The following is a 72089-nucleotide window of genomic DNA, read 5'->3' on the forward strand; positions in this document are numbered from 1 at the left end:
GTGATTATATAAATACCACTGAGACACTGACACAGAGACACTACTGTGATTATATAAATACCACTGAGGCACTGACACAGAAACACTACTGTTATTATATAAATACCACTGTGGCACTGACACAGAGACACTACTGTGATTATATAAATACCACTGAGGCACTGACACAGAGACACTACTGTGATTATATAAATACCACTGAGGCACTGACACAGAGACACTACTGTGATTATATAAATACCACTGAGGCACTGACAATGATAAACTACTGTGATTATATAAATACCACTGAGGCACTGACACTACTGTGATTATATAAATACCACTGAGGCACTGACAAAGATACACTACTGTGATTATATAAATACCACTGAGACACTGACACAGAGACACTACTGTGATTATATAAATACCACTGAGGCACTGACACAGAAACACTACTGTTATTATATAAATACCACTGAGGCACTGACAAAGATACAATACTGTGATTAAATAAATACCACTGTGGCACTGACACAGATACACTACTGTGATTATATAAATACCACTGAGGCACTGACACAGACACACTACTGTGATTATATAAATACCACTGAGGCACTGACACAGAGACACTACTGTGATTATATAAATACCACTGAGGCACTGACAATGATACACTACTGTGATTATATAAATACCACTGAGGTACTGATACTACTGTGACTATATAAATACCACTGAGGCACTGACACTAATGTGATTATATAAATACCACTGTGGCACTGACACATAGACACTACTGTAATTAAATAAATACCACTGTGGCACTGACAAAGAGACACTACTGTAATTATATAAATACCACTGAGGCAGTGACAAAGATACACTACTGTGATTATATAAATACCACTGAGGCACTGACACTACTGTGATTATATAAATACCACTGAGGCACTGACACAGAGACACTACTGTAATTATATAAATACCACTGAGGCACTGACACAGAGACACTACTGTAATTATATAAATTCCACTGAGGCACTGACATAGATACACTACTGTGATTACATAAATACCACTGAGGCACTGACAAAGATACACTACTGTGATTAAATAAATACTACTGTGGCACTGACAGAGAGACACTACTGTGTTTATATAAATACCACTGAGGCACTGACACAGAGACATTACTGTGATTATATAAATACCACTGAGGCACTGACATGTAGACACTACTGTGATTATATAAATACCACTGAGGCACTGACAATGATACACTACTGTGATTATATAAATACCACTGAGGCACTGACACTACTGTGATTATATAAATACCACTGAGGCACTGACACTACTGTGATTATATAAATACCACTGAGGCACTGACACGGAGACACTACTGTAATTATATAAATACCACTGAGGCACTGACACAGAGACACTACTGTAATTATATAAATACCACTGAGGCACTGACAAAGATACATTACTGTGATTATATAAATACCACTGAGGCACAGAGACACTACTGTAATTATATAAATACCACTGAGGCACTGACACAGAGACACTACTGTAATTATATAAATACCACTGAGGCACTGACACAGAGACACTACTGTAATTATATAAATACCACTGAGGCACTGACACAGAAACACTACTGTTAGAATATAAATACCACTGAGGCACTGACAAAGATACAATACTGTGATTAAATAAATACCACTGTGGCACTGACACAGAGACACTACTGTGATTATATAAATATCACTGAGGCACTGACACAGAGACACTACTGTGATTAAATAATTACCACTGATGCACTGACACAGAGACACTACTGTGATTATATAAATACCACTGAGACACTGACAATGATAGACTACTGTGATTATATAAATACAAATTAAGCACTGACACAGAGACACTACTGTGATTATATAAATACCACTGAGGCACTGACAAAGATACACTACTGTGATTATATAAATACCACTGAGGCACTGACACTACTGTGATAATATAAATACCACTGAGGCACTGACAGTACTGTGATTATATAAATACCACCGAGGCACTAACAAAGATACACTAAAGTGATTATATAAATACCACTGAGGCACTGACACTACTGTGATTATATAAATACCACTGAGGCACTGACACTACTGTGATTATATAAATACCACTGAGGCACTGACAAAGATACACTACTGTGATTATATAAATACCACTGAGACACTGACACAGAGACACTACTGTGATTATATAAATACCACTGAGGCACTGACACAGAAACACTACTGTTATTATATAAATACCACTGAGGCACTGACAAAGATACAATACTGTGATTAAATAAATACCACTGTGGCACTGACACAGAGACACTACTGTGATTATATAAATACCACTGAGGCACTGACACAGAGACACTACTGTGATTATATAAATACCACTGAGGCACTGACACAGAGACACTACTGTGATTATATAAATACCACTGAGGCACTGACAATGATACACTACTTTGATTATATAAATACCACTGAGGCACTGATACTACTGTGACTATATAAATACCACTGAGGCACTGACACTAATGTGATTATATAAATACCACTGAGGCACTGACACAGAGACACTACTGTGATTATATAAATACCACTGAGGCACAGAGACACTACTGTAATTATATAAATACCACTGAGGCACTGACACAGAGACACTACTGTGATTATATAAATACCAATGAGGCACTGATACAGAAACACTACTGTGATTATATAAATACCACTGAGGCACTGACACAGAGACACTACTGTGATTATATAAATACCACTGAGGCACTGACACAGAGACACTACTGTGATTATATAAATACCAATGAGGCACTGATACAGAAACACTACTGTGATTATATAAATACCACTGAGGCACTGACAAAGATACACTACTGTGATTATATAAATACCACTGAGGCACTGACAATACTGTGATTATATAAATACCACTGAGGCACTGACACTACTGTGATTATATAAATACCACTGAGGCACTGACACAGAGACACTACTGTAATTATATAAATACCACTGAGGCACTGACACAGAGACACTACTGTAATTATATAAATACCACTGAGGCACTGACAAAGATACACTACTGTGATTATATAAATACCACTGAGACACTGACACAGAGACACTAATTGATTATATAAAGACCACTGAGGCACTGACACAGAAACACTACTGTTATTATATAAATACCACTGAGGCACTGACAAAGATACAATACTGTGATTATATAAATACCACTGAGGCACTGACACAGAGACACTACTGTGATTAAATAATTACCATTGAGGCACTGACACAGAGACACTACTGTGATTATATAAATACCACTGAGGCACTGACAATGATACACTACTGTGATTATATAAATAACACTGAGGCACTGACACTACTGTGATTATATTAAATACCACTGAGGCACTGACACAGAGACACTACTGTAATTATATAAATACCACTGAGGCACAGACACAGAGACACTACTGTAATTATATAAATGCCACTGAGGCACTGACATAGATACACTACTGTGATTATATAAATACCACTGAGGCACTGACCCAGAGACACTACTGTAATTATATAAATACCACTGAGGCAATGACACAGATACAACACTGTGATTATATAAATACAACTGAGGCATTGACACAGAGACACTACTGTGATTATATAAATACCACTGAGGCACTGACACAGAGACACTACCGTAATTATATAAATACCACTGAGGCACTGACACGTAGACACTACTGTAATTATATAAATACCACTGAGACACTGACACAGAGACACTACTTTAATAATATAAATACCACTGAGGCACTGACAAAGATACACTACTGTGATTATATAAATACCACTGAGGCACTGACAAAGATAAACTACTGTGATTATATAAATACCACTGAGGCACTGACACAGAGACACTACTGTGATTATATAAATACCACTGAGGCACTGACACAGAGACACTACCGTAATTATATAAATACCACTGAGGCACTGACATGTAGACACTACTGTGATTATATAAATACCACTGAGGCACTGACAATGATACACTACTGTGATTATATAAATACCACTGAGGCACTGACACTACTGTGATTATATAAATACCACTGAGACACTGACACGGAGACACTACTGTGATTATATAAATACCACTGAGGCACTGACACAGAGATACTACTGTAATTATATAAATACCACTGAGGCACTGACAAAGATACATTACTGTGATTATATAAATACCACTGAGGCACAGAGACACTACTGTAATTATATAAATACCACTGAGGCACTGACACAGAGACACTACTGTAATTATATAAATACCACTGAGGCACTGACACAGAGACACTACTGTAATTATATAAATACCACTGAGGCACTGACACAGAGACACTACTGTAATTATATAAATACCACTGAGGAACTGACACAGAAACACTACTGTTAGAATATAAATACCACTGAGGCACTGACAAAGATACAATACTGTGATTAAATAAATACCACTGTGGCACTGACACAGAGACACTACTGTGATTATATAAATACCACTGAGGCACTGACACAGAGACACTACTGTGATTAAATAATTACCACTGATGCACTGACACAGAGACACTACTGTGATTATATAAATACCACTGAGACACTGACAATGATAGACTACTGTGATTATATAAATACCAATTAAGCACTGACACAGAGACACTACTGTGATTATATAAATACCACTGAGGCACTGACAAGGATACACTACTGTGATTATATAAATACCACTGAGGCACTGACACTACTGTGATAATATAAATACCACTGAGGCACTGACAGTACTGTGATTATATAAATACCACTGAGGCACTGACACAGAGACACTACTGTAATTATATAAATACCACTGAGGCACTGACACAGAGACACTACTGTAATTATATAAATACCACTGAGGCACTGACAAAGATACACTACTGTGATTATATAAATACCACTGAGACACTGACACAGAGACACTACTGTGATTATATAAATACCACTGAGGCACTGACACAGATACACTACTGTAATTATAAAAATACCACTGAGGCACTGACAAAGATACACTACTGTGATTATATAAATACCACTGAGGCACTGACACAGAAACACTACTGTTATTATATAAATACCACTGAGGCACTGACAAAGATACACTACTGTGATTAAATAAATACCACTGTGGCACTGACACAGAGACACTACTGTGATTATATAAATACCACTTAGGCACTGACACAGAGACACTACTGTGATTATATAAATACCACTGAGGCACTGACACAGAAACACTACTGTGATTATATAAATACCACTGAGGCACTGACACTACTGTGATTATATAAATACCACTGAGGCACTGACACTACTGTGATTATATAAATACCACTGAGGCACTGACACTACTGTGATTATATAAATACCACTGAGGCACTGACACAGAGACACTAATGTAATTATATAAATACCACTGAGGCACTGACACAGAGACACTACTGTAATTATATAAATTCCACTGAGGCACTGACATAGATACACTACTGTGATTACATAAATACCACTGAGGCACTGACACAGAGACACTACTGTGATTATATAAATACCACTGAGGCACTGATACAGAAACAATGCTGTTATTATATAAATACCACTGAGGCACTGACAAAGATACACTACTGTGATTAAATAAATACTACTGTGGCACTGACAGAGAGACACTACTGTGTTTATATAAATACCACTGAGGCACTGACACAGAGACATTACTGTGATTATATAAATACCACTGAGGCACTGACACAGAGACACTACTGTGATTATATAAATACCACTGAGGCACTAACAAAGATACACTACTGTGATTATATAAATACCACTGAGGCACTGACACTACTGTGATTATATAAATACCACTGAGGCACTGACAAAGATACACTACTGTGATTATATAAATACCACTGAGACACTGACACAGATACACAACTGTGATTATATAAATACCACTGAGGCACTGACACAGAAACACTACTGTTATTATATAAATACCACTGAGGCACTGACAAAGATACAATACTGTGATTAAATAAATACCACTGTGGCACTGACACAGAGACACTACTGTGATTATATAAATACCACTGAGGCACTGACACAGAGACACTACTGTGATTATATAAATACCACTGAGGCACTGACACAGAGACACTACTGTGATTATATAAATACCACTGAGGCTCTGACAATGATACACTACTTTGATTATATAAATACCACTGAGGCACTGATACTACTGTGACTATATAAATACCACTGAGGCACTGACACTAATGTGATTATATAAATACCACTGAGGCACTGACACAGAGACACTACTGTAATTAAATAAATACCACTGTGGCACTGTCAAAGAGACACTACTGTAATTATATAAATACCACTGAGGCACTGACAAAGATACACTACTGTGATTATATAAATACCACTGAGACACTGACACAGAGACACTACTGTGATTATATAAATACCACTGAGGCACTGACACAGAAACACTACTGTTATTATATAAATACCACTGAGGCACTGACACAGAAACACTACTGTTATTATATAAATACCACTGAGGCACTGACAAAGATACAATACTGTGATTAAATAAATACCACTGTGGCACTGACACAGAGACACTACTGTGATTATATAAATACCACTGAGGCACTGACACAGAGACACTACTGTGATTATATAAATACCACTGAGGCACTGACACAGAGACACTACTGTGATTATATAAATACCACTGAGGCACTGACAATGATACACTACTGTGATTATATAAATACCACTGAGGCACTGACACTACTGTGATTATATAAATACCACTGAGGCACTGACAAAGATACACTACTGTGATTATATAAATACCACTGAGACACTGACACAGAGACACTACTGTGATTATATAAATACCACTGAGGCACTGACACAGAAACACTACTGTTATTATATAAATACCACTGAGGCACTGACAAAGATACAATACTGTGATTAAATAAATACCACTGTGGCACTGACACAGAGACACTACTGTGATTATATAAATACCACTGAGGCACTGACACAGACACACTACTGTGATTATATAAATACCACTGAGGCACTGACACAGAGACACTACTGTGATTATATAAATACCACTGAGGCACTGACAATGATACACTACTGTGATTATATAAATACCACTGAGGCACTGATACTACTGTGACTATATAAATACCACTGAGGCACTGACACTAATGTGATTATATAAATACCACTGTGGCACTGACACATAGACACTACTGTAATTAAATAAATACCACTGTGGCACTGACAAAGAGACACTACTGTAATTATATAAATACCACTGAGGCACTGACAAAGTTACACTACTGTGATTATATAAATACCACTGAGGCACTGACACTACTGTGATTATATAAATACCACTGAGGCACTGACACAGAGACACTACTGTAATTATATAAATACCACTGAGGCACTGACACAGAGACACTACTGTAATTATATAAATTCCACTGAGGCACTGACATAGATACACTACTGTGATTACATAAATACCACTGAGGCACTGACAAAGATACACTACTGTGATTAAATAAATACTACTGTGGCACTGACAGAGAGACACTACTGTGTTTATATAAATACCACTGAGGCACTGACACAGAGACATTACTGTGATTATATAAATACCACTGAGGCACTGACATGTAGACACTACTGTGATTATATAAATACCACTGAGGCACTGACAATGATACACTACTGTGATTATATAAATACCACTGAGGCACTGACACTACTGTGATTATATAAATACCACTGAGGCACTGACACTACTGTGATTATATAAATACCACTGAGGCACTGACACGGAGACACTACTGTAATTATATAAATACCACTGAGGCACTGACACAGAGACACTACTGTAATTATATAAATACCACTGAGGCACTGACAAAGATACATTACTGTGATTATATAAATACCACTGAGGCACAGAGACACTACTGTAATTATATAAATACCACTGAGGCACTGACACAGAGACACTACTGTAATTATATAAATACCACTGAGGCACTGACACAGAGACACTACTGTAATTATATAAATACCACTGAGGCACTGACACAGAAACACTACTGTTAGAATATAAATACCACTGAGGCACTGACAAAGATACAATACTGTGATTAAATAAATACCACTGTGGCACTGACACAGAGACACTACTGTGATTATATAAATATCACTGAGGCACTGACACAGAGACACTACTGTGATTAAATAATTACCACTGATGCACTGACACAGAGACACTTCTGTGATTATATAAATACCACTGAGACACTGACAATGATAGACTACTGTGATTATATAAATATCAATTAAGCACTGACACAGAGACACTACTGTGATTATATAAATACCACTGAGGCACTGACAAAGATACACTACTGTGATTATATAAATACCACTGAGGCACTGACACTACTGTGATAATATAAATACCACTGAGGCACTGACAGTACTGTGATTATATAAATACCACCGAGGCACTAACAAAGATACACTAAAGTGATTATATAAATACCACTGAGGCACTGACACTACTGTGATTATATAAATACCACTGAGGCACTGACACTACTGTGATTATATAAATACCACTGAGGCACTGACAAAGATACACTACTGTGATTATATAAATACCACTGAGACACTGACACAGAGACACTACTGTGATTATATAAATACCACTGAGGCACTGACACAGAAACACTACTGTTATTATATAAATACCACTGAGGCACTGACAAAGATACAATACTGTGATTAAATAAATACCACTGTGGCACTGACACAGAGACACTACTGTGATTATATAAATACCACTGAGGCACTGACACAGAGACACTACTGTGATTATATAAATACCACTGAGGCACTGACACAGAGACACTACTGTGATTATATAAATACCACTGAGGCACTGACAATGATACACTACTTTGATTATATAAATACCACTGAGGCACTGATACTACTGTGACTATATAAATACCACTGAGGCACTGACACTAATGTGATTATATAAATACCACTGAGGCACTGACACAGAGACACTACTGTGATTATATAAATACCACTGAGGCACAGAGACACTACTGTAATTATATAAATACCACTGAGGCACTGACACAGAGACACTACTGTGATTATATAAATACCAATGAGGCACTGATACAGAAACACTACTGTGATTATATAAATACCACTGAGGCACTGACACAGAGACACTACTGTGATTATATAAATACCACTGAGGCACTGACACAGAGACACTACTGTGATTATATAAATACCAATGAGGCACTGATACAGAAACACTACTGTGATTATATAAATACCACTGAGGCACTGACAAAGATACACTACTGTGATTATATAAATACCACTGAGGCACTGACAATACTGTGATTATATAAATACCACTGAGGCACTGACACTACTGTGATTATATAAATACCACTGAGGCACTGACACAGAGACACTACTGTAATTATATAAATACCACTGAGGCACTGACACAGAGACACTACTGTAATTATATAAATACCACTGAGGCACTGACAAAGATACACTACTGTGATTATATAAATACCACTGAGACACTGACACAGAGACACTACTTTGATTATATAAATACCACTGAGGCACTGACACAGAAACACTACTGTTATTATATAAATACCACTGAGGCACAGACAAAGATACAATACTGTGATTAAATAAATACCACTGTGGCACTAACACAGAGACACTACTGTGATTATATAAATACCACTGAGGCACTGACACAGAGACACTACTGTGATTAAATAATTACCATTGAGGCACTGACACAGAGACACTACTGTGATTATATAAATACCACTGAGGCACTGACAATGATACACTACTGTGATTATATAAATAACACTGAGTCACTGACACTACTGTGATTATATTAAATACCACTGAGGCACTGACACAGAGACACTACTGTAATTATATAAATACCACTGAGGCACAGACACAGAGACACTACTGTAATTATATAAATGCCACTGAGGCACTGACATAGATACACTACTGTGATTATATAAATACCACTGAGGCACTGACCCAGAGACACTACTGTAATTATATAAATACCACTGAGGCAATGACACAGATACACTACTGTGATTATATAAATACAACTGAGGCATTGACACAGAGACACTACTGTGATTATATAAATACCACTGAGGCACTGACACAGAGACACTACCGTAATTATATAAATACCACTGAGGCACTGACACGTAGACACTACTGTAATTATATAAATACCACTGAGACACTGACACAGAGACACTACTTTAATAATATAAATACCACTGAGGCACTGACAAAGATACACTACTGTGATTATATAAATACCACTGAGGCACTGACAAAGATAAACTACTGTGATTATATAAATACCACTGAGGCACTGACACAGAGACACTACTGTGATTATATAAATACCACTGAGGCACTGACACAGAGACACTACCGTAATTATATAAATACCACTGAGGCACTGACATGTAGACACTACTGTGATTATATAAATACAACTGAGGCACTGACAATGATACACTACTGTGATTATATAAATACCACTGAGGCACTGACACTACTGTGATTATATAAATACCACTGAGGCACTGACACTACTGTGATTATATAAATACCACTGAGACACTGACACGGAGACACTACTGTAATTATATAAATACCACTGAGGCACTGACACAGAGACACTACTGTAATTATATAAATACCACTGAGGCACTGACAAAGATACATTACTGTGATTATATAAATACCACTGAGGCACAGAGACACTACTGTAATTATATAAATACCACTGAGGCACTGACACAGAGACACTACTGTAATTATATAAATACCACTGAGGCACTGACACAGAGACACTACTGTAATTATATAAATACCACTGAGGAACTGACACAGAAACACTACTGTTAGAATATAAATACCACTGAGGCACTGACAAAGATACAATACTGTGATTAAATAAATACCACTGTGGCACTGACACAGAGACACTACTGTGATTATATAAATACCACTGAGGCACTGACACAGAGACACTACTGTGATTAAATAATTACCACTGATGCACTGACACAGAGACACTACTGTGATTATATAAATACCACTGAGACACTGACAATGATAGACTACTGTGATTATATAAATACCAATTAAGCACTGACACAGAGACACTACTGTGATTATATAAATACCACTGAGGCACTGACAAGGATACACTACTGTGATTATATAAATACCACTGAGGCACTGACACTACTGTTATAATATAAATACCACTGAGGCACTGACAGTACTGTGATTATATAAATACCACTGAGGCACTGACACAGAGACACTACTGTAATTATATAAATACCACTGAGGCACTGACACAGAGACACTACTGTAATTATATAAATACCACTGAGGCACTGACAAAGATACACTACTGTGATTATATAAATACCACTGAGACACTGACACAGAGACACTACTGTGATTATATAAATACCACTGAGGCACTGACACAGAGACACTACTGTAATTATAAAAATACCACTGAGGCACTGACAAAGATACACTACTGTGATTATATAAATACCACTGAGGCACTGACACAGAAACACTACTGTTATTATATAAATACCACTGAGGCACTGACAAAGATACACTACTGTGATTAAATAAATACCACTGTGGCACTGACACAGAGACACTACTGTGATTATATAAATACCACTGAGGCACTGACACAGAGACACTACTGTGATTATATAAATACCACTTAGGCACTGACACAGAAACACTACTGTGATTATATAAATACCACTGAGGCACTGACACTACTGTGATTATATAAATACCACTGAGGCACTGACACTACTGTGATTATATAAATACCACTGAGGCACTGACACTACTGTGATTATATAAATACCACTGAGGCACTGACACAGAGACACTAATGTAATTATATAAATACCACTGAGGCACTGACACAGAGACACTACTGTAATTATATAAATTCCACTGAGGCACTGACATAGATACACTACTGTGATTACATAAATACCACTGAGGCACTGACACAGAGACACTACTGTGATTATATAAATACCACTGAGGCACTGATACAGAAACAATACTGTTATTATATAAATACCACTGAGGCACTGACAAAGATACACTACTGTGATTAAATAAATACTACTGTGGCACTGACAGAGAGACACTACTGTGTTTATATAAATACCACTGATGCACTGACACAGAGACATTACTGTGATTATATAAATACCACTGAGGCACTGACACAGAGACACTACTGTGATTATATAAATACCACTGAGGCACTAACAAAGATACACTACTGTGATTATATAAATACCACTGAGGCACTGACACTACTGTGATTATATAAATACCACTGAGGCACTGACACTACTGTGATTATATAAATACCACTGAGGCACTGACAAAGATACACTACTGTGATTATATAAATACCACTGAGACACTGACACAGAGACACAACTGTGATTATATAAATACCACTGAGGCACTGACACTACTGTGATTATATAAATACCACTGAGGCACTGACACGGAGACACTACTGTAATTATATAAATACCACTGAGGCACTGACACAGAGACACTACTGTAATTATATAAATACCACTGAGGCACTGACAAAGATACATTACTGTGATTATATAAATACCACTGAGGCACAGAGACACTACTGTAATTATATAAATACCACTGAGGCACTGACACAGAGACACTACTGTAATTATATAAATACCACTGAGGCACTGACACAGAGACACTACTGTAATTATATAAATACCACTGAGGAACTGACACAGAAACACTACTGTTAGAATATAAATACCACTGAGGCACTGACAAAGATACAATACTGTGATTAAATAAATACCACTGTGGCACTGACACAGAGACACTACTGTGATTATATAAATACCACTGAGGCACTGACACAGAGACACTACTGTGATTAAATAATTACCACTGATGCACTGACACAGAGACACTACTGTGATTATATAAATACCACTGAGACACTGACAATGATAGACTACTGTGATTATATAAATACCAATTAAGCACTGACACAGAGACACTACTGTGATTATATAAATACCACTGAGGCACTGACAAGGATACACTACTGTGATTATATAAATACCACTGAGGCACTGACACTACTGTGATAATATAAATACCACTGAGGCACTGACAGTACTGTGATTATATAAATACCACTGAGGCACTGACACAGAGACACTACTGTAATTATATAAATACCACTGAGGCACTGACACAGAGACACTACTGTAATTATATAAATACCACTGAGGCACTGACACAGAAACACTACTGTTAGAATATAAATACCACTGAGGCACTGACAAAGATACAATACTGTGATTAAATAAATACCACTGTGGCACTGACACAGAGACACTACTGTGATTATATAAATACCACTGAGGCACTGACACTACTGTGATTATATAAATACCACTGAGGCACTGACACGGAGACACTACTGTAATTATATAAATACCACTGAGGTACTGACACAGAGACACTACTGTAATTATATAAATTCCACTGAGGCACTGACATAGATACACTACTGTGATTACATAAATACCACTGAGGCACTGACAAAGATACACTACTGTGATTAAATAAATACTACTGTGGCACTGACAGAGAGACACTACTGTGTTTATATAAATACCACTGAGGCACTGACACAGAGACATTACTGTGATTATATAAATACCACTGAGGCACTGACATGTAGACACTACTGTGATTATATAAATACCACTGAGGCACTGACAATGATACACTACTGTGATTATATAAATACCACTGAGGCACTGACACTACTGTGATTATATAAATACCACTGAGGCACTGACACTACTGTGATTATATAAATACCACTGAGGCACTGACACGGAGACACTACTGTAATTATATAAATACCACTGAGGCACTGACACAGAGACACTACTGTAATTATATAAATACCACTGAGGCACTGACAAAGATACATTACTGTGATTATATAAATACCACTGAGGCACAGAGACACTACTGTAATTATATAAATACCACTGAGGCACTGACACAGAGACACTACTGTAATTATATAAATACCACTGAGGCACTGACACAGAGACACTACTGTAATTATATAAAAACCACTGAGGAACTGACACAGAAACACTACTGTTAGAATATAAATACCACTGAGGCACTGACAAAGATACAATACTGTGATTAAATAAATACCACTGTGGCACTGACACAGAGACACTACTGTGATTATATAAATATCACTGAGGCACTGACACAGAGACACTACTGTGATTAAATAATTACCACTGATGCACTGACACAGAGACACTACTGTGATTATATAAATACCACTGAGACACTGACAATGATAGACTACTGTGATTATATAAATACCAATTAAGCACTGACACAGAGACACTACTGTGATTATATAAATACCACTGAGGCACTGACACTACTGTGATAATATAAATACCACTGAGGCACTGACAGTACTGTGATTATATAAATACCACCGAGGCACTAACAAAGATACACTACTGTGATTATATAAATACCACTGAGGCACTGACACTACTGTGATAATATAAATACCACTGAGGCACTGACAGTACTGTGATTATATAAATACCACCGAGGCACTAACAAAGATACACTACTGTGATTATATAAATACCACTGAGGCACTGACACTACTGTGATTATATAAATACCACTGAGGCACTGACACTACTGTGATTATATAAATACCACTGAGGCACTGACAAAGATACACTACTGTGATTATATAAATACCACTGAGACACTGACACAGAGACACTACTGTGATTATATAAATACCACTGAGGCACTGACAAAGATACAATACTGTGATTAAATAAATACCACTGTGGCACTGACACAGAGACACTACTGTGATTATATAAATACCACTGAGGCACTGACACAGAGACACTACTGTGATTATATAAATACCACTGAGGCACTGACACAGAGACACTACTGTGATTATATAAATACCACTGAGGCACTGACAATGATACACTACTTTGATTATATAAATACCACTGAGGCACTGATACTACTGTGACTATATAAATACCACTGAGGCACTGACACTAATGTGATTATATAAATACCACTGAGGCACTGACACAGAGACACTACTGTAATTAAATAAATACCACTGAGGCACTGACAATGATACATTACTGTGATTATATAAATACCACTGAGGCACAGAGACACTACTGTAATTATATAAATACCACTGAGGCACTGACACAGAGACACTACTGTGATTATATAAATACCAATGAGGCACTGATACAGAAACACTACTGTGATTATATAAATACCACTAAGGCACTGACACAGAGACACTACTGTGATTATATAAATACCACTGAGGCACTGACACAGAGACACTACTGTGATTATATAAATACCACTGAGGCACTAACAAAGATACACTACTGTGATTATATAAATACCACTGAGGCACTGACACTACTGTGATTATATAAATACCACTGAGGCACTGACACTACTGTGATTATATAAATACCACTGAGGCACTGACAAAGATACACTACTGTGATTATATAAATACCACTGAGACACTGACACAGAGACACAACTGTGATTATATAAATACCACTGAGGCACTGACACTACTGTGATTATATAAATACCACTGAGGCACTGACACGGAGACACTACTGTAATTATATAAATACCACTGAGGCACTGACACAGAGACACTACTGTAATTATATAAATACCACTGAGGCACTGACAAAGATACATTACTGTGATTATATAAATACCACTGAGGCACAGAGACACTACTGTAATTATATAAATACCACTGAGGCACTGACACAGAGACACTACTGTAATTATATAAATACCACTGAGGCACTGACACAGAGACACTACTGTAATTATATAAATACCACTGAGGAACTGACACAGAAACACTACTGTTAGAATATAAATACCACTGAGGCACTGACAAAGATACAATACTGTGATTAAATAAATACCACTGTGGCACTGACACAGAGACACTACTGTGATTATATAAATACCACTGAGGCACTGACACAGAGACACTACTGTGATTAAATAATTACCACTGATGCACTGACACAGAGACACTACTGTGATTATATAAATACCACTGAGACACTGACAATGATAGACTACTGTGATTATATAAATACCAATTAAGCACTGACACAGAGACACTACTGTGATTATATAAATACCACTGAGGCACTGACAAGGATACACTACTGTGATTATATAAATACCACTGAGGCACTGACACTACTGTGATAATATAAATACCACTGAGGTACTGACAGTACTGTGATTATATAAATACCACTGAGGCACTGACACAGAGACACTACTGTAATTATATAAATACCACTGAGGCACTGACACAGAGACACTACTGTAATTATATAAATACCACTGAGGCACTGACAAAGATACACTACTGTGATTATATAAATACCACTGAGACACTGACACAGAGACACTACTGTGATTATATAAATACCACTGAGGCACTGACACAGAGACACTACTGTAATTATATAAATTCCACTGAGGCACTGACAAAGATACACTACTGTGATTACATAAATACCACTGAGGCACTGACAAAGATACACTACTGTGATTAAATAAATACTACTGTGGCACTGACAGAGAGACACTACTGTGTTTATATAAATACCACTGAGGCACTGACACAGAGACATTACTGTGATTATATAAATACCACTGAGGCACTGACATGTAGACACTACTGTGATTATATAAATACCACTGAGGCACTGACAATGATACACTACTGTGATTATATAAATACCACTGAGGCACTGACACTACTGTGATTATATAAATACCACTGAGGCACTGACACTACTGTGATTATATAAATACCACTGAGGCACTGACACGGAGACACTACTGTAATTATATAAATACCACTGAGGCACTGACACAGAGACACTACTGTAATTATATAAATACCACTGAGGCACTGACAAAGATACATTACTGTGATTATATAAATACCACTGAGGCACAGAGACACTACTGTAATTATATAAATACCACTGAGGCACTGACACAGAGACACTACTGTAATTATATAAATACCACTGAGGCACTGACACAGAGACACTACTGTAATTATATAAATACCACTGAGGCACTGACACAGAAACACTACTGTTAGAATATAAATACCACTGAGGCACTGACAAAGATACAATACTGTGATTAAATAAATACCACTGTGGCACTGACACAGAGACACTACTGTGATTATATAAATATCACTGAGGCACTGACACAGAGACACTACTGTGATTAAATAATTACCACTGATGCACTGACACAGAGACACTTCTGTGATTATATAAATACCACTGAGACACTGACAATGATAGACTACTGTGATTATATAAATATCAATTAAGCACTGACACAGAGACACTACTGTGATTATATAAATACCACTGAGGCACTGACAAAGATACACTACTGTGATTATATAAATACCACTGAGGCACTGACACTACTGTGATAATATAAATACCACTGAGGCACTGACAGTACTGTGATTATATAAATACCACCGAGGCACTAACAAAGATACACTAAAGTGATTATATAAATACCACTGAGGCACTGACACTACTGTGATTATATAAATACCACTGAGGCACTGACACTACTGTGATTATATAAATACCACTGAGGCACTGACAAAGATACACTACTGTGATTATATAAATACCACTGAGACACTGACACAGAGACACTACTGTGATTATATAAATACCACTGAGGCACTGACACAGAAACACTACTGTTATTATATAAATACCACTGAGGCACTGACAAAGATACAATACTGTGATTAAATAAATACCACTGTGGCACTGACACAGAGACACTACTGTGATTATATAAATACCACTGAGGCACTGACACAGAGACACTACTGTGATTAAATAATTACCACTGATGCACTGACACAGAGACACTACTGTGATTATATAAATACCACTGAGACACTGACAATGATAGACTACTGTGATTATATAAATACCAATTAAGCACTGACACAGAGACACTACTGTGATTATATAAATACCACTGAGGCACTGACAAGGATACACTACTGTGATTATATAAATACCACTGAGGCACTGACACTACTGTGATAATATAAATACCACTGAGGCACTGACAGTACTGTGATTATATAAATACCACTGAGGCACTGACACAGAGACACTACTGTAATTATATAAATACCACTGAGGCACTGACACAGAGACACTACTGTAATTATATAAATACCACTGAGGCACTGACAAAGATACACTACTGTGATTATATAAATACCACTGAGACACTGACACAGAGACACTACTGTGATTATATAAATACCACTGAGGCACTGACACAGAGACACTACTGTAATTATAAAAATACCACTGAGGCACTGACAAAGATACACTACTGTGATTATATAAATACCACTGAGGCACTGACACAGAAACACTACTGTTATTATATAAATACCACTGAGGCACTGACAAAGATACACTACTGTGATTAAATAAATACCACTGTGGCACTGACACAGAGACACTACTGTGATTATATAAATACCACTTAGGCACTGACACAGAGACACTACTGTGATTATATAAATACCACTGAGGCACTGACACAGAAACACTACTGTGATTATATAAATACCACTGAGGCACTGACACTACTGTGATTATATAAATACCACTGAGGCACTGACACTACTGTGATTATATAAATACCACTGAGGCACTGACACTACTGTGATTATATAAATACCACTGAGGCACTGACACAGAGACACTAATGTAATTATATAAATACCACTGAGGCACTGACACAGAGACACTACTGTAATTATATAAATTCCACTGAGGCACTGACATAGATACACTACTGTGATTACATAAATACCACTGAGGCACTGACACAGAGACACTACTGTGATTATATAAATACCACTGAGGCACTGATACAGAAACAATACTGTTATTATATAAATACCACTGAGGCACTGACAAAGATACACTACTGTGATTAAATAAATACTACTGTGGCACTGACAGAGAGACACTACTGTGTTTATATAAATACCACTGAGGCACTGACACAGAGACATTACTGTGATTATATAAATACCACTGAGGCACTGACACAGAGACACTACTGTGATTATATAAATACCACTGAGGCACTAACAAAGATACACTACTGTGATTATATAAATACCACTGAGGCACTGACACTACTGTGATTATATAAATACCACTGAGGCACTGACACTACTGTGATTATATAAATACCACTGAGGCACTGACAAAGATACACTACTGTGATTATATAAATACCACTGAGACACTGACACAGAGACACAACTGTGATTATATAAATACCACTGAGGCACTGACACAGAAACACTACTGTTATTATATAAATACCACTGAGGCACTGACAAAGATACAATACTGTGATTAAATAAATACCACTGTGGCACTGACACAGAGACACTACTGTGATTATATAAATACCACTGAGGCACTGACACAGAGACACTACTGTGATTATATAAATACCACTGAGGCACTGACACAGAGACACTACTGTGATTATATAAATACCACTGAGGCTCTGACAATGATACACTACTTTGATTATATAAATACCACTGAGGCACTGATACTACTGTGACTATATAAATACCACTGAGGCACTGACACTAATGTGATTATATAAATACCACTGAGGCACTGACACAGAGACACTACTGTAATTAAATAAATACCACTGTGGCACTGTCAAAGAGACACTACTGTAATTATATAAATACCACTGAGGCACTGACAAAGATACACTACTGTGATTATATAAAAACCACTGAGACACTGACACAGAGACACTACTGTGATTATATAAATACCACTGAGGCACTGACACAGAAACACTACTGTTATTATATAAATACCACTGAGGCACTGACACAGAGACACTACTGTAATTATATAAATACCACTGAGGCACTGACAAAGATACATTACTGTGATTATATAAATACCACTGAGGCACAGAGACACTACTGTAATTATATAAATACCACTGAGGCACTGACACAGAGACACTACTGTAATTATATAAATACCACTGAGGCACTGACACAGAGACACTACTGTAATTATATAAATACCACTGAGGAACTGACACAGAAACACTACTGTTAGAATATAAATACCACTGAGGCACTGACAAAGATACAATACTGTGATTAAATAAATACCACTGTGGCACTGACACAGAGACACTACTGTGATTATATAAATACCACTGAGGCACTGACACAGAGACACTACTGTGATTAAATAATTACCACTGATGCACTGACACAGAGACACTACTGTGATTATATAAATACCACTGAGACACTGACAATGATAGACTACTGTGATTATATAAATACCAATTAAGCACTGACACAGAGACACTACTGTGATTATATAAATACCACTGAGGCACTGACAAGGATACACTACTGTGATTATATAAATACCACTGAGGCACTGACACTACTGTGATAATATAAATACCACTGAGGCACTGACAGTACTGTGATTATATAAATACCACTGAGGCACTGACACAGAGACACTACTGTAATTATATAAATACCACTGAGGCACTGACACAGAGACACTACTGTAATTATATAAATACCACTGAGGCACTGACAAAGATACACTACTGTGATTATATAAATACCACTGAGACACTGACACAGAGACACTACTGTGATTATATAAATACCACTGAGGCACTGACACAGAGACACTACTGTAATTATAAAAATACCACTGAGGCACTGACAAAGATACACTACTGTGATTATATAAATACCACTGAGGCACTGACACAGAAACACTACTGTTATTATATAAATACCACTGAGGCACTGACAAAGATACACTACTGTGATTAAATAAATACCACTGTGGCACTGACACAGAGACACTACTGTGATTATATAAATACCACTGAGGCACTGACACAGAGACACTACTGTGATTATATAAATACCACTGAGGCACTGACACAGAAACACTACTGTGATTATATAAATACCACTGAGGCACTGACACTACTGTGATTATATAAATACCACTGAGGCACTGACACTACTGTGATTATATAAATACCACTGAGGCACTGACACTACTGTGATTATATAAATACCACTGAGGCACTGACACAGAGACACTAATGTAATTATATAAATACCACTGAGGCACTGACACAGAGACACTACTGTAATTATATAAATTCCACTGAGGCACTGACATAGATACACTACTGTGATTACATAAATACCACTGAGGCACTGACACAGAGACACTACTGTGATTATATAAATACCACTGAGGCACTGACACTACTGTGAATATATAAATACCACTGAGGCACTGACATGGAGACACTACTGTAATTATATAAATACCACTGAGGCACTGACACAGAGACACTACTGTAATTATATAAATACCACTGAGGCACTGACAAAGATACATTACTGTGATTATATAAATACCACTGAGGCACAGAGACACTACTGTAATTATATAAATACCACTGAGGCACTGACACAGAGACACTACTGTAATTATATAAATACCACTGAGGCACTGACACAGAGACACTACTGTAATTATATAAATACCACTGAGGAACTGACACAGAAACACTACTGTTAGAATATAAATACCACTGAGGCACTGACAAAGATACAATACTGTGATTAAATAAATACCACTGTGGCACTGACACAGAGACACTACTGTGATTATATAAATACCACTGAGGCACTGACACTACTGTGATTATATAAATACCACTGAGGCACTGACACTACTGTGATTATATAAATACCACTGAGGCACTGACACAGAGACACTAATGTAATTATATAAATACCACTGAGGCACTGACACAGAGACACTACTGTGATTACATAAATACCACTGAGGCACTGACACAGAGACACTACTGTGATTATATAAATACCACTGAGGCACTGATACAGAAACAATACTGTTATTATATAAATACCACTGAGGCACTGACAAAGATACACTACTGTGATTAAATAAATACTACTGTGGCACTGACAGAGAGACACTACTGTGTTTATATAAATACCACTGAGGCACTGACACAGAGACATTACTGTGATTATATAAATACCACTGAGGCACTGACACAGAGACACTACTGTGATTATATAAATACCACTGAGGCACTAACAAAGATACACTACTGTGATTATATAAATACCACTGAGGCACTGACACTACTGTGATTATATAAATACCACTGAGGCACTGACACTACTGTGATTATATAAATACCACTGAGGCACTGACAAAGATACACTACTGTGATTATATAAATACCACTGAGACACTGACACAGAGACACAACTGTGATTATATAAATACCACTGAGGCACTGACACAGAAACACTACTGTTATTATATAAATACCACTGAGGCACTGACAAAGATACAATACTGTGATTAAATAAATACCACTGTGGCACTGACACAGAGACACTACTGTGATTATATAAATACCACTGAGGCACTGACACAGAGACACTACTGTGATTATATAAATACCACTGAGGCACTGACACAGAGACACTACTGTGATTATATAAATACCACTGAGGCTCTGACAATGATACACTACTTTGATTATATAAATATCACTGAGGCACTGATACTACTGTGACTATATAAATACCACTGAGGCACTGACACTAATGTGATTATATAAATACCACTGAGGCACTGACACAGAGACACTACTGTAATTAAATAAATACCACTGTGGCACTGTCAAAGAGACACTACTGTAATTATATAAATACCACTGAGGCACTGACAAAGATACACTACTGTGATTATATAAATACCACTGAGACACTGACACAGAGACACTACTGTGATTATATAAATACCACTGAGGCACTGACACAGAAACACTACTGTTATTATATAAATACCACTGAGGCACTGACACAGAAACACTACTGTTATTATATAAATACCACTGAGGCACTGACAAAGATACAATACTGTGATTAAATAAATACCACTGTGGCACTGACACAGAGACACTACTGTGATTATATAAATACCACTGAGGCACTGACACAGAGACACTACTGTGATTATATAAATACCACTGAGGCACTGACACAGAGACACTACTGTGATTATATAAATACCACTGAGGCACTGACAATGATAAACTACTGTGATTATATAAATACCACTGAGGCACTGACACTACTGTGATTATATAAATACCACTGAGGCACTGACAAAGATACACTACTGTGATTATATAAATACCACTGAGACACTGACACAGAGACACTACTGTGATTATATAAATACCACTGAGGCACTGACACAGAAACACTACTGTTATTATATAAATACCACTGAGGCACTGACAAAGATACAATACTGTGATTAAATAAATACCACTGTGGCACTGACACAGAGACACTACTGTGATTATATAAATACCACTGAGGCACTGACACAGACACACTACTGTGATTATATAAATACCACTGAGGCACTGACACAGAGACACTACTGTGATTATATAAATACCACTGAGGCACTGACAATGATACACTACTGTGATTATATAAATACCACTGAGGTACTGATACTACTGTGACTATATAAATACCACTGAGGCACTGACACTAATGTGATTATATAAATACCACTGTGGCACTGACACATAGACACTACTGTAATTAAATAAATACCACTGTGGCACTGACAAAGAGACACTACTGTAATTATATAAATACCACTGAGGCACTGACAAAGATACACTACTGTGATTATATAAATACCACTGAGGCACTGACACTACTGTGATTATATAAATACCACTGAGGCACTGACACAGAGACACTACTGTAATTATATAAATACCACTGAGGCACTGACACAGAGACACTACTGTAATTATATAAATTCCACTGAGGCACTGACATAGATACACTACTGTGATTACATAAATACCACTGAGGCACTGACAAAGATACACTACTGTGATTAAATAAATACTACTGTGGCACTGACAGAGAGACACTACTGTGTTTATATAAATACCACTGAGGCACTGACACAGAGACATTACTGTGATTATATAAATACCACTGAGGCACTGACATGTAGACACTACTGTGATTATATAAATACCACTGAGGCACTGACAATGATACACTACTGTGATTATATAAATACCACTGAGGCACTGACACTACTGTGATTATATAAATACCACTGAGGCACTGACACTACTGTGATTATATAAATACCACTGAGGCACTGACACGGAGACACTACTGTAATTATATAAATACCACTGAGGCACTGACACAGAGACACTACTGTAATTATATAAATACCACTGAGGCACTGACAAAGATACATTACTGTGATTATATAAATACCACTGAGGCACAGAGACACTACTGTAATTATATAAATACCACTGAGGCACTGACACAGAGACACTACTGTAATTATATAAATACCACTGAGGCACTGACACAGAGACACTACTGTAATTATATAAATACCACTGAGGCACTGACACAGAAACACTACTGTTAGAATATAAATACCACTGAGGCACTGACAAAGATACAATACTGTGATTAAATAAATACCACTGTGGCACTGACACAGAGACACTACTGTGATTATATAAATATCACTGAGGCACTGACACAGAGACACTACTGTGATTAAATAATTACCACTGATGCACTGACACAGAGACACTACTGTGATTATATAAATACCACTGAGACACTGACAATGATAGACTACTGTGATTATATAAATACAAATTAAGCACTGACACAGAGACACTACTGTGATTATATAAATACCACTGAGGCACTGACAAAGATACACTACTGTGATTATATAAATACCACTGAGGCACTGACACTACTGTGATAATATAAATACCACTGAGGCACTGACAGTACTGTGATTATATAAATACCACCGAGGCACTAACAAAGATACACTAAAGTGATTATATAAATACCACTGAGGCACTGACACTACTGTGATTATATAAATACCACTGAGGCACTGACACTACTGTGATTATATAAATACCACTGAGGCACTGACAAAGATACACTACTGTGATTATATAAATACCACTGAGACACTGACACAGAGACACTACTGTGATTATATAAATACCACTGAGGCACTGACACAGAAACACTACTGTTATTATATAAATACCACTGAGGCACTGACAAAGATACAATACTGTGATTAAATAAATACCACTGTGGCACTGACACAGAGACACTACTGTGATTATATAAATACCACTGAGGCACTGACACAGAGACACTACTGTGATTATATAAATACCACTGAGGCACTGACACAGAGACACTACTGTGATTATATAAATACCACTGAGGCACTGACAATGATACACTACTTTGATTATATAAATACCACTGAGGCACTGATACTACTGTGACTATATAAATACCACTGAGGCACTGACACTAATGTGATTATATAAATACCACTGAGGCACTGACACAGAGACACTACTGTGATTATATAAATACCACTGAGGCACAGAGACACTACTGTAATTATATAAATACCACTGAGGCACTGACACAGAGACACTACTGTGATTATATAAATACCAATGAGGCACTGATACAGAAACACTACTGTGATTATATAAATACCACTGAGGCACTGACACAGAGACACTACTGTGATTATATAAATACCACTGAGGCACTGACACAGAGACACTACTGTGATTATATAAATACCAATGAGGCACTGATACAGAAACACTACTGTGATTATATAAATACCACTGAGGCACTGACAAAGATACACTACTGTGATTATATAAATACCACTGAGGCACTGACAATACTGTGATTATATAAATACCACTGAGGCACTGACACTACTGTGATTATATAAATACCATTGAGGCACTGACACAGAGACACTACTGTGATTATATAAATACCACTGAGGCACTGACAATGATACACTACTGTGATTATATAAATAACACTGAGGCACTGACACTACTGTGATTATATTAAATACCACTGAGGCACTGACACAGAGACACTACTGTAATTATATAAATACCACTGAGGCACAGACACAGAGACACTACTGTAATTATATAAATGCCACTGAGGCACTGACATAGATACACTACTGTGATTATATAAATACCACTGAGGCACTGACCCAGAGACACTACTGTAATTATATAAATACCACTGAGGCAATGACACAGATACAACACTGTGATTATATAAATACAACTGAGGCATTGACACAGAGACACTACTGTGATTATATAAATACCACTGAGGCACTGACACAGAGACACTACCGTAATTATATAAATACCACTGAGGCACTGACACGTAGACACTACTGTAATTATATAAATACCACTGAGACACTGACACAGAGACACTACTTTAATAATATAAATACCACTGAGGCACTGACAAAGATACACTACTGTGATTATATAAATACCACTGAGGCACTGACAAAGATAAACTACTGTGATTATATAAATACCACTGAGGCACTGACACAGAGACACTACTGTGATTATATAAATACCACTGAGGCACTGACACAGAGACACTACCGTAATTATATAAATACCACTGAGGCACTGACATGTAGACACTACTGTGATTATATAAATACCACTGAGGCACTGACAATGATACACTACTGTGATTATATAAATACCACTGAGGCACTGACACTACTGTGATTATATAAATACCACTGAGACACTGACACGGAGACACTACTGTGATTATATAAATACCACTGAGGCACTGACACAGAGATACTACTGTAATTATATAAATACCACTGAGGCACTGACAAAGATACATTACTGTGATTATATAAATACCACTGAGGCACAGAGACACTACTGTAATTATATAAATACCACTGAGGCACTGACACAGAGACACTACTGTAATTATATAAATACCACTGAGGCACTGACACAGAGACACTACTGTAATTATATAAATACCACTGAGGAACTGACACAGAAACACTACTGTTAGAATATAAATACCACTGAGGCACTGACAAAGATACAATACTGTGATTAAATAAATACCACTGTGGCACTGACACAGAGACACTACTGTGATTATATAAATACCACTGAGGCACTGACACAGAGACACTACTGTGATTAAATAATTACCACTGATGCACTGACACAGAGACACTACTGTGATTATATAAATACCACTGAGACACTGACAATGATAGACTACTGTGATTATATAAATACCAATTAAGCACTGACACAGAGACACTACTGTGATTATATAAATACCACTGAGGCACTGACAAGGATACACTACTGTGATTATATAAATACCACTGAGGCACTGACACTACTGTGATAATATAAATACCACTGAGGCACTGACAGTACTGTGATTATATAAATACCACTGAGGCACTGACACAGAGACACTACTGTAATTATATAAATACCACTGAGGCACTGACACAGAGACACTACTGTAATTATATAAATACCACTGAGGCACTGACAAAGATACACTACTGTGATTATATAAATACCACTGAGACACTGACACAGAGACACTACTGTGATTATATAAATACCACTGAGGCACTGACACAGATACACTACTGTAATTATAAAAATACCACTGAGGCACTGACAAAGATACACTACTGTGATTATATAAATACCACTGAGGCACTGACACAGAAACACTACTGTTATTATATAAATACCACTGAGGCACTGACAAAGATACACTACTGTGATTAAATAAATACCACTGTGGCACTGACACAGAGACACTACTGTGATTATATAAATACCACTTAGGCACTGACACAGAGACACTACTGTGATTATATAAATACCACTGAGGCACTGACACAGAAACACTACTGTGATTATATAAATACCACTGAGGCACTGACACTACTGTGATTATATAAATACCACTGAGGCACTGACACTACTGTGATTATATAAATACCACTGAGGCACTGACACTACTGTGATTATATAAATACCACTGAGGCACTGACACAGAGACACTAATGTAATTATATAAATACCACTGAGGCACTGACACAGAGACACTACTGTAATTATATAAATTCCACTGAGGCACTGACATAGATACACTACTGTGATTACATAAATACCACTGAGGCACTGACACAGAGACACTACTGTGATTATATAAATACCACTGAGGCACTGATACAGAAACAATACTGTTATTATATAAATACCACTGAGGCACTGACAAAGATACACTACTGTGATTAAATAAATACTACTGTGGCACTGACAGAGAGACACTACTGTGTTTATATAAATACCACTGAGGCACTGACACAGAGACATTACTGTGATTATATAAATACCACTGAGGCACTGACACAGAGACACTACTGTGATTATATAAATACCACTGAGGCACTAACAAAGATACACTACTGTGATTATATAAATACCACTGAGGCACTGACACTACTGTGATTATATAAATACCACTGAGGCACTGACACTACTGTGATTATATAAATACCACTGAGGCACTGACAAAGATACACTACTGTGATTATATAAATACCACTGAGACACTGACACAGAGACACAACTGTGATTATATAAATACCACTGAGGCACTGACACTACTGTGATTATATAAATACCACTGAGGCACTGACACGGAGACACTACTGTAATTATATAAATACCACTGAGGCACTGACACAGAGACACTACTGTAATTATATAAATACCACTGAGGCACTGACAAAGATACATTACTGTGATTATATAAATACCACTGAGGCACAGAGACACTACTGTAATTATATAAATACCACTGAGGCACTGACACAGAGACACTACTGTAATTATATAAATACCACTGAGGCACTGACACAGAGACACTACTGTAATTATATAAATACCACTGAGGAACTGACACAGAAACACTACTGTTAGAATATAAATACCACTGAGGCACTGACAAAGATACAATACTGTGATTAAATAAATACCACTGTGGCACTGACACAGAGACACTACTGTGATTATATAAATACCACTGAGGCACTGACACAGAGACACTACTGTGATTAAATAATTACCACTGATGCACTGACACAGAGACACTACTGTGATTATATAAATACCACTGAGACACTGACAATGATAGACTACTGTGATTATATAAATACCAATTAAGCACTGACACAGAGACACTACTGTGATTATATAAATACCACTGAGGCACTGACAAGGATACACTACTGTGATTATATAAATACCACTGAGGCACTGACACTACTGTGATAATATAAATACCACTGAGGCACTGACAGTACTGTGATTATATAAATACCACTGAGGCACTGACACAGAGACACTACTGTAATTATATAAATACCACTGAGGCACTGACACAGAGACACTACTGTAATTATATAAATACCACTGAGGCACTGACACAGAAACACTACTGTTAGAATATAAATACCACTGAGGCACTGACAAAGATACAATACTGTGATTAAATAAATACCACTGTGGCACTGACACAGAGACACTACTGTGATTATATAAATACCACTGAGGCACTGACACTACTGTGATTATATAAATACCACTGAGGCACTGACACGGAGACACTACTGTAATTATATAAATACCACTGAGGCACTGACACAGAGACACTACTGTAATTATATAAATTCCACTGAGGCACTGACATAGATACACTACTGTGATTACATAAATACCACTGAGGCACTGACAAAGATACACTACTGTGATTAAATAAATACTACTGTGGCACTGACAGAGAGACACTACTGTGTTTATATAAATACCACTGAGGCACTGACACAGAGACATTACTGTGATTATATAAATACCACTGAGGCACTGACATGTAGACACTACTGTGATTATATAAATACCACTGAGGCACTGACAATGATACACTACTGTGATTATATAAATACCACTGAGGCACTGACACTACTGTGATTATATAAATACCACTGAGGCACTGACACTACTGTGATTATATAAATACCACTGAGGCACTGACACGGAGACACTACTGTAATTATATAAATACCACTGAGGCACTGACACAGAGACACTACTGTAATTATATAAATACCACTGAGGCACTGACAAAGATACATTACTGTGATTATATAAATACCACTGAGGCACAGAGACACTACTGTAATTATATAAATACCACTGAGGCACTGACACAGAGACACTACTGTAATTATATAAATACCACTGAGGCACTGACACAGAGACACTACTGTAATTATATAAAAACCACTGAGGAACTGACACAGAAACACTACTGTTAGAATATAAATACCACTGAGGCACTGACAAAGATACAAAACTGTGATTAAATAAATACCACTGTGGCACTGACACAGAGACACTACTGTGATTATATAAATATCACTGAGGCACTGACACAGAGACACTACTGTGATTAAATAATTACCACTGATGCACTGACACAGAGACACTACTGTGATTATATAAATACCACTGAGACACTGACAATGATAGACTACTGTGATTATATAAATACCAATTAAGCACTGACACAGAGACACTACTGTGATTATATAAATACCACTGAGGCACTGACACTACTGTGATAATATAAATACCACTGAGGCACTGACAGTACTGTGATTATATAAATACCACCGAGGCACTAACAAAGATACACTACTGTGATTATATAAATACCACTGAGGCACTGACACTACTGTGATAATATAAATACCACTGAGGCACTGACAGTACTGTGATTATATAAATACCACCGAGGCACTAACAAAGATACACTACTGTGATTATATAAATACCACTGAGGCACTGACACTACTGTGATTATATAAATACCACTGAGGCACTGACACTACTGTGATTATATAAATACCACTGAGGCACTGACAAAGATACACTACTGTGATTATATAAATACCACTGAGACACTGACACAGAGACACTACTGTGATTATATAAATACCACTGAGGCACTGACAAAGATACAATACTGTGATTAAATAAATACCACTGTGGCACTGACACAGAGACACTACTGTGATTATATAAATACCACTGAGGCACTGACACAGAGACACTACTGTGATTATATAAATACCACTGAGGCACTGACACAGAGACACTACTGTGATTATATAAATACCACTGAGGCACTGACAATGATACACTACTTTGATTATATAAATACCACTGAGGCACTGATACTACTGTGACTATATAAATACCACTGAGGCACTGACACTAATGTGATTATATAAATACCACTGAGGCACTGACACAGAGACACTACTGTAATTAAATAAATACCACTGAGGCACTGACAATGATACATTACTGTGATTATATAAATACCACTGAGGCACAGAGACACTACTGTAATTATATAAATACCACTGAGGCACTGACACAGAGACACTACTGTGATTATATAAATACCACTGAGGCACTGACACAGAGACACTACTGTGATTATATAAATACCACTGAGGCACTAACAAAGATACACTACTGTGATTATATAAATACCACTGAGGCACTGACACTACTGTGATTATATAAATACCACTGAGGCACTGACACTACTGTGATTATATAAATACCACTGAGGCACTGACAAAGATACACTACTGTGATTATATAAATACCACTGAGACACTGACACAGAGACACAACTGTGATTATATAAATACCACTGAGGCACTGACACTACTGTGATTATATAAATACCACTGAGGCACTGACACGGAGACACTACTGTAATTATATAAATACCACTGAGGCACTGACACAGAGACACTACTGTAATTATATAAATACCACTGAGGCACTGACAAAGATACATTACTGTGATTATATAAATACCACTGAGGCACAGAGACACTACTGTAATTATATAAATACCACTGAGGCACTGACACAGAGACACTACTGTAATTATATAAATACCACTGAGGCACTGACACAGAGACACTACTGTAATTATATAAATACCACTGAGGAACTGACACAGAAACACTACTGTTAGAATATAAATACCACTGAGGCACTGACAAAGATACAATACTGTGATTAAATAAATACCACTGTGGCACTGACACAGAGACACTACTGTGATTATATAAATACCACTGAGGCACTGACACAGAGACACTACTGTGATTAAATAATTACCACTGATGCACTGACACAGAGACACTACTGTGATTATATAAATACCACTGAGACACTGACAATGATAGACTACTGTGATTATATAAATACCAATTAAGCACTGACACAGAGATACTACTGTGATTATATAAATACCACTGAGGCACTGACAAGGATACACTACTGTGATTATATAAATACCACTGAGGCACTGACACTACTGTGATAATATAAATACCACTGAGGCACTGACAGTACTGTGATTATATAAATACCACTGAGGCACTGACACAGAGACACTACTGTAATTATATAAATACCACTGAGGCACTGACACAGAGACACTACTGTAATTATATAAATACCACTGAGGCACTGACACAGAAACACTACTGTTAGAATATAAATACCACTGAGGCACTGACAAAGATACAATACTGTGATTAAATAAATACCACTGTGGCACTGACACAGAGACACTACTGTGATTATATAAATACCACTGAGGCACTGACACTACTGTGATTATATAAATACCACTGAGGCACTGACACAGATACACTACTGTAATTATATAAATACCACTGAGGCACTGACACAGAGACACTACTGTAATTATATAAATTCCACTGAGGCACTGACATAGATACACTACTGTGATTACATAAATACCACTGAGGCACTGACAAAGATACACTACTGTGATTAAATAAATACTACTGTGGCACTGACAGAGAGACACTACTGTGTTTATATAAATACCACTGAGGCACTGACACAGAGACATTACTGTGATTATATAAATACCACTGAGGCACTGACATGTAGACACTACTGTGATTATATAAATACCACTGAGGCACTGACAATGATACACTACTGTGATTATATAAATACCACTGAGGCACTGACACTACTGTGATTATATAAATACCACTGAGGCACTGACACTACTGTGATTATATAAATACCACTGAGGCACTGACACAGAGACACTACTGTAATTATATAAATACCACTGAGGCACTGACACAGAGACACTACTGTAATTATATAAATACCACTGAGGCACTGACAAAGATACATTACTGTGATTATATAAATACCACTGAGGCACAGAGACACTACTGTAATTATATAAATACCACTGAGGCACTGACACAGAGACACTACTGTAATTATATAAATACCACTGAGGCACTGACACAGAGACACTACTGTAATTATATAAAAACCACTGAGGAACTGACACAGAAACACTACTGTTAGAATATAAATACCACTGAGGCACTGACAAAGATACAATACTGTGATTAAATAAATACCACTGTGGCACTGACACAGAGACACTACTGTGATTATATAAATATCACTGAGGCACTGACACAGAGACACTACTGTGATTAAATAATTACCACTGATGCACTGACACAGAGACACTACTGTGATTATATAAATACCACTGAGACACTGACAATGATAGACTACTGTGATTATATAAATACCAATTAAGCACTGACACAGAGACACTACTGTGATTATATAAATACCACTGAGGCACTGACAAAGATACACTACTGTGATTATATAAATACCACTGAGGCACTGACACTACTGTGATAATATAAATACCACTGAGGCACTGACAGTACTGTGATTATATAAATACCACCGAGGCACTAACAAAGATACACTACTGTGATTATATAAATACCACTGAGGCACTGACACTACTGTGATTATATAAATACCACTGAGGCACTGACACTACTGTGATTATATAAATACCACTGAGGCACTGACAAAGATACACTACTGTGATTATATAAATACCACTGAGACACTGACACAGAGACACTACTGTGATTATATAAATACCACTGAGGCACTGACACAGAAACACTACTGTTATTATATAAATACCACTGAGGCACTGACAAAGATACAATACTGTGATTAAATAAATACCACTGTGGCACTGACACAGAGACACTACTGTGATTATATAAATACCACTGAGGCACTGACACAGAGACACTACTGTGATTATATAAATACCACTGAGGCACTGACACAGAGACACTACTGTGATTATATAAATACCACTGAGGCACTGACAATGATACACTACTTTGATTATATAAATACCACTGAGGCACTGACACTACTGTGACTATATAAATACCACTGAGGCACTGACACTAATGTGATTATATAAATACCACTGAGGCACTGACACAGAGACACTACTGTAATTAAATAAATACCACTGAGGCACTGACAATGATACATTACTGTGATTATATAAATACCACTGAGGCACAGAGACACTACTGTAATTATATAAATACCACTGAGGCACTGACACAGAGAAACTACTGTGATTATATAAATACCAATGAGGCACTGATACAGAAACACTACTGTGATTATATAAATACCAATGAGGCACTGACACAGAGACACTACTGTGATTATATAAATACCACTGAGGCACTGACACAGAGACACTACTGTGATTATATAAATACCAATGAGGCACTGATACAGAAACACTACTGTGATTATATAAATACCACTGAGGCACTGACAAAGATACACTACTGTGATTATATAAATACCACTGAGGCACTGACAATACTGTGATTATATAAATACCACTGAGGCACTGACACTACTGTGATTATATAAATACCACTGAGGCACTGACACAGAGACACTACTGTAATTATATAAATACCACTGAGGCACTGACACAGAGACACTACTGTAATTATATAAATACCACTGAGGCACTGACAAAGATACACTACTGTGATTATATAAATACCACTGAGACACTGACACAGAGACACTACTTTGATTATATAAATACCACTGAGGCACTGACACAGAAACACTACTGTTATTATATAAATACCACTGAGGCACTGACAAAGATACAATACTGTGATTAAATAAATACCACTGTGGCACTAACACAGAGACACTACTGTGATTATATAAATACCACTGAGGCAATGACACAGAGACACTACTGTGATTAAATAATTACCATTGAGGCACTGACACAGAGACACTACTGTGATTATATAAATACCACTGAGGCACTGACAATGATACACTACTGTGATTATATAAATAACACTGAGGCACTGACACTACTGTGATTATATTAAATACCACTGAGGCACTGACACAGAGACACTACTGTAATTATATAAATACCACTGAGGCACAGACACAGAGACACTACTGTAATTATATAAATGCCACTGAGGCACTGACATAGATACACTACTGTGATTATATAAATACCACTGAGGCACTGACCCAGAGACACTACTGTAATTATATAAATACCACTGAGGCAATGACACAGATACACTACTGTGATTATATAAATACAACTGAGGCATTGACACAGAGACACTACTGTGATTATATAAATACCACTGAGGCACTGACACAGAGACACTACCGTAATTATATAAATACCACTGAGGCACTGACACGTAGACACTACTGTAATTATATAAATACCACTGAGACACTGACACAGAGACACTACTTTAATAATATAAATACCACTGAGGCACTGACAAAGATACACTACTGTGATTATATAAATACCACTGAGGCACTGACAAAGATAAACTACTGTGATTATATAAATACCACTGAGGCACTGACACAGAGACACTACTGTGATTATATAAATACCACTGAGGCACTGACACAGAGACACTACCGTAATTATATAAATACCACTGAGGCACTGACATGTAGACACTACTGTGATTATATAAATACCACTGAGGCACTGACAATGATACACTACTGTGATTATATAAATACCACTGAGGCACTGACACTACTGTGATTATATAAATACCACTGAGGCACTGACACTACTGTGATTATATAAATACCACTGAGACACTGACACGGAGACACTACTGTAATTATCTAAATACCACTGAGGCACTGACACAGAGACACTACTGTAATTATATAAATACCACTGAGGCACTGACAAAGATACATTACTGTGATTATATAAATACCACTGAGGCACAGAGACACTACTGTAATTATATAAATACCACTGAGGCACTGACACAGAGACACTACTGTAATTATATAAATACCACTGAGGCACTGACACAGAGACACTACTGTAATTATATAAATACCACTGAGGAACTGACACAGAAACACTACTGTTAGAATATAAATACCACTGAGGCACTGACAAAGATACAATACTGTGATTAAATAAATACCACTGTGGCACTGACACAGAGACACTACTGTGATTATATAAATACCACTGAGGCACTGACACAGAGACACTACTGTGATTAAATAATTACCACTGATGCACTGACACAGAGACACTACTGTGATTATATAAATACCACTGAGACACTGACAATGATAGACTACTGTGATTATATAAATACCAATTAAGCACTGACACAGAGACACTACTGTGATTATATAAATACCACTGAGGCACTGACAAGGATACACTACTGTGATTATATAAATACCACTGAGGCACTGACACTACTGTGATAATATAAATACCACTGAGGCACTGACAGTACTGTGATTATATAAATACCACTGAGGCACTGACACAGAGACACTACTGTAATTATATAAATACCACTGAGGCACTGACACAGAGACACTACTGTAATTATATAAATACCACTGAGGCACTGACAAAGATACACTACTGTGATTATATAAATACCACTGAGGCACTGACACAGAGACACTACTGTGATTAAATAATTACCACTGATGCACTGACACAGAGACACTACTGTGATTATATAAATACCACTGAGACACTGACAATGATAGACTACTGTGATTATATAAATACCAATTAAGCACTGACACAGAGACACTACTGTGATTATATAAATACCACTGAGGCACTGACAAGGATACACTACTGTGATTATATAAATACCACTGAGGCACTGACACTACTGTGATAATATAAATACCACTGAGGCACTGACAGTACTGTGATTATATAAATACCACTGAGGCACTGACACAGAGACACTACTGTAATTATATAAATACCACTGAGGCACTGACACAGAGACACTACTGTAATTATATAAATACCACTGAGGCACTGACAAAGATACACTACTGTGATTATATAAATACCACTGAGACACTGACACAGAGACACTACTGTGATTATATAAATACCACTGAGGCACTGACACAGAGACACTACTGTAATTATAAAAATACCACTGAGGCACTGACAAAGATACACTACTGTGATTATATAAATACCACTGAGGCACTGACACAGAAACACTACTGTTATTATATAAATACCACTGAGGCACTGACAAAGATACACTACTGTGATTAAATAAATACCACTGTGGCACTGACACAGAGACACTACTGTGATTATATAAATACCACTGAGGCACTGACACAGAGACACTACTGTGATTATATAAATACCACTTAGGCACTGACACAGAAACACTACTGTGATTATATAAATACCACTGAGGCACTGACACTACTGTGATTATATAAATACCACTGAGGCACTGACACTACTGTGATTATATAAATACCACTGAGGCACTGACACTACTGTGATTATATAAATACCACTGAGGCACTGACACAGAGACACTAATGTAATTATATAAATACCACTGAGGCACTGACACAGAGACACTACTGTAATTATATAAATTCCACTGAGGCACTGACATAGATACACTACTGTGATTACATAAATACCACTGAGGCACTGACACAGAGACACTACTGTGATTATATAAATACCACTGAGGCACTGATACAGAAACAATACTGTTATTATATAAATACCACTGAGGCACTGACAAAGATACACTACTGTGATTAAATAAATACTACTGTGGCACTGACAGAGAGACACTACTGTGTTTATATAAATACCACTGAGGCACTGACACAGAGACATTACTGTGATTATATAAATACCACTGAGGCACTGACACAGAGACACTACTGTGATTATATAAATACCACTGAGGCACTAACAAAGATACACTACTGTGATTATATAAATACCACTGAGGCACTGACACTACTGTGATTATATAAATACCACTGAGGCACTGACACTACTGTGATTATATAAATACCACTGAGGCACTGACAAAGATACACTACTGTGATTATATAAATACCACTGAGACACTGACACAGAGACACAACTGTGATTATATAAATACCACTGAGGCACTGACACTACTGTGATTATATAAATACCACTGAGGCACTGACACGGAGACACTACTGTAATTATATAAATACCACTGAGGCACTGACACAGAGACACTACTGTAATTATATAAATACCACTGAGGCACTGACAAAAATACATTACTGTGATTATATAAATACCACTGAGGCACAGAGACACTACTGTAATTATATAAATACCACTGAGGCACTGACACAGAGACACTACTGTAATTATATAAATACCACTGAGGCACTGACACAGAGACACTACTGTAATTATATAAATACCACTGAGGAACTGACACAGAAACACTACTGTTAGAATATAAATACCACTGAGGCACTGACAAAGATACAATACTGTGATTAAATAAATACCACTGTGGCACTGACACAGAGACACTACTGTGATTATATAAATACCACTGAGGCACTGACACAGAGACACTACTGTGATTAAATAATTACCACTGATGCACTGACACAGAGACACTACTGTGATTATATAAATACCACTGAGACACTGACAATGATAGACTACTGTGATTATATAAATACCAATTAAGCACTGACACAGAGACACTACTGTGATTATATAAATACCACTGAGGCACTGACAAGGATACACTACTGTGATTATATAAATACCACTGAGGCACTGACACTACTGTGATAATATAAATACCACTGAGGCACTGACAGTACTGTGATTATATAAATACCACTGAGGCACTGACACAGAGACACTACTGTAATTATATAAATACCACTGAGGCACTGACACAGAGACACTACTGTAATTATATAAATACCACTGAGGCACTGACACAGATACACTACTGTGATTATATAAATACCACTGAGACACTGACACAGAGACACTACTGTGATTATATAAATACCACTGAGGCACTGACACAGAAACACTACTGTGATTATATAAATACCACTGAGGCACTGACACTACTGTGATTATATAAATACCACTGAGGCACTGACACTACTGTGATTATATAAATACCACTGAGGCACTGACACTACTGTGATTATATAAATACCACTGAGGCACTGACACAGAGACACTAATGTAATTATATAAATACCACTGAGGCACTGACACAGAGACACTACTGTAATTATATAAATTCCACTGAGGCACTGACATAGATACACTACTGTGATTACATAAATACCACTGAGGCACTGACACAGAGACACTACTGTGATTATATAAATACCACTGAGGCACTGATACAGAAACAATACTGATATTATATAAATACCACTGAGGCACTGACAAAGATACACTACTGTGATTAAATAAATACAACTGTGGCACTGACAGAGAGACACTACTGTGTTTATATAAATACCACTGAGGCACTGACACAGAGACATTACTGTGATTATATAAATACCACTGAGGCACTGACACAGAGACACTACTGTGATTATATAAATACCACTGAGGCACTAACAAAGATACACTACTGTGATTATATAAATACCACTGAGGCACTGACACTACTGTGATTATATAAATACCACTGAGGCACTGACACTACTGTGATTATATAAATACCACTGAGGCACTGACAAAGATACACTACTGTGATTATATAAATACCACTGAGACACTGACACAGAGACACAACTGTGATTATATAAATACCACTGAGGCACTGACACTACTGTGATTATATAAATACCACTGAGGCACTGACACGGAGACACTACTGTAATTATATAAATACCACTGAGGCACTGACACAGAGACACTACTGTAATTATATAAATACCACTGAGGCACTGACAAAGATACATTACTGTGATTATATAAATACCACTGAGGCACAGAGACACTACTGTAATTATATAAATACCACTGAGGCACTGACACAGAGACACTACTGTAATTATATAAATACCACTGAGGCACTGACACAGAGACACTACTGTAATTATATAAATACCACTGAGGAACTGACACAGAAACACTACTGTTAGAATATAAATACCACTGAGGCACTGACAAAGATACAATACTGTGATTAAATAAATACCACTGTGGCACTGACACAGAGACACTACTGTGATTATATAAATACCACTGAGGCACTGACACAGAGACACTACTGTGATTAAATAATTACCACTGATGCACTGACACAGAGACACTACTGTGATTATATAAATACCACTGAGACACTGACAATGATAGACTACTGTGATTATATAAATACCAATTAAGCACTGACACAGAGACACTACTGTGATTATATAAATACCACTGAGGCACTGACAAGGATACACTACTGTGATTATATAAATACCACTGAGGCACTGACACTACTGTGATAATATAAATACCACTGAGGCACTGACAGTACTGTGATTATATAAATACCACTGAGGCACTGACACAGAGACACTACTGTAATTATATAAATACCACTGAGGCACTGACACAGAGACACTACTGTAATTATATAAATACCACTGAGGCACTGACAAAGATACACTACTGTGATTATATAAATACCACTGAGACACTGACACAGAGACACTACTGTGATTATATAAATACCACTGAGGCACTGACACAGAGACACTACTGTAATTATAAAAATACCACTGAGGCACTGACAAAGATACACTACTGTGATTATATAAATACCACTGAGGCACTGACACAGAAACACTACTGTTATTATATAAATACCACTGAGGCACTGACAAAGATACACTACTGTGATTAAATAAATACCACTGTGGCACTGACACAGAGACACTACTGTGATTATGTAAATACCACTTAGGCACTGACACAGAGACACTACTGTAATTATATAAATACCACTGAGGCACTGACACAGAAACACTACTGTGATTATATAAATACCACTGAGGCACTGACACTACTGTGATTATATAAATACCACTGAGGCACTGACACTACTGTGATTATATAAATACCACTGAGGCACTGACACTACTGTGATTATATAAATACCACTGAGGCACTGACACTACTGTGATTATATAAATACCACTGAGGCACTGACAAAGATACACTACTGTGATTATATAAATACCACTGAGACACTGACACAGAGACACAACTGTGATTATATAAATACCACTGAGGCACTGACACAGAAACACTACTGTTATTATATAAATACCACTGAGGCACTGACAAAGATACAATACTGTGATTAAATAAATACCACTGTGGCACTGACACAGAGACACTACTGTGATTATATAAATACCACTGAGGCACTGACAAAGATACACTACTGTGATTATATAAATACCACTGAGACACTGACACAGAGACACTACTGTGATTATATAAATACCACTGAGGCACTGACACAGAAACACTACTGTTATTATATAAATACCACTGAGGCACTGACAATGATACACTACTGTGATTATATAAATACCACTGAGGCACTGACACTACTGTGATTATATAAATACCACTGAGGCACTGACACTACTGTGATTATATAAATACCACTGAGGCACTGACACGGAGACACTACTGTAATTATATAAATACCACTGAGGCACTGACACAGAGACACTACTGTAATTATATAAATACCACTGAGGCACTGACAAAGATACATTACTGTGATTATATAAATACCACTGAGGCACAGAGACACTACTGTAATTATATAAATACCACTGAGGCACTGACACAGAGACACTACTGTAATTATATAAATACCACTGAGGCACTGACACAGAGACACTACTGTAATTATATAAAAACCACTGAGGAACTGACACAGAAACACTACTGTTAGAATATAAATACCACTGAGGCACTGACAAAGATACAAAACTGTGATTAAATAAATACCACTGTGGCACTGACACAGAGACACTACTGTGATTATATAAATATCACTGAGGCACTGACACAGAGACACTACTGTGATTAAATAATTACCACTGATGCACTGACACAGAGACACTACTGTGATTATATAAATACCACTGAGACACTGACAATGATAGACTACTGTGATTATATAAATACCAATTAAGCACTGACACAGAGACACTACTGTGATTATATAAATACCACTGAGGCACTGACACTACTGTGATAATATAAATACCACTGAGGCACTGACAGTACTGTGATTATATAAATACCACCGAGGCACTAACAAAGATACACTACTGTGATTATATAAATACCACTGAGGCACTGACACTACTGTGATAATATAAATACCACTGAGGCACTGACAGTACTGTGATTATATAAATACCACCGAGGCACTAACAAAGATACACTACTGTGATTATATAAATACCACTGAGGCACTGACACTACTGTGATTATATAAATACCACTGAGGCACTGACACTACTGTGATTATATAAATACCACTGAGGCACTGACAAAGATACACTACTGTGATTATATAAATACCACTGAGACACTGACACAGAGACACTACTGTGATTATATAAATACCACTGAGGCACTGACAAAGATACAATACTGTGATTAAATAAATACCACTGTGGCACTGACACAGAGACACTACTGTGATTATATAAATACCACTGAGGCACTGACACAGAGACACTACTGTGATTATATAAATACCACTGAGGCACTGACACAGAGACACTACTGTGATTATATAAATACCACTGAGGCACTGACAATGATACACTACTTTGATTATATAAATACCACTGAGGCACTGATACTACTGTGACTATATAAATACCACTGAGGCACTGACACTAATGTGATTATATAAATACCACTGAGGCACTGACACAGAGACACTACTGTAATTAAATAAATACCACTGAGGCACTGACAATGATACATTACTGTGATTATATAAATACCACTGAGGCACAGAGACACTACTGTAATTATATAAATACCACTGAGGCACTGACACAGAGACACTACTGTGATTATATAAATACCACTGAGGCACTGACACAGAGACACTACTGTGATTATATAAATACCACTGAGGCACTAACAAAGATACACTACTGTGATTATATAAATACCACTGAGGCACTGACACTACTGTGATTATATAAATACCACTGAGGCACTGACACTACTGTGATTATATAAATACCACTGAGGCACTGACAAAGATACACTACTGTGATTATATAAATACCACTGAGACACTGACACAGAGACACAACTGTGATTATATAAATACCACTGAGGCACTGACACTACTGTGATTATATAAATACCACTGAGGCACTGACACGGAGACACTACTGTAATTATATAAATACCACTGAGGCACTGACACAGAGACACTACTGTAATTATATAAATACCACTGAGGCACTGACAAAGATACATTACTGTGATTATATAAATACCACTGAGGCACAGAGACACTACTGTAATTATATAAATACCACTGAGGCACTGACACAGAGACACTACTGTAATTATATAAATACCACTGAGGCACTGACACAGAGACACTACTGTAATTATATAAATACCACTGAGGAACTGACACAGAAACACTACTGTTAGAATATAAATACCACTGAGGCACTGACAAAGATACAATACTGTGATTAAATAAATACCACTGTGGCACTGACACAGAGACACTACTGTGATTATATAAATACCACTGAGGCACTGACACAGAGACACTACTGTGATTAAATAATTACCACTGATGCACTGACACAGAGACACTACTGTGATTATATAAATACCACTGAGACACTGACAATGATAGACTACTGTGATTATATAAATACCAATTAAGCACTGACACAGAGATACTACTGTGATTATATAAATACCACTGAGGCACTGACAAGGATACACTACTGTGATTATATAAATACCACTGAGGCACTGACACTACTGTGATAATATAAATACCACTGAGGCACTGACAGTACTGTGATTATATAAATACCACTGAGGCACTGACACAGAGACACTACTGTAATTATATAAATACCACTGAGGCACTGACACAGAGACACTACTGTAATTATATAAATACCACTGAGGCACTGACACAGAAACACTACTGTTAGAATATAAATACCACTGAGGCACTGACAAAGATACAATACTGTGATTAAATAAATACCACTGTGGCACTGACACAGAGACACTACTGTGATTATATAAATACCACTGAGGCACTGACACTACTGTGATTATATAAATACCACTGAGGCACTGACACAGATACACTACTGTAATTATATAAATACCACTGAGGCACTGACACAGAGACACTACTGTAATTATATAAATTCCACTGAGGCACTGACATAGATACACTACTGTGATTACATAAATACCACTGAGGCACTGACAAAGATACACTACTGTGATTAAATAAATACTACTGTGGCACTGACAGAGAGACACTACTGTGTTTATATAAATACCACTGAGGCACTGACACAGAGACATTACTGTGATTATATAAATACCACTGAGGCACTGACATGTAGACACTACTGTGATTATATAAATACCACTGAGGCACTGACAATGATACACTACTGTGATTATATAAATACCACTGAGGCACTGACACTACTGTGATTATATAAATACCACTGAGGCACTGACACTACTGTGATTATATAAATACCACTGAGGCACTGACACAGAGACACTACTGTAATTATATAAATACCACTGAGGCACTGACACAGAGACACTACTGTAATTATATAAATACCACTGAGGCACTGACAAAGATACATTACTGTGATTATATAAATACCACTGAGGCACAGAGACACTACTGTAATTATATAAATACCACTGAGGCACTGACACAGAGACACTACTGTAATTATATAAATACCACTGAGGCACTGACACAGAGACACTACTGTAATTATATAAAAACCACTGAGGAACTGACACAGAAACACTACTGTTAGAATATAAATACCACTGAGGCACTGACAAAGATACAATACTGTGATTAAATAAATACCACTGTGGCACTGACACAGAGACACTACTGTGATTATATAAATATCACTGAGGCACTGACACAGAGACACTACTGTGATTAAATAATTACCACTGATGCACTGACACAGAGACACTACTGTGATTATATAAATACCACTGAGACACTGACAATGATAGACTACTGTGATTATATAAATACCAATTAAGCACTGACACAGAGACACTACTGTGATTATATAAATACCACTGAGGCACTGACAAAGATACACTACTGTGATTATATAAATACCACTGAGGCACTGACACTACTGTGATAATATAAATACCACTGAGGCACTGACAGTACTGTGATTATATAAATACCACCGAGGCACTAACAAAGATACACTACTGTGATTATATAAATACCACTGAGGCACTGACACTACTGTGATTATATAAATACCACTGAGGCACTGACACTACTGTGATTATATAAATACCACTGAGGCACTGACAAAGATACACTACTGTGATTATATAAATACCACTGAGACACTGACACAGAGACACTACTGTGATTATATAAATACCACTGAGGCACTGACACAGAAACACTACTGTTATTATATAAATACCACTGAGGCACTGACAAAGATACAATACTGTGATTAAATAAATACCACTGTGGCACTGACACAGAGACACTACTGTGATTATATAAATACCACTGAGGCACTGACACAGAGACACTACTGTGATTATATAAATACCACTGAGGCACTGACACAGAGACACTACTGTGATTATATAAATACCACTGAGGCACTGACAATGATACACTACTTTGATTATATAAATACCACTGAGGCACTGACACTACTGTGACTATATAAATACCACTGAGGCACTGACACTAATGTGATTATATAAATACCACTGAGGCACTGACACAGAGACACTACTGTAATTAAATAAATACCACTGAGGCACTGACAATGATACATTACTGTGATTATATAAATACCACTGAGGCACAGAGACACTACTGTAATTATATAAATACCACTGAGGCACTGACACAGAGAAACTACTGTGATTATATAAATACCAATGAGGCACTGATACAGAAACACTACTGTGATTATATAAATACCAATGAGGCACTGACACAGAGACACTACTGTGATTATATAAATACCACTGAGGCACTGACACAGAGACACTACTGTGATTATATAAATACCAATGAGGCACTGATACAGAAACACTACTGTGATTATATAAATACCACTGAGGCACTGACAAAGATACACTACTGTGATTATATAAATACCACTGAGGCACTGACAATACTGTGATTATATAAATACCACTGAGGCACTGACACTACTGTGATTATATAAATACCACTGAGGCACTGACACAGAGACACTACTGTAATTATATAAATACCACTGAGGCACTGACACAGAGACACTACTGTAATTATATAAATACCACTGAGGCACTGACAAAGATACACTACTGTGATTATATAAATACCACTGAGACACTGACACAGAGACACTACTTTGATTATATAAATACCACTGAGGCACTGACACAGAAACACTACTGTTATTATATAAATACCACTGAGGCACTGACAAAGATACAATACTGTGATTAAATAAATACCACTGTGGCACTAACACAGAGACACTACTGTGATTATATAAATACCACTGAGGCAATGACACAGAGACACTACTGTGATTAAATAATTACCATTGAGGCACTGACACAGAGACACTACTGTGATTATATAAATACCACTGAGGCACTGACAATGATACACTACTGTGATTATATAAATAACACTGAGGCACTGACACTACTGTGATTATATTAAATACCACTGAGGCACTGACACAGAGACACTACTGTAATTATATAAATACCACTGAGGCACAGACACAGAGACACTACTGTAATTATATAAATGCCACTGAGGCACTGACATAGATACACTACTGTGATTATATAAATACCACTGAGGCACTGACCCAGAGACACTACTGTAATTATATAAATACCACTGAGGCAATGACACAGATACACTACTGTGATTATATAAATACAACTGAGGCATTGACACAGAGACACTACTGTGATTATATAAATACCACTGAGGCACTGACACAGAGACACTACCGTAATTATATAAATACCACTGAGGCACTGACACGTAGACACTACTGTAATTATATAAATACCACTGAGACACTGACACAGAGACACTACTTTAATAATATAAATACCACTGAGGCACTGACAAAGATACACTACTGTGATTATATAAATACCACTGAGGCACTGACAAAGATAAACTACTGTGATTATATAAATACCACTGAGGCACTGACACAGAGACACTACTGTGATTATATAAATACCACTGAGGCACTGACACAGAGACACTACCGTAATTATATAAATACCACTGAGGCACTGACATGTAGACACTACTGTGATTATATAAATACCACTGAGGCACTGACAATGATACACTACTGTGATTATATAAATACCACTGAGGCACTGACACTACTGTGATTATATAAATACCACTGAGGCACTGACACTACTGTGATTATATAAATACCACTGAGACACTGACACGGAGACACTACTGTAATTATCTAAATACCACTGAGGCACTGACACAGAGACACTACTGTAATTATATAAATACCACTGAGGCACTGACAAAGATACATTACTGTGATTATATAAATACCACTGAGGCACAGAGACACTACTGTAATTATATAAATACCACTGAGGCACTGACACAGAGACACTACTGTAATTATATAAATACCACTGAGGCACTGACACAGAGACACTACTGTAATTATATAAATACCACTGAGGAACTGACACAGAAACACTACTGTTAGAATATAAATACCACTGAGGCACTGACAAAGATACAATACTGTGATTAAATAAATACCACTGTGGCACTGACACAGAGACACTACTGTGATTATATAAATACCACTGAGGCACTGACACAGAGACACTACTGTGATTAAATAATTACCACTGATGCACTGACACAGAGACACTACTGTGATTATATAAATACCACTGAGACACTGACAATGATAGACTACTGTGATTATATAAATACCAATTAAGCACTGACACAGAGACACTACTGTGATTATATAAATACCACTGAGGCACTGACAAGGATACACTACTGTGATTATATATATAAATACCACTGAGGCACTGACACTACTGTGATAATATAAATACCACTGAGGCACTGACAGTACTGTGATTATATAAATACCACTGAGGCACTGACAGAGACTACTGTATTATATTAAATACCACTGAGGCACTGACACAGAGACACTACTGTAATTATATAAATACCACTGAGGCACTGACAAAGATACACTACTGTGATTATATAAATACCACTGAGGCACTGACACAGAGACACTACTGTGATTAAATAATTACCACTGATGCACTGACACAGAGACACTACTGTGATTATATAAATACCACTGAGACACTGACAATGATAGACTACTGTGATTATATAAATACCAATTAAGCACTGACACAGAGACACTACTGTGATTATATAAATACCACTGAGGCACTGACAAGGATACACTACTGTGATTATATAAATACCACTGAGGCACTGACACTACTGTGATAATATAAATACCACTGAGGCACTGACAGTACTGTGATTATATAAATACCACTGAGGCACTGACACAGAGACACTACTGTAATTATATAAATACCACTGAGGCACTGACACAGAGACACTACTGTAATTATATAAATACCACTGAGGCACTGACAAAGATACACTACTGTGATTATATAAATACCACTGAGACACTGACACAGAGACACTACTGTGATTATATAAATACCACTGAGGCACTGACACAGAGACACTACTGTAATTATAAAAATACCACTGAGGCACTGACAAAGATACACTACTGTGATTATATAAATACCACTGAGGCACTGACACAGAAACACTACTGTTATTATATAAATACCACTGAGGCACTGACAAAGATACACTACTGTGATTAAATAAATACCACTGTGGCACTGACACAGAGACACTACTGTGATTATATAAATACCACTGAGGCACTGACACAGAGACACTACTGTGATTATATAAATACCACTTAGGCACTGACACAGAAACACTACTGTGATTATATAAATACCACTGAGGCACTGACACTACTGTGATTATATAAATACCACTGAGGCACTGACACTACTGTGATTATATAAATACCACTGAGGCACTGACACTACTGTGATTATATAAATACCACTGAGGCACTGACACAGAGACACTAATGTAATTATATAAATACCACTGAGGCACTGACACAGAGACACTACTGTAATTATATAAATTCCACTGAGGCACTGACATAGATACACTACTGTGATTACATAAATACCACTGAGGCACTGACACAGAGACACTACTGTGATTATATAAATACCACTGAGGCACTGATACAGAAACAATACTGTTATTATATAAATACCACTGAGGCACTGACAAAGATACACTACTGTGATTAAATAAATACTACTGTGGCACTGACAGAGAGACACTACTGTGTTTATATAAATACCACTGAGGCACTGACACAGAGACATTACTGTGATTATATAAATACCACTGAGGCACTGACACAGAGACACTACTGTGATTATATAAATACCACTGAGGCACTAACAAAGATACACTACTGTGATTATATAAATACCACTGAGGCACTGACACTACTGTGATTATATAAATACCACTGAGGCACTGACACTACTGTGATTATATAAATACCACTGAGGCACTGACAAAGATACACTACTGTGATTATATAAATACCACTGAGACACTGACACAGAGACACAACTGTGATTATATAAATACCACTGAGGCACTGACACTACTGTGATTATATAAATACCACTGAGGCACTGACACGGAGACACTACTGTAATTATATAAATACCACTGAGGCACTGACACAGAGACACTACTGTAATTATATAAATACCACTGAGGCACTGACAAAAATACATTACTGTGATTATATAAATACCACTGAGGCACAGAGACACTACTGTAATTATATAAATACCACTGAGGCACTGACACAGAGACACTACTGTAATTATATAAATACCACTGAGGCACTGACACAGAGACACTACTGTAATTATATAAATACCACTGAGGAACTGACACAGAAACACTACTGTTAGAATATAAATACCACTGAGGCACTGACAAAGATACAATACTGTGATTAAATAAATACCACTGTGGCACTGACACAGAGACACTACTGTGATTATATAAATACCACTGAGGCACTGACACAGAGACACTACTGTGATTAAATAATTACCACTGATGCACTGACACAGAGACACTACTGTGATTATATAAATACCACTGAGACACTGACAATGATAGACTACTGTGATTATATAAATACCAATTAAGCACTGACACAGAGACACTACTGTGATTATATAAATACCACTGAGGCACTGACAAGGATACACTACTGTGATTATATAAATACCACTGAGGCACTGACACTACTGTGATAATATAAATACCACTGAGGCACTGACAGTACTGTGATTATATAAATACCACTGAGGCACTGACACAGAGACACTACTGTAATTATATAAATACCACTGAGGCACTGACACAGAGACACTACTGTAATTATATAAATACCACTGAGGCACTGACACAGATACACTACTGTGATTATATAAATACCACTGAGACACTGACACAGAGACACTACTGTGATTATATAAATACCACTGAGGCACTGACACAGAAACACTACTGTGATTATATAAATACCACTGAGGCACTGACACTACTGTGATTATATAAATACCACTGAGGCACTGACACTACTGTGATTATATAAATACCACTGAGGCACTGACACTACTGTGATTATATAAATACCACTGAGGCACTGACACAGAGACACTAATGTAATTATATAAATACCACTGAGGCACTGACACAGAGACACTACTGTAATTATATAAATTCCACTGAGGCACTGACATAGATACACTACTGTGATTACATAAATACCACTGAGGCACTGACACAGAGACACTACTGTGATTATATAAATACCACTGAGGCACTGATACAGAAACAATACTGATATTATATAAATACCACTGAGGCACTGACAAAGATACACTACTGTGATTAAATAAATACAACTGTGGCACTGACAGAGAGACACTACTGTGTTTATATAAATACCACTGAGGCACTGACACAGAGACATTACTGTGATTATATAAATACCACTGAGGCACTGACACAGAGACACTACTGTGATTATATAAATACCACTGAGGCACTAACAAAGATACACTACTGTGATTATATAAATACCACTGAGGCACTGACACTACTGTGATTATATAAATACCACTGAGGCACTGACACTACTGTGATTATATAAATACCACTGAGGCACTGACAAAGATACACTACTGTGATTATATAAATACCACTGAGACACTGACACAGAGACACAACTGTGATTATATAAATACCACTGAGGCACTGACACTACTGTGATTATATAAATACCACTGAGGCACTGACACGGAGACACTACTGTAATTATATAAATACCACTGAGGCACTGACACAGAGACACTACTGTAATTATATAAATACCACTGAGGCACTGACAAAGATACATTACTGTGATTATATAAATACCACTGAGGCACAGAGACACTACTGTAATTATATAAATACCACTGAGGCACTGACACAGAGACACTACTGTAATTATATAAATACCACTGAGGCACTGACACAGAGACACTACTGTAATTATATAAATACCACTGAGGAACTGACACAGAAACACTACTGTTAGAATATAAATACCACTGAGGCACTGACAAAGATACAATACTGTGATTAAATAAATACCACTGTGGCACTGACACAGAGACACTACTGTGATTATATAAATACCACTGAGGCACTGACACAGAGACACTACTGTGATTAAATAATTACCACTGATGCACTGACACAGAGACACTACTGTGATTATATAAATACCACTGAGACACTGACAATGATAGACTACTGTGATTATATAAATACCAATTAAGCACTGACACAGAGACACTACTGTGATTATATAAATACCACTGAGGCACTGACAAGGATACACTACTGTGATTATATAAATACCACTGAGGCACTGACACTACTGTGATAATATAAATACCACTGAGGCACTGACAGTACTGTGATTATATAAATACCACTGAGGCACTGACACAGAGACACTACTGTAATTATATAAATAGCACTGAGGCACTGACACAGAGACACTACTGTAATTATATAAATACCACTGAGGCACTGACAAAGATACACTACTGTGATTATATAAATACCACTGAGACACTGACACAGAGACACTACTGTGATTATATAAATACCACTGAGGCACTGACACAGAGACACTACTGTAATTATAAAAATACCACTGAGGCACTGACAAAGATACACTACTGTGATTATATAAATACCACTGAGGCACTGACACAGAAACACTACTGTTATTATATAAATACCACTGAGGCACTGACAAAGATACACTACTGTGATTAAATAAATACCACTGTGGCACTGACACAGAGACACTACTGTGATTATGTAAATACCACTTAGGCACTGACACAGAGACACTACTGTAATTATATAAATACCACTGAGGCACTGACACAGAAACACTACTGTGATTATATAAATACCACTGAGGCACTGACACTACTGTGATTATATAAATACCACTGAGGCACTGACACTACTGTGATTATATAAATACCACTGAGGCACTGACACTACTGTGATTATATAAATACCACTGAGGCACTGACACTACTGTGATTATATAAATACCACTGAGGCACTGACAAAGATACACTACTGTGATTATATAAATACCACTGAGACACTGACACAGAGACACAACTGTGATTATATAAATACCACTGAGGCACTGACACAGAAACACTACTGTTATTATATAAATACCACTGAGGCACTGACAAAGATACAATACTGTGATTAAATAAATACCACTGTGGCACTGACACAGAGACACTACTGTGATTATATAAATACCACTGAGGCACTGACAAAGATACACTACTGTGATTATATAAATACCACTGAGACACTGACACAGAGACACTACTGTGATTATATAAATACCACTGAGGCACTGACACAGAAACACTACTGTTATTATATAAATACCACTGAGGCACTGACAAAGATACAATACTGTGATTAAATAAATACCACTGTGGCACTGACACAGAGACACTACTGTGATTATATAAATACCACTGAGGCACTGACACAGAAACACTACTGTTATTATATAAATACCACTGAGGCACTGACAAAGATACAATACTGTGATTAAATAAATACCACTGTGACACTGACACAGAGACACTACTGTGATTATATAAATACCACTGAGGCACTGACACAGACACACTACTGTGATTATATAAATACCACTGAGGCACTGACACAGAGACACTACTGTGATTATATAAATACCACTGAGGCACTGACAATGATACACTACTGTGATTATATAAATACCACTGAGGCACTGATACTACTGTGACTATATAAATACCACTGAGGCACTGACACTAATGTGATTATATAAATACCACTGTGGCACTGACACATAGACACTACTGTAATTAAATAAATACCACTGTGGCACTGACAAAGAGACACTACTGTAATTATATAAATACCACTGAGGCACTGACAAAGATACACTACTGTGATTATATAAATACCACTGAGGCACTGACACTACTGTGATTATATAAATACCACTGAGGCACTGACACAGAGACACTACTGTAATTATATAAATACCACTGAGGCACTGACACAGAGACACTACTGTAATTATATAAATTCCACTGAGGCACTGACATAGATACACTACTGTGATTACATAAATACCACTGAGGCACTGACAAAGATACACTACTGTGATTAAATAAATACTACTGTGGCACTGACAGAGAGACACTACTGTGTTTATATAAATACCACTGAGGCACTGACACAGAGACATTACTGTGATTATATAAATACCACTGAGGCACTGACACAGAGACACTACTGTGATTATATAAATACCACTGAGGCACTAACAAAGATACACTACTGTGATTATATAAATACCACTGAGGCACTGACACTACTGTGATTATATAAATACCACTGAGGCACTGACACTACTGTGATTATATAAATACCACTGAGGCACTGACAAAGATACACTACTGTGATTATATAAATACCACTGAGACACTGACACAGAGACACTACTGTGATTATATAAATACCACTGAGGCACTGACACAGAAACACTACTGTTATTATATAAATACCACTGAGGCACTGACAAAGATACAATACTGTGATTAAATAAATACCACTGTGGCACTGACACAGAGACACTACTGTGATTATATAAATACCACTGAGGCACTGACACAGAGACACTACTGTGATTATATAAATACCACTGAGGCACTGACACAGAGACACTACTGTGATTATATAAATACCACTGAGGCACTGACAAAGATACACTACTGTGATTATATAAATACCACTGAGACACTGACACAGAGACACAACTGTGATTATATAAATACCACTGAGGCACTGACACTACTGTGATTATATAAATACCACTGAGGCACTGACACGGAGACACTACTGTAATTATATAAATACCACTGAGGCACTGACACAGAGACACTACTGTAATTATATAAATACCACTGAGGCACTGACAAAGATACATTACTGTGATTATATAAATACCACTGAGGCACAGAGACACTACTGTAATTATATAAATACCACTGAGGCACTGACACAGAGACACTACTGTAATTATATAAATACCACTGAGGCACTGACACAGAGACACTACTGTAATTATATAAATACCACTGAGGAACTGACACAGAAACACTACTGTTAGAATATAAATACCACTGAGGCACTGACAAAGATACAATACTGTGATTAAATAAATACCACTGTGGCACTGACACAGAGACACTACTGTGATTATATAAATACCACTGAGGCACTGACACAGAGACACTACTGTGATTAAATAATTACCACTGATGCACTGACACAGAGACACTACTGTGATTATATAAATACCACTGAGACACTGACAATGATAGACTACTGTGATTATATAAATACCAATTAAGCACTGACACAGAGACACTACTGTGATTATATAAATACCACTGAGGCACTGACAAGGATACACTACTGTGATTATATAAATACCACTGAGGCACTGACACTACTGTGATAATATAAATACCACTGAGGCACTGACAGTACTGTGATTATATAAATACCACTGAGGCACTGACACAGAGACACTACTGTAATTATATAAATACCACTGAGGCACTGACACAGAGACACTACTGTAATTATATAAATACCACTGAGGCACTGACACAGAAACACTACTGTTAGAATATAAATACCACTGAGGCACTGACAAAGATACAATACTGTGATTAAATAAATACCACTGTGGCACTGACACAGAGACACTACTGTGATTATATAAATACCACTGAGGCACTGACACTACTGTGATTATATAAATACCACTGAGGCACTGACACGGAGACACTACTGTAATTATATAAATACCACTGAGGCACTGACACAGAGACACTACTGTAATTATATAAATTCCACTGAGGCACTGACATAGATACACTACTGTGATTACATAAATACCACTGAGGCACTGACAAAGATACACTACTGTGATTAAATAAATACTACTGTGGCACTGACAGAGAGACACTACTGTGTTTATATAAATACCACTGAGGCACTGACACAGAGACATTACTGTGATTATATAAATACCACTGAGGCACTGACATGTAGACACTACTGTGATTATATAAATACCACTGAGGCACTGACAATGATACACTACTGTGATTATATAAATACCACTGAGGCACTGACACTACTGTGATTATATAAATACCACTGAGGCACTGACACTACTGTGATTATATAAATACCACTGAGGCACTGACACGGAGACACTACTGTAATTATATAAATACCACTGAGGCACTGACACAGAGACACTACTGTAATTATATAAATACCACTGAGGCACTGACAAAGATACATTACTGTGATTATATAAATACCACTGAGGCACAGAGACACTACTGTAATTATATAAATACCACTGAGGCACTGACACAGAGACACTACTGTAATTATATAAATACCACTGAGGCACTGACACAGAGACACTACTGTAATTATATAAAAACCACTGAGGAACTGACACAGAAACACTACTGTTAGAATATAAATACCACTGAGGCACTGACAAAGATACAAAACTGTGATTAAATAAATACCACTGTGGCACTGACACAGAGACACTACTGTGATTATATAAATATCACTGAGGCACTGACACAGAGACACTACTGTGATTAAATAATTACCACTGATGCACTGACACAGAGACACTACTGTGATTATATAAATACCACTGAGACACTGACAATGATAGACTACTGTGATTATATAAATACCAATTAAGCACTGACACAGAGACACTACTGTGATTATATAAATACCACTGAGGCACTGACACTACTGTGATAATATAAATACCACTGAGGCACTGACAGTACTGTGATTATATAAATACCACCGAGGCACTAACAAAGATACACTACTGTGATTATATAAATACCACTGAGGCACTGACACTACTGTGATAATATAAATACCACTGAGGCACTGACAGTACTGTGATTATATAAATACCACCGAGGCACTAACAAAGATACACTACTGTGATTATATAAATACCACTGAGGCACTGACACTACTGTGATTATATAAATACCACTGAGGCACTGACACTACTGTGATTATATAAATACCACTGAGGCACTGACAAAGATACACTACTGTGATTATATAAATACCACTGAGACACTGACACAGAGACACTACTGTGATTATATAAATACCACTGAGGCACTGACAAAGATACAATACTGTGATTAAATAAATACCACTGTGGCACTGACACAGAGACACTACTGTGATTATATAAATACCACTGAGGCACTGACACAGAGACACTACTGTGATTATATAAATACCACTGAGGCACTGACACAGAGACACTACTGTGATTATATAAATACCACTGAGGCACTGACAATGATACACTACTTTGATTATATAAATACCACTGAGGCACTGATACTACTGTGACTATATAAATACCACTGAGGCACTGACACTAATGTGATTATATAAATACCACTGAGGCACTGACACAGAGACACTACTGTAATTAAATAAATACCACTGAGGCACTGACAATGATACATTACTGTGATTATATAAATACCACTGAGGCACAGAGACACTACTGTAATTATATAAATACCACTGAGGCACTGACACAGAGACACTACTGTGATTATATAAATACCACTGAGGCACTGACACAGAGACACTACTGTGATTATATAAATACCACTGAGGCACTAACAAAGATACACTACTGTGATTATATAAATACCACTGAGGCACTGACACTACTGTGATTATATAAATACCACTGAGGCACTGACACTACTGTGATTATATAAATACCACTGAGGCACTGACAAAGATACACTACTGTGATTATATAAATACCACTGAGACACTGACACAGAGACACAACTGTGATTATATAAATACCACTGAGGCACTGACACTACTGTGATTATATAAATACCACTGAGGCACTGACACGGAGACACTACTGTAATTATATAAATACCACTGAGGCACTGACACAGAGACACTACTGTAATTATATAAATACCACTGAGGCACTGACAAAGATACATTACTGTGATTATATAAATACCACTGAGGCACAGAGACACTACTGTAATTATATAAATACCACTGAGGCACTGACACAGAGACACTACTGTAATTATATAAATACCACTGAGGCACTGACACAGAGACACTACTGTAATTATATAAATACCACTGAGGAACTGACACAGAAACACTACTGTTAGAATATAAATACCACTGAGGCACTGACAAAGATACAATACTGTGATTAAATAAATACCACTGTGGCACTGACACAGAGACACTACTGTGATTATATAAATACCACTGAGGCACTGACACAGAGACACTACTGTGATTAAATAATTACCACTGATGCACTGACACAGAGACACTACTGTGATTATATAAATACCACTGAGACACTGACAATGATAGACTACTGTGATTATATAAATACCAATTAAGCACTGACACAGAGATACTACTGTGATTATATAAATACCACTGAGGCACTGACAAGGATACACTACTGTGATTATATAAATACCACTGAGGCACTGACACTACTGTGATAATATAAATACCACTGAGGCACTGACAGTACTGTGATTATATAAATACCACTGAGGCACTGACACAGAGACACTACTGTAATTATATAAATACCACTGAGGCACTGACACAGAGACACTACTGTAATTATATAAATACCACTGAGGCACTGACACAGAAACACTACTGTTAGAATATAAATACCACTGAGGCACTGACAAAGATACAATACTGTGATTAAATAAATACCACTGTGGCACTGACACAGAGACACTACTGTGATTATATAAATACCACTGAGGCACTGACACTACTGTGATTATATAAATACCACTGAGGCACTGACACAGATACACTACTGTAATTATATAAATACCACTGAGGCACTGACACAGAGACACTACTGTAATTATATAAATTCCACTGAGGCACTGACATAGATACACTACTGTGATTACATAAATACCACTGAGGCACTGACAAAGATACACTACTGTGATTAAATAAATACTACTGTGGCACTGACAGAGAGACACTACTGTGTTTATATAAATACCACTGAGGCACTGACACAGAGACATTACTGTGATTATATAAATACCACTGAGGCACTGACATGTAGACACTACTGTGATTATATAAATACCACTGAGGCACTGACAATGATACACTACTGTGATTATATAAATACCACTGAGGCACTGACACTACTGTGATTATATAAATACCACTGAGGCACTGACACTACTGTGATTATATAAATACCACTGAGGCACTGACACAGAGACACTACTGTAATTATATAAATACCACTGAGGCACTGACACAGAGACACTACTGTAATTATATAAATACCACTGAGGCACTGACAAAGATACATTACTGTGATTATATAAATACCACTGAGGCACAGAGACACTACTGTAATTATATAAATACCACTGAGGCACTGACACAGAGACACTACTGTAATTATATAAATACCACTGAGGCACTGACACAGAGACACTACTGTAATTATATAAAAACCACTGAGGAACTGACACAGAAACACTACTGTTAGAATATAAATACCACTGAGGCACTGACAAAGATACAATACTGTGATTAAATAAATACCACTGTGGCACTGACACAGAGACACTACTGTGATTATATAAATATCACTGAGGCACTGACACAGAGACACTACTGTGATTAAATAATTACCACTGATGCACTGACACAGAGACACTACTGTGATTATATAAATACCACTGAGACACTGACAATGATAGACTACTGTGATTATATAAATACCAATTAAGCACTGACACAGAGACACTACTGTGATTATATAAATACCACTGAGGCACTGACAAAGATACACTACTGTGATTATATAAATACCACTGAGGCACTGACACTACTGTGATAATATAAATACCACTGAGGCACTGACAGTACTGTGATTATATAAATACCACCGAGGCACTAACAAAGATACACTACTGTGATTATATAAATACCACTGAGGCACTGACACTACTGTGATTATATAAATACCACTGAGGCACTGACACTACTGTGATTATATAAATACCACTGAGGCACTGACAAAGATACACTACTGTGATTATATAAATACCACTGAGACACTGACACAGAGACACTACTGTGATTATATAAATACCACTGAGGCACTGACACAGAAACACTACTGTTATTATATAAATACCACTGAGGCACTGACAAAGATACAATACTGTGATTAAATAAATACCACTGTGGCACTGACACAGAGACACTACTGTGATTATATAAATACCACTGAGGCACTGACACAGAGACACTACTGTGATTATATAAATACCACTGAGGCACTGACACAGAGACACTACTGTGATTATATAAATACCACTGAGGCACTGACAATGATACACTACTTTGATTATATAAATACCACTGAGGCACTGACACTACTGTGACTATATAAATACCACTGAGGCACTGACACTAATGTGATTATATAAATACCACTGAGGCACTGACACAGAGACACTACTGTAATTAAATAAATACCACTGAGGCACTGACAATGATACATTACTGTGATTATATAAATACCACTGAGGCACAGAGACACTACTGTAATTATATAAATACCACTGAGGCACTGACACAGAGAAACTACTGTGATTATATAAATACCAATGAGGCACTGATACAGAAACACTACTGTGATTATATAAATACCAATGAGGCACTGACACAGAGACACTACTGTGATTATATAAATACCACTGAGGCACTGACACAGAGACACTACTGTGATTATATAAATACCAATGAGGCACTGATACAGAAACACTACTGTGATTATATAAATACCACTGAGGCACTGACAAAGATACACTACTGTGATTATATAAATACCACTGAGGCACTGACAATACTGTGATTATATAAATACCACTGAGGCACTGACACTACTGTGATTATATAAATACCACTGAGGCACTGACACAGAGACACTACTGTAATTATATAAATACCACTGAGGCACTGACACAGAGACACTACTGTAATTATATAAATACCACTGAGGCACTGACAAAGATACACTACTGTGATTATATAAATACCACTGAGACACTGACACAGAGACACTACTTTGATTATATAAATACCACTGAGGCACTGACACAGAAACACTACTGTTATTATATAAATACCACTGAGGCACTGACAAAGATACAATACTGTGATTAAATAAATACCACTGTGGCACTAACACAGAGACACTACTGTGATTATATAAATACCACTGAGGCAATGACACAGAGACACTACTGTGATTAAATAATTACCATTGAGGCACTGACACAGAGACACTACTGTGATTATATAAATACCACTGAGGCACTGACAATGATACACTACTGTGATTATATAAATAACACTGAGGCACTGACACTACTGTGATTATATTAAATACCACTGAGGCACTGACACAGAGACACTACTGTAATTATATAAATACCACTGAGGCACAGACACAGAGACACTACTGTAATTATATAAATGCCACTGAGGCACTGACATAGATACACTACTGTGATTATATAAATACCACTGAGGCACTGACCCAGAGACACTACTGTAATTATATAAATACCACTGAGGCAATGACACAGATACACTACTGTGATTATATAAATACAACTGAGGCATTGACACAGAGACACTACTGTGATTATATAAATACCACTGAGGCACTGACACAGAGACACTACCGTAATTATATAAATACCACTGAGGCACTGACACGTAGACACTACTGTAATTATATAAATACCACTGAGACACTGACACAGAGACACTACTTTAATAATATAAATACCACTGAGGCACTGACAAAGATACACTACTGTGATTATATAAATACCACTGAGGCACTGACAAAGATAAACTACTGTGATTATATAAATACCACTGAGGCACTGACACAGAGACACTACTGTGATTATATAAATACCACTGAGGCACTGACACAGAGACACTACCGTAATTATATAAATACCACTGAGGCACTGACATGTAGACACTACTGTGATTATATAAATACCACTGAGGCACTGACAATGATACACTACTGTGATTATATAAATACCACTGAGGCACTGACACTACTGTGATTATATAAATACCACTGAGGCACTGACACTACTGTGATTATATAAATACCACTGAGACACTGACACGGAGACACTACTGTAATTATCTAAATACCACTGAGGCACTGACACAGAGACACTACTGTAATTATATAAATACCACTGAGGCACTGACAAAGATACATTACTGTGATTATATAAATACCACTGAGGCACAGAGACACTACTGTAATTATATAAATACCACTGAGGCACTGACACAGAGACACTACTGTAATTATATAAATACCACTGAGGCACTGACACAGAGACACTACTGTAATTATATAAATACCACTGAGGAACTGACACAGAAACACTACTGTTAGAATATAAATACCACTGAGGCACTGACAAAGATACAATACTGTGATTAAATAAATACCACTGTGGCACTGACACAGAGACACTACTGTGATTATATAAATACCACTGAGGCACTGACACAGAGACACTACTGTGATTAAATAATTACCACTGATGCACTGACACAGAGACACTACTGTGATTATATAAATACCACTGAGACACTGACAATGATAGACTACTGTGATTATATAAATACCAATTAAGCACTGACACAGAGACACTACTGTGATTATATAAATACCACTGAGGCACTGACAAGGATACACTACTGTGATTATATAAATACCACTGAGGCACTGACACTACTGTGATAATATAAATACCACTGAGGCACTGACAGTACTGTGATTATATAAATACCACTGAGGCACTGACACAGAGACACTACTGTAATTATATAAATACCACTGAGGCACTGACACAGAGACACTACTGTAATTATATAAATACCACTGAGGCACTGACAAAGATACACTACTGTGATTATATAAATACCACTGAGGCACTGACACAGAGACACTACTGTGATTAAATAATTACCACTGATGCACTGACACAGAGACACTACTGTGATTATATAAATACCACTGAGACACTGACAATGATAGACTACTGTGATTATATAAATACCAATTAAGCACTGACACAGAGACACTACTGTGATTATATAAATACCACTGAGGCACTGACAAGGATACACTACTGTGATTATATAAATACCACTGAGGCACTGACACTACTGTGATAATATAAATACCACTGAGGCACTGACAGTACTGTGATTATATAAATACCACTGAGGCACTGACACAGAGACACTACTGTAATTATATAAATACCACTGAGGCACTGACACAGAGACACTACTGTAATTATATAAATACCACTGAGGCACTGACAAAGATACACTACTGTGATTATATAAATACCACTGAGACACTGACACAGAGACACTACTGTGATTATATAAATACCACTGAGGCACTGACACAGAGACACTACTGTAATTATAAAAATACCACTGAGGCACTGACAAAGATACACTACTGTGATTATATAAATACCACTGAGGCACTGACACAGAAACACTACTGTTATTATATAAATACCACTGAGGCACTGACAAAGATACACTACTGTGATTAAATAAATACCACTGTGGCACTGACACAGAGACACTACTGTGATTATATAAATACCACTGAGGCACTGACACAGAGACACTACTGTGATTATATAAATACCACTTAGGCACTGACACAGAAACACTACTGTGATTATATAAATACCACTGAGGCACTGACACTACTGTGATTATATAAATACCACTGAGGCACTGACACTACTGTGATTATATAAATACCACTGAGGCACTGACACTACTGTGATTATATAAATACCACTGAGGCACTGACACAGAGACACTAATGTAATTATATAAATACCACTGAGGCACTGACACAGAGACACTACTGTAATTATATAAATTCCACTGAGGCACTGACATAGATACACTACTGTGATTACATAAATACCACTGAGGCACTGACACAGAGACACTACTGTGATTATATAAATACCACTGAGGCACTGATACAGAAACAATACTGTTATTATATAAATACCACTGAGGCACTGACAAAGATACACTACTGTGATTAAATAAATACTACTGTGGCACTGACAGAGAGACACTACTGTGTTTATATAAATACCACTGAGGCACTGACACAGAGACATTACTGTGATTATATAAATACCACTGAGGCACTGACACAGAGACACTACTGTGATTATATAAATACCACTGAGGCACTAACAAAGATACACTACTGTGATTATATAAATACCACTGAGGCACTGACACTACTGTGATTATATAAATACCACTGAGGCACTGACACTACTGTGATTATATAAATACCACTGAGGCACTGACAAAGATACACTACTGTGATTATATAAATACCACTGAGACACTGACACAGAGACACAACTGTGATTATATAAATACCACTGAGGCACTGACACTACTGTGATTATATAAATACCACTGAGGCACTGACACGGAGACACTACTGTAATTATATAAATACCACTGAGGCACTGACACAGAGACACTACTGTAATTATATAAATACCACTGAGGCACTGACAAAAATACATTACTGTGATTATATAAATACCACTGAGGCACAGAGACACTACTGTAATTATATAAATACCACTGAGGCACTGACACAGAGACACTACTGTAATTATATAAATACCACTGAGGCACTGACACAGAGACACTACTGTAATTATATAAATACCACTGAGGAACTGACACAGAAACACTACTGTTAGAATATAAATACCACTGAGGCACTGACAAAGATACAATACTGTGATTAAATAAATACCACTGTGGCACTGACACAGAGACACTACTGTGATTATATAAATACCACTGAGGCACTGACACAGAGACACTACTGTGATTAAATAATTACCACTGATGCACTGACACAGAGACACTACTGTGATTATATAAATACCACTGAGACACTGACAATGATAGACTACTGTGATTATATAAATACCAATTAAGCACTGACACAGAGACACTACTGTGATTATATAAATACCACTGAGGCACTGACAAGGATACACTACTGTGATTATATAAATACCACTGAGGCACTGACACTACTGTGATAATATAAATACCACTGAGGCACTGACAGTACTGTGATTATATAAATACCACTGAGGCACTGACACAGAGACACTACTGTAATTATATAAATACCACTGAGGCACTGACACAGAGACACTACTGTAATTATATAAATACCACTGAGGCACTGACACAGATACACTACTGTGATTATATAAATACCACTGAGACACTGACACAGAGACACTACTGTGATTATATAAATACCACTGAGGCACTGACACAGAAACACTACTGTGATTATATAAATACCACTGAGGCACTGACACTACTGTGATTATATAAATACCACTGAGGCACTGACACTACTGTGATTATATAAATACCACTGAGGCACTGACACTACTGTGATTATATAAATACCACTGAGGCACTGACACAGAGACACTAATGTAATTATATAAATACCACTGAGGCACTGACACAGAGACACTACTGTAATTATATAAATTCCACTGAGGCACTGACATAGATACACTACTGTGATTACATAAATACCACTGAGGCACTGACACAGAGACACTACTGTGATTATATAAATACCACTGAGGCACTGATACAGAAACAATACTGATATTATATAAATACCACTGAGGCACTGACAAAGATACACTACTTTGATTAAATAAATACAACTGTGGCACTGACAGAGAGACACTACTGTGTTTATATAAATACCACTGAGGCACTGACACAGAGACATTACTGTGATTATATAAATACCACTGAGGCACTGACACAGAGACACTACTGTGATTATATAAATACCACTGAGGCACTAACAAAGATACACTACTGTGATTATATAAATACCACTGAGGCACTGACACTACTGTGATTATATAAATACCACTGAGGCACTGACACTACTGTGATTATATAAATACCACTGAGGCACTGACAAAGATACACTACTGTGATTATATAAATACCACTGAGACACTGACACAGAGACACAACTGTGATTATATAAATACCACTGAGGCACTGACACTACTGTGATTATATAAATACCACTGAGGCACTGACACGGAGACACTACTGTAATTATATAAATACCACTGAGGCACTGACACAGAGACACTACTGTAATTATATAAATACCACTGAGGCACTGACAAAGATACATTACTGTGATTATATAAATACCACTGAGGCACAGAGACACTACTGTAATTATATAAATACCACTGAGGCACTGACACAGAGACACTACTGTAATTATATAAATACCACTGAGGCACTGACACAGAGACACTACTGTAATTATATAAATACCACTGAGGAACTGACACAGAAACACTACTGTTAGAATATAAATACCACTGAGGCACTGACAAAGATACAATACTGTGATTAAATAAATACCACTGTGGCACTGACACAGAGACACTACTGTGATTATATAAATACCACTGAGGCACTGACACAGAGACACTACTGTGATTAAATAATTACCACTGATGCACTGACACAGAGACACTACTGTGATTATATAAATACCACTGAGACACTGACAATGATAGACTACTGTGATTATATAAATACCAATTAAGCACTGACACAGAGACACTACTGTGATTATATAAATACCACTGAGGCACTGACAAGGATACACTACTGTGATTATATAAATACCACTGAGGCACTGACACTACTGTGATAATATAAATACCACTGAGGCACTGACAGTACTGTGATTATATAAATACCACTGAGGCACTGACACAGAGACACTACTGTAATTATATAAATACCACTGAGGCACTGACACAGAGACACTACTGTAATTATATAAATACCACTGAGGCACTGACAAAGATACACTACTGTGATTATATAAATACCACTGAGACACTGACACAGAGACACTACTGTGATTATATAAATACCACTGAGGCACTGACACAGAGACACTACTGTAATTATAAAAATACCACTGAGGCACTGACAAAGATACACTACTGTGATTATATAAATACCACTGAGGCACTGACACAGAAACACTACTGTTATTATATAAATACCACTGAGGCACTGACAAAGATACACTACTGTGATTAAATAAATACCACTGTGGCACTGACACAGAGACACTACTGTGATTATGTAAATACCACTTAGGCACTGACACAGAGACACTACTGTAATTATATAAATACCACTGAGGCACTGACACAGAAACACTACTGTGATTATATAAATACCACTGAGGCACTGACACTACTGTGATTATATAAATACCACTGAGGCACTGACACTACTGTGATTATATAAATACCACTGAGGCACTGACACTACTGTGATTATATAAATACCACTGAGGCACTGACAAAGATACACTACTGTGATTATATAAATACCACTGAGACACTGACACAGAGACACAACTGTGATTATATAAATACCACTGAGGCACTGACACAGAAACACTACTGTTATTATATAAATACCACTGAGGCACTGACAAAGATACAATACTGTGATTAAATAAATACCACTGTGGCACTGACACAGAGACACTACTGTGATTATATAAATACCACTGAGGCACTGACAAAGATACACTACTGTGATTATATAAATACCACTGAGACACTGACACAGAGACACTACTGTGATTATATAAATACCACTGAGGCACTGACACAGAAACACTACTGTTATTATATAAATACCACTGAGGCACTGACAAAGATACAATACTGTGATTAAATAAATACCACTGTGGCACTGACACAGAGACACTACTGTGATTATATAAATACCACTGAGGCACTGACACAGAAACACTACTGTTATTATATAAATACCACTGAGGCACTGACAAAGATACAATACTGTGATTAAATAAATACCACTGTGACACTGACACAGAGACACTACTGTGATTATATAAATACCACTGAGGCACTGACACAGACACACTACTGTGATTATATAAATACCACTGAGGCACTGACACAGAGACACTACTGTGATTATATAAATACCACTGAGGCACTGACAATGATACACTACTGTGATTATATAAATACCACTGAGGCACTGATACTACTGTGACTATATAAATACCACTGAGGCACTGACACTAATGTGATTATATAAATACCACTGTGGCACTGACACATAGACACTACTGTAATTAAATAAATACCACTGTGGCACTGACAAAGAGACACTACTGTAATTATATAAATACCACTGAGGCACTGACAAAGATACACTACTGTGATTATATAAATACCACTGAGGCACTGACACTACTGTGATTATATAAATACCACTGAGGCACTGACACAGAGACACTACTGTAATTATATAAATACCACTGAGGCACTGACACAGAGACACTACTGTAATTATATAAATTCCACTGAGGCACTGACATAGATACACTACTGTGATTACATAAATACCACTGAGGCACTGACAAAGATACACTACTGTGATTAAATAAATACTACTGTGGCACTGACAGAGAGACACTACTGTGTTTATATAAATACCACTGAGGCACTGACACAGAGACATTACTGTGATTATATAAATACCACTGAGGCACTGACACAGAGACACTACTGTGATTATATAAATACCACTGAGGCACTAACAAAGATACACTACTGTGATTATATAAATACCACTGAGGCACTGACACTACTGTGATTATATAAATACCACTGAGGCACTGACACTACTGTGATTATATAAATACCACTGAGGCACTGACAAAGATACACTACTGTGATTATATAAATACCACTGAGACACTGACACAGAGACACTACTGTGATTATATAAATACCACTGAGGCACTGACACAGAAACACTACTGTTATTATATAAATACCACTGAGGCACTGACAAAGATACAATACTGTGATTAAATAAATACCACTGTGGCACTGACACAGAGACACTACTGTGATTATATAAATACCACTGAGGCACTGACACAGAGACACTACTGTGATTATATAAATACCACTGAGGCACTGACACAGAGACACTACTGTGATTATATAAATACCACTGAGGCACTGACAATGATACACTACTTTGATTATATAAATACCACTGAGGCACTGATACTACTGTGACTATATAAATACCACTGAGGCACTGACACTAATGTGATTATATAAATACCACTGAGGCACTGACACAGAGACACGACTGTAATTAAATAAATACCACTGAGGCACTGACAATGATACATTACTGTGATTATATAAATACCACTGAGGCACAGAGACACTACTGTAATTATATAAATTCCACTGAGGCACTGACACAGACACACTACTGTAATTATATAAATACCACTGAGGCACTGACACAGAGACACTAATGTAATTATATAAATACCACTGAGGCACTGACAAAGATACACTACTGTGATTATATAAATACCACTGAGACACTGACATAGATACACTACTGTGATTACATAAATACCACTGAGGCACTGACACAGAGACACTACTGTGATTATATAAATACCACTGAGGCACTGATACAGAAACAATACTGTTATTATATAAATACCACTGAGGCACTGACAAAGATACACTACTGTGATTAAATAAATACTACTGTGGCACTGACAGAGAGACACTACTGTGTTTATATAAATACCACTGAGGCACTGACACAGAGACATTACTGTGATTATATAAATACCACTGAGTCACTGACACAGAGACACTACTGTGATTATATAAATACCACCGAGGCACTAACAAAGATACACTACTGTGATTATATAAATACCACTGAGGCACTGACACTACTGTGATTATATAAATACCACTGAGGCACTGACACTACTGTGATTATATAAATACCACTGAGGCACTGACAAAGATACACTACTGTGATTATATAAATACCACTGAGACACTGACACAGAGACACAACTGTGATTATATAAATACCACTGAGGCACTGACACTACTGTGATTATATAAATACCACTGAGGCACTGACACGGAGACACTACTGTAATTATATAAATACCACTGAGGCACTGACACAGAGACACTACTGTAATTATATAAATACCACTGAGGCACTGACAAAGATACATTACTGTGATTATATAAATACCACTGAGGCACAGAGACACTACTGTAATTATATAAATACCACTGAGGCACTGACACAGAGACACTACTGTAATTATATAAATACCACTGAGGCACTGACACAGAGACACTACTGTAATTATATAAATACCACTGAGGAACTGACACAGAAACACTACTGTTAGAATATAAATACCACTGAGGCACTGACAAAGATACAATACTGTGATTAAATAAATACCACTGTGGCACTGACA

The sequence above is a fragment of the Taudactylus pleione genome, unplaced genomic scaffold (genome assembly GCF_031769625.1).
Source record: "Taudactylus pleione unplaced genomic scaffold, aTauple2 ptg001056l, whole genome shotgun sequence".
In the NCBI taxonomy this organism is placed as follows: Eukaryota; Metazoa; Chordata; class Amphibia; order Anura; family Myobatrachidae; genus Taudactylus; species Taudactylus pleione.